This window comes from Lycium barbarum, chromosome 4 (assembly GCF_019175385.1).
Source record: "Lycium barbarum isolate Lr01 chromosome 4, ASM1917538v2, whole genome shotgun sequence".
NCBI classification, from domain to species: Eukaryota; Viridiplantae; Streptophyta; class Magnoliopsida; order Solanales; family Solanaceae; genus Lycium; species Lycium barbarum.
Window position 1 is genome coordinate 132,386,670 of NC_083340.1, and position 65,075 is coordinate 132,451,744.

The window sequence follows — 65,075 nt, forward strand, 5'->3', positions numbered from 1 at the left end:
CTATTTTTCAATTTTGTGCTTGGTGGGGGATATGAAAATTGAACCACCCGAGCCTATGGAGGATTGGTGATGAAAATCAATGTGTTTTTATTTTGAAATTTGCCATGCCAAGAAGACAAAATGACATGCCTCACTTAAAGGCCAAAAAGTGTAAGATGCGACACCTGAGAGTTGGCCTATTTGCTTTTGTACCACCGCCCCAAGAGCATAGCCGAGATGTTGATTCAAAGTTGGGGAGACAATTCATATCCTCAAAGTGGAGAGAAAAGTGATAAGGTTGACATACGTCGTGCCACGCCGTTAAATACGACGCTCTATGGGAGGCAACCCATATTTCCTTTATTTCTAATTTAATTTTGTAATTTTAATATTTTGTAAGTTTATTTTATTATTTTTAATTAATCTATCAAGTTTCATAATTTTTGGAATTAATTTGAATAGAATAAGGAGTGTTGAAGTAGATGCTCAGTAAAAGAGAAAGTGTTTTTGCAAAAAACTCTTTAGGATCACTTTTGATATTTCAGTTTTGCGGTCACTAACCACAAAATGTGCCCTGCACTTGTTTCCAGTGACTCAAATAGTAGAGTTTTAAAAGAAGACACTCCCCCCATCCTTTTATTTTCTCTGCAATTAACGCACCAGCCTTGATCTCCTCACGCACCACCACAGCTCCTCACTCCCCATCTCCGTCAGTCTCGCATCCCAACCACCAGGTAAGGCTCTGTATCTCTCCCTCCTCTCCACCTTGTCCCCCCTCTCTCTCCCTTGCACTATTGGGAGTTGATTAGGAGTAAGTTTGGGGTACAGATCACTCGAGGCGAAACTCACGAAGATTGTGATAGACAGCTAGTTGACATCAAAGTGTAGCTAGGCTTGCGAGTCCATCTCTTTATCTTGAAAGACTTTAGTCAGCAGTCACAATGATAAGTTAAATGCCAAATTTTCAGATTGGTTTCACAATGGATTAGAAAAGAATATTCTTATGAGTTGTTGAAAGACGGTTGTGATTCCATGGCTCATTTGAGTTGATCGTCATATCATCCCATCTCTGCAATTTGTTTTAGCTTGCTATCATAAAGTGAGGTAGGTTGTTTATGCATTGAAACTTGTTAGTTGTGCTTTGTGGATTAAGTTTAAAGAGTTGCAAAATGTTTTAACATAGTAGGTATTTGGCCTTGATGATTTATTTGTGCTATTTTGATAGGTTTGGGCCACTGGGAGCATGCTTAGTTAATTGAACTTAATTGTGAATTCTCTCTGAGTATGTGGTCCTAAATGTGTTAATTTAGCTACTTCTTGAGCTTAGATGCTTATTCATTCTCTGATGCATATCCCTAACTGTTGAAACTTTTCATCAAGTCTTACTTTTAAAAAAAAAATACCTTGCCATCTGTAATGAATTTTGAGGTCTGCTTGTGCTTAAAGTCATAGTTTCCTATAATATTTTCTAGCATGGATGTGGTTGCTTGCTATTTTGTCATGTATTTTCTGGAAGTTGCCATTTTCAACCTGGAGGTGATTGTAGATTGATGTTACTAAGGCGCATTCGGTGTTGCAAAATGATGAGGCTGCTGCACCAGTTCAGTGTGAATCTCTTTTCCAGGGAGTCCCTCTTACTTCTCTCTTATAGTTAGTTGCATTGAGGGCAATGCAAGATTTTTAGTTTTGGGGTTTTGGGGGGGAGGGATTGAGACTGCATTTTGATGGATATTTGTGATGGGGTGTGATACGTCATGATGAATTATAATTTGGTAGACTGATTTTATTTTTTTATTTCATTTATATTAGCATGATTTGCTTCTTTTTTTTTTTTAAATTATTATTACTAGCTTCTTTAGTTTTTGTAGTTTAGTTGTAGAAATGGTGTTGGATGTGATTTTTACCCCTTGGCTAATTTTTGGCTTGCTTGGTATCAACACATTTAAATCTTGGCATATGAATTCTTGAAATTTTGAAGCACAAAAATGATTGAAATAAGAATTCTTTTGTGACTTTTGGACTCAATGTTTGGGTCTTTTGTTTACTACATAGTCTCTTTAGACTAGAAATAACTTTTTGAGTTCATTTGTTTCAATTGGGTTTTGAATAAATATTCTATTTGAGTTTTCATGTGCCATTTGTGGTGAGATTTATTTGTGAGTTCTTATGCATATCTTGTGGTCTAGAATTTGCGTGAAATGTGTTTCAATGCGAAATTCTAGGTTACATTTGATTTCAAAAAGAGAAAATGACTTAATAATACTATTTAATACTCTATATTACAAAACATAAGAATATTTTTTCTTATTTGCAAACATAACGTGTTTCACGTTCTCAGCTCTTTTTCCTTCACGCCTATTCTCCTCTTCAATCCTCCATTGATAAATATTTGATATACGTGGAAGAAGAAGAAGAAAAAGGCGGCAAAATTGTTACGGCAATTCTCCAGATAGACATGCATTGTTCCCTTGATGAAGGTTGCACCGGAATAGTTTTCTTCAACCTGCGACTTTTTAACTGCATTTTGATTTGATTATAGATTTTCCTTTTTCGAATTTCTGGTGAAAAGACTTGAACTCATCGATGAAGGTAGAGGAAAACGGAATGGTATACAGGGTAACAATTGCCAGGTGCGATCCGTTGGAACTTTGGCAGAAAATCGAGATTTGTTGCTTCGTTTAGTCAAAACTCCATTAGACAGCGAAGATTTGCTGAAATTAGTGCCGGAGTTTCCCGTATCTGTATCAGTTGGCGAAGACTTGCCTGAGGTGGCGGCGAAGACAATCGATTTCGGAGCTTTGTTTTTCTTGTTCCCTAAGTTCGTTCTTCGGCGACTTCTTTCTGTGCATTTTTTGCCGTTTGTGTTTACTGGTTCTCCACTTCGTTGCTAAGGCTAGAGAATGAAACCATTCTTCAAAGTTGGCAACAATATACCAAAACATATATAGGCAATGCAGATCCTCAAAAGACCGAAAACAACTCGAAACATCACAAAAAACAACCAAACTACTCGAAAATTCAATTATCAGATTGGGAAATTTCACGAATATGAAACTTTCTGTTATCTCAAATTCGATTACTATGCGGATTCAAATCGAAGAAAAATTGGGAAAATTAGTGGATGTGAAGAGATTTGGTTTCTTTTCGAATTTCAAAGTGAGATTTAAAATTGTATTAAAGTTGTATGATAATTGTAGGTTGAGTTTATATGAAATTTGGCTTTTAAGTTTTGTATGTTGTTGTAGTTGTTTTAAATTTGTATGAATGTTGTATATAATGGTGTTGTAGTTTATTAAATTTCTTAAAACCTAACATTAACTTTATACAATATGTATACAATTATAGACATATTTCATACCGATTTATACAAAAACTAATGACCGAAATTTCTATGCCTTGAGCGAGATATACACATTTCCTACCGATTTTATACAATTTTCATACACGAAAAATGTTAGTGAAATTCTAAGCCCTTAGCGAGATGTACACATTTCATACAGTTTTCGTACACAAAAATATTGAGTGAAATTTTTAAGCCTTGAGCGAGATGCACACATTTCATACAGTTTTCATACACAAAATTTTGAGCGAATTTTTCAAGCCTTGAGCAAAATTTTTTGTATATGTTTTGTGAATAATCTATTGTTATGTTTTGTAAACTAAAAAGTATCGTCTAATCTTTGTTATGTTTTATAAAATGAAAAGTATCGTCATATCTTGTAAATATATCCTCTTCTTATGTATATATAAGTCATTTTCCCTTTGAAAAATGATGTTAGGCCTTCCTTGGGTCGTTTTTGTGCTTTAAAATTTCTACCCTTGCATATTTTCCCTAGTCAATCCCTTTTGAGCCTTTCAAGTTTTTTTTTTTTTTTTGTCAACCATGTTACAAGCTTTACCCCTTTGTTCTTCATTGATCTATCTTTTGGTATCCTACCTCCTTAAGTGAGTTGAAAGTGCAAACATAGGCTAAAAACCTAAGTTTGGGGGTGATGGTTGGTAAAGTATGGTGTGGAAGTTGCTTGAAAGGTGAAAATGTGGGGAAAAAATAGTGAAACCTTCCTTGATATTTTTTTTTTTTAAAAAAAATATACAACAAGAAAAAAGAAGAAGAAAAATGAAGGAATAATAAGAGTTGTGAATAAAGGGAAGACTAGTTAGTGAAATGAAGAGTTGAAGAAATGGGTGGAAAAGTATTAAAGGAAGTACGTTATGATTGTTGAAAATTGTAGTGCTAATTAGGGAGGTTTTGAGTAACTCTTACCCAAATTGTGCCCTACCTTAATTAAAAGCCTACATTACAACCCTTTAAGTCTTTATTAATTTTGAACCGAGTGTATCTACATTAGTGGAGAAATATATGAAGGGCAAGTCTATGGTACTACTTGTGTGAATTTGAACATCTTTGTGAGAGAGAGTTAATTTTTTCCATTTGATATCTCATTTATGTTAAAATTGCATTTTATGAGTTGAAATTCTCTCTAAATTGTGAGGGTACATGAGAATTTGAGTTGCGAATTTGTTTCATATTTCAATTGATAGGAATGATCAAAAGAAAGTTGTTTTGTGATAATGAGGCAAATTTTGAAGCTTTAGTATCATTGACTTGATGGCTACTTTGATTAACTTGGTGTTAAACACTTGAAATGAAATGAAATTCTTGAGAAGTTGTTGGTGATTCATATGTTTTGGATTAATTGTTGGTACCAATCAAAGTCATGTGTTTTTGCTTAAAGTAAACTTTTTGACTTGATATGATGTTGGTGCACTTTTGAATTGAGTCCTTTGAAGGAAATTGTATGTTTTTATTTGCTTGAGGACAAGCAAAGGTTTAAGTTTAGGGATTTGATAAGTTGGTATTTTCACCAACTTATATCTTCTTTATGCTTAGATTTTTGTTATGTTTGATTAAAAAAATAGTGCATTTACTATAGTTTGCTTCAATTTTATAGGTTTATATGGTTGAGAAGAGCTTTGAAAGAAACCAAGTGAAAAACAGACCACATGAAGAAATGAGAAAAGTGGCTAAAAATGCAAAGTTGGCCAGATATGCAAAATATGAATTAGGGACTTATTTTGTAATTTTTGGACTTGAAAAAAGGGGGAACTATAAAAACTAGATTTGGAGACATTATTCTCATCTTTGACCATTCATATAAGTCTCGGAGGGCTAGGGTTCTTACACTCACACTTGGGGAATGAAGATTTGAAGACTTTGATGAGAATTTATTTATCCTTTACTCATTTCTTCTTTTCCTTGTTATGTATTGACCATCTAAGTGTGTAGCATTTTTATTCCATCACTTGAAACTTGTTTATAGAAATATACATTAGTGCTTATGTATTGAATGATTTTATTTCTAATTTAGTGGGTTTTAGTTTCCTTAATTAGTCTTTTTCCTTAATGTTTCTTAAGGGATTAGCTAACCCTAGGACTCACCCATTTAATTTGATTTGAGCTCGGAAGAGGAAAATTGAGGTTGGGAAAAAATTAACTAACAAGGATTTGAGACTTTAAACCTTATCTAATAACTTAAGCTAAGAATAGGAAAGTTAACTTGAGATTCAATTGGTAGCGCTTAATATCACACTCTAAAGCTTGGAAAAATTTAGAGTAAAATTTATTGATTTGGTTGGAAGACTTTCAACGAGATTTTAGAAACCATTATCTATTAACATAAATTCGTTCTTAGTTGTAAAATCATAAAATACATTGGATCGTTACTTGAGAATAATTTCCTTTGTATCCATGCTTGTGGCCATTGATCAGTTTACTTGCTTTCTAGGTTAGTTTTATCTTTGTTAGTTTTTAAATAAAAAAATCAAATATTGAAAAAGTGTTTGGCTTAGCTTAGTTGGTGATAAATCTTTTACTTTCTTAATTGCCTTTATATTGTTCTCTGTGAGATTCGACCCCGACTCATAGTGGGGTAAATTATATTGCGACAACCGTGTACACTTTCTCTTTGAGGAGTGGATTTGGACGTTATCAATGACCATTAGATTTTTATTAACAAAAAAGTTATTAACCCCCTTAAATTTTAAACTTATTTCTAATTCTTTTATTTCTGCATAGGTGGAAATATATTTTCACGTGGAGTGCCACACAACACCCTTTTTAAGAAAAAGAAGCATGTACCGGATTCACCATCGACATTTCATCTAGGTGTGTTTTAATACTTAGATAGTGATAATTTAAGTAGGTAAAGAGAACGGCGAATAGCTGACCTGTGAAATTCACAAAAAAGTGATAATTTAGGTGTACTTTTGACCATTATCTCTTAATTAGCATTTCAAAATATCTTGTTAAAATATTTAGGGAATGAGTAGTTAAGGTTAAGGGTAAAATACAAAAATAAAAATAAAATTCTTTAGTATATTAAAGTGATAAGTAAAAATGAAAATAATCGGTCAAACCCCCTAAACTATCACGTTTTTATTGATTTAATACTTAAACTATGTCATTTTTACATTACCCATGTGAAGTATAACTCTCAAGTGCTAAAACTCCCCGGCGTTGCAAATGGCAAAGTTGTATCTTATCACTTCCTTAGAAGCGAGTGAGGGCAAGAAAAATAAATATATGTAGCTTTTATAATGATTAATTAAGTTAGCAAAATAGAATTTTTTGTTTGTTATTTCTTTTAGTTCTATTTCCTTCTATAAATAAGGTTTTCTTCCTCGACTTCTTCACTTTTTCTAAATCTGTTTTTTTTTTTTTGGGGGGGGGGGGTAGGTTTGCATTTGCAAATTTATCTTTCTATTTCAACCCCAAAGTCACAATGAAATTAAAGATTATAGACTAAAATCACAGTGAAACAAATCAAATGAGAGCTGATTTGCTTCAATTCCTCTAAAACCATGGACCTCTTAACAAATGTGACAAAAATGGTATCCCTTATGTTTTCCTCTTTACCTTTTCTTATTTTTCCTTTTTATTTTTGAATTCTTTACTTTTAACTTTGTTTTTTTAAGTTTTACTTATTTAATTAGAATTTATATTTAAAATAAATCATTAATAATCTAAAAGAAATTTGAAAAAACATACATATTCAATAGCACGTATGGTGTCACTTGATTTTTTTTTTTTTTAAGGAGATTGAACACACACCTAGCACATAATGAATAAAGGAGTTTTAGCACTTGGAAGTTATAGTTGAGACTGCAACATAAACAAGATATGATTGAAGTATGAAACGATAAAAATGTACTCTATCCCTTCACTTTTACTTGTCTATTTTTTACTTTACACGCTTCTTAGAAATTAACAAATGAAATATATATTTTATCATAATATCCATATTAATTGGTGTATAGTATCAGTAGACTTAAAAAATAATTTAGAAATGAGTAATTAAAGTTAAAGGTAAAATAATAATAAATATTTTTCTCTTGATACGCTAAAGTAGACAAGTAAAAGTGAAAATTTATTTTCAGTACAGTAAATAAGTATAGTAGTGCTATAATAATTTTGGAGAGTTCTGATCCATTATCTTTTAATTTTAATATAACTGACAAGTAAAATGAGTAATAGGAAGAGTACTTGACACTCTTTAAATTGTGACAGATAAATTGAAGTATTGTATTTTCCAAGGAGCACACTAGCACAAATTCAAACCAACTTCAATAAATCCTCAATTTCTCTATGAAAATCCCAGTTTTATGTAAAAACAGAAATGAAAAAAATGAGATATTTTTACTCTTACAACAATGAAGAAGTTGAAAGAGAAGAAGTAATTAAACTTCCATTTTCAGTAGAACTAAAGCTAAAGCAAATATGCAAAAATCAGAGACAAAATTCACCAGATCATAATGTACTAAGACTACTTTTAGCAATTGGAGAAGAAGGTTCACTTGATATTTTGAACAACATTTCTGTTTGTCAGATTAAGAAAAGTCTTAGTGGATTCATTGTATTTATGGCCAAAAAATATTATCCATTGCAAACTCAACAATTTTATCAGCAAATTTCATCTACTGAAAGTTTTTCTCATTCGCCTCAAATACGAAGAATCTCTGTTTCTGCTCCGAATTCGTCTTCATCTTCAGTTAATTTTTCGCCGAGAAATGGGCCTCTTTTCAAACCAACTGCTGAGTTCCCCTTTTTTTTCAGTTTTTTTTTTGAAGTGCCTATTTGATAGTCTTGATCTCCATAAAGATTGATTACTCTACCTCTAATCTTTTGAGTTTGTGTTAAGTTTATGGATCCGAGTCACCAAAGACTCAGTATTTGTCCCTTTTTTTTCACGTGGTATTTTGATGAATAAAATATATATATATTTTTTTTAAAATTTGTTAGATTTTTGATTTTCTTTTGGGGCTAAATTTGTGAAAACGGAACTCTATTATTTGGGAAATATTTTTGTTTAGTTAAGAATACTGGAATTTTTATTTTTTATAATTATATTATTCGGGCCACCTTGTGCACACCAAAACTAATTTCACGTGACCACGAACTGGCAGGTAACTTTGCGGACAAGGCTAGGGCAAATGGTAAGTCACCTAAGTGTTTTTTTCTCTATAGAGATTTGAACACGGGACTACATAATCTTAACCCACTTTATTGATCACTAATAGGGGCGGATCTAGGGCCCGAGGATGTTACCCGAACACCCTCGATAAAAAATTACACTATATATATAAGTTATTTTTGTATTTTTATTTCAAACATATATATTCTGAATACCCTGAACACAAAAGGAGGGTTGGTTCAGTGGTTTAGGTGGTTCAAAATTCATATTAAGGTTTCCAGTTCAAACTTTAAGCACTACAGTGAAAATCCTGTATCCACCACTGAACACTAGGGCACACCCTTGAGTGCAGAATAATGGAATTTCAATCAAGCTTTTTACAAATTTGACTTAGTAAGAAGAAATAGAAAGGCGAAACAAATACTTTAGTCATTATATCTACGAAAAAATACAAGAAGATGTTCAGTTGGAACCAGTGGCGGATCCAGAATTTTTGTTAAGGGTGTTCGAAAAATAAAAATGTAGTGCTTGGGATTTGAATTTGGAACCTCAAGGTAAATTATGAACCCCCTAAACTAGTGAGCCAACCTCTAGTCTTATTTTTAGGGTGTTCAAAATCTATATATGCACATAAAAAATAAGAAAACTACCTTATATATACCGTATAATTTTTTGCCGAGGGTGTTCGGGTGAACACCTTGAATAACCCCTAGATCCGCCCCTGGTTGGAACTCTATTAGTTTGGCTACTTATTTTAATGGATTTGCCTAAAGTAATGAGTTGTATAGCTTTTGCTATTTTTTTTTTTAACAGATTGGGCCCCAAAAAATATGTATATAGACTCAGTGAGAATAAGTTCACATTGCATCTAAAGAAGAACCAAATGAAATATAAAAATGGGGTAAAATATGCTTTATATTACTATATAATATAAGAGGGAATGTGAGGACTTTTGTAGTCCTCACAAGAATTTCCCAAATTTTTAAATTTTTTTTAATTAATTACTTTTATGTCCTAATTTTATTTATTTAAGTAAATTTTTTGATTTTTTATTTTTAAGGTCTACTTTTCAAAAGCTATCGAACCTGGAGACTTTTGTAGTCCTCACAATAATTTCTAATTCTTTTAAAAAAAAATTAATTAATTACTTTTAGGTCCTAATCTTATTTATTTAAGTCAATTTATTTATTTTTTATTTTTAAGGTCTACTTTTCAAAAGCTATCGAACCTTCTACCTCATTTTTCATGTTCTTTGATTTTCTGGTTCGTGCTCGATATCCGCATTTAAGCCCAATTAATCTAGATAATTAGCACTGTATCGCGCCTATTCGGAGGGAACGCTTCCTCCAAAGATTTTTTCCATATCCATGTTCGAACCCCTAATCCCTAATTAAGAGAGGAGCAGCTCCATCCGCTGCACAAGTTAAATTATGTATTTGTCTTAAAAGTTCATTAACTATGTATAGATTATTTATTTAGAACTAAATAACTTCAGAAAATTAGGATACATAAGTTATAAATGTCAAATTCTGGCTCCGCATTTGATTTGAAGTAAATAATTTTATCAAAATGGAAGTTAAAATATTAAAGCAGTGGAATGAAAATTTTGCTTTTATATAATTACCCACTTGTGGGACTACAATGGGTATATGGTTGTTGTTGTTGTTATTGTTGTACACTTGTACTAACACAGATTATATTTTTTTAGTTAAAATATCTACTTTTATATCTTGAGTTTGGGCCCGGGCTTAGCACGGGCCTCACATAACTAGTTTTAAGAAGAAGCAAGAATATATAAACAATTGGAATCATAAATTGTTGCCTATACAATGTGGCAATTAATAGTTGGAAAGTACCCCACCTGGAAGCCGAGTTTTTATTTTGGCTTAATACCCAGATGGACCCTTAAATTTGACATGTTTTGTAAGATAGGCATATAAACTTATAAGGTGACCAGATAGACACTTAAACTTACTCAAAGTGTATTTTTCAAGTTTTTCAGTTGTTTTGAAAACAAAAACTATATTTTTCAAACACTCACAATTTTCATGGCCAAACAAGCCCTAAATATATCACAAAATATTTTTTTTAAAATGCAAAAATAAGGCAAACGCATATACATGAGACTATAAATGTGCACTTAAACCAATAAATACTCGCTAATCGCAATTTTGCAGCTTTCAATTAACTCGGTTTTTTTTTACACTTGAATAATTAAAAAACAATAACTTTAACCAATAAAAATCCTTAAAAAAAGAAATTTCAAATTAAGAAATTTCTTTTTTTTAAGGATTTTCTTCTCGGCTTTACAGTTTTCTTAATTTGAAATTTCTTTTACACTTGAAATACTGGACTTAGAAATTTCTTAATTTGAAATTTCTTTTTTTAAGGATTTTTATTGGTTAAAGTTATTGTTTTTTAATTATTCAAGTGTAAAAAAAAATCCGAGTTAATTGAAAGCTGCAAAATTGCGATTAGCGAGTATTTATTGGTTTAAGTGCACATTTATAGTCTCATGTATATGCGTTTGCCTTATTTTTGCATTTTAAAAAAAATATTTTGTGATATATTTAGGGCTTGTTTGGCCATGAAAATTGTGAGTGTTTGAAAAATATAGTTTTTGTTTTCAAAACAACTGGAAAACTTGAAAAATACACTTTGAGTAAGTTTAAGTGTCTATCTGATCACCTTATAAGTTTATATGCCTATCTTACAAAACATGTCAAGTTTAAGAGTTCATCTAGGTATTAAGCCTTTTATTTTCTTTACTCCCCCACTCCTAAGTGGGAGTGTGTCCCTCTTAGCCACGTCAGCGTCCAGGATATGACTATTTTGGAAAAATATAAAAATCGAAATTGGTTTTCACTTTTAAAAGCTGATAATATTTGGTCCGGTTATTTAAAAAAAGTCGAATCAAGTTGACTTTATTTTACTGCCTTAAATATCTTATTTAGATACTTTATACATTGTTTTAGCCATAAAATAGTTGTATAAACATATTTATGGCGTTTTTCTTGATCGAGTTTTCTGTTCTTCTGTATTGAAGTTATTTATGAATGATATATATTAATGAATGAAATTATAGTATAAATTGAAAAATGTATATATAGATGTAAGATTATTGTTTAATCTACGAAGGTGAAAAATTGTAAGGTCTCAGCATGAAATTTCTCATATATGAATGTTTTAATAGATAGTAATAGGCGGGTGAGGATCACCTCCAGTACAATTAGCTCCAGTATCTATTAATGGAGTTTTGGGTGACTGATGCTACACGCTTAAAGAATTTTAAAAGGTCAAGATCTTTCTTTGAACGCTGACGCTGACACTAAATCTTCTTATTCATCTAATATATACTCGCATGTAAAGAAAGATGTCCGCCTTGTAAAATTCTTTTAAGCATGTGGCAGTCATGAACAACTCTATTGAACAAACTGGAGCTAATTGTACCGGAGGTGATCCTCACCTGTAATAGGCTAATCACTTTGTTCGATTCTTGCTTAACATATATCGATATATGAAAAGTTATGTCTTCAGCTAACTACAGATTGAATGAATGAATTTATTTTATGTGGAAAGAAGTGAAAAATATCGATTAAAATCAAAACAAATCTATTTCTTAGATATGGTTAAAGGCTACCAAATTCAATAGGTAACTAGGACTATAAAATATTTAGGCTTTACGTTTAGAAATAGCTTGGTATTGTGCCCGAGTAACAACTGATGTTGCAATCTTTCAAGAAACGGTTCAGTGCTAGAGGATGAAGGAAAAATGGGAATCTGGTACTTCACATTCCGCTCTCTCCTTTCCACTATTTCCCAGTGCAGTACCGTTTTCTAGTTTTTGAGGTAAGCAACCAGAAATGGAGCTAAGATTTTGAGTTTATGAGTTCTGAATTTTCAAAAAAAGAAAAAAACTTATTGGTTTTGGAGAAAGTTTGTTGTACATGTTAAGTGAATTTGTTTTTGACACAAATACAGAATTTGAGTCAAAGCTACTGGATTGTGCTAAACCCGTCAGATGCACTATGGCTTCGACCGGTAAGCAAGAGGCAACAATGGGAATTTGGGGCTTCATGAATTTCGGCAAAGAAACGGTGAAGAAGCTATGTAAAATTTGCTACGGTTACAGCGTGGTTGCCGTCAGAAAAATGGACGACGTCGTTAGAGTTAAAGGCCTCCAGAAACTGAGTGAGTACATGCCGGATGATGAAGGTCGTGCTAAGATTGTTTATTTCAGTTCAAAGTTCATAAAAAATGCTTCCATTTATGCCTTCAAGGAAGCAGCCAACATCTTAATTCCTGGTCAGCTCCCTTCTTATATTCACACTTTGTAAAACTGTTTTGTTTTTTACTTTCGTGTTCTTTCCTTTTCCCCTTTTTAAAAATACTGTTGCGAATCACAAGTCGGGGCAGGATCCAAATTTGAACTGTGTGTTCGGGAAACTTACTAACCATTTGAGTTATTGAGTTTGAAATTTAAACTTGTACGTATTTGTTAGATTTCTTAGCATATGCATGATCTGAGCCAAAGCATGCAATGGCTGAAATTATATTATATTATACATCCGCCCCTAACACAAGTGATTATCTGAATATTAGCTTTAAAATGATGTTATGTAAGTCAACTTGTCTTGGTACCTGCTTTGCCGTGATTTTTGTTCCAGGTTCGTTAATCACTAGGACACGCATGTAAGCTTTCTTAAATCCATTTTTTATAATTCATAATTGAGGTGGATGAGTTTTTTGGCTAGACAAATACATATCTGAATGCAGGACTATGAAAGTTAACTAGCAAAGTCATTATGAAAAACTAACAGTAGCGTTTGATAGCTAACTTGGATTGGTAGCTTTCAACAGAGGTCAAATAATGGTAACTGATACTATGTTGTAACATGTAAAAACACATAGATTATGTAAAATTTATTACATCGTTAGAGTATAAAAGTTAAAGGAACGAATCATTTCGAATTACTCAGACAGAAACTATGGAGAAATGTAATAATAAAGTTAGGTGAAAACAGAAGCAGAGATTTGGGTACTGTAATAAGCTCTATTTTTATGTGCAGATGGAAGGGCAGTTATCAAAATTTACTCTGAAACAGTTCGTGAAATAGAAATCGAGTCTCGAGAGAATCAAGGCAGGTCATGTATCAAGGAAATTATTGGCAATTCAAGTACAAAAACCACTGGTAATGTTGCTCTGAATGAGGCAGAGATGCTGGAAAGCAGAGAACTGAATTCATTTGCACATCCAACACAATCTTCATGATGGTGGAATTTATGGGCACTAGTTATCTTGACAATCTGCTGGTTCCTGATCACCGAAAATGGAAGAAAGTTTAAATGATTCTAGTATGTATCTGCGCACTCATATATGTTAGTACTACTGGATTGTTGGCAGTGTATCCTCACGATTAAGTAAAGTTACCGTTTTGTTTTGTTTCCTTTGTAACTCGCATGATGGGAAGAAAACTGTATAGATGCCTCGGCGACAGTAATTTGAACATTATGAGTTTGAATATGCTGGTTATTAGATCTAACTATGAATACAAACTCTGATGTCTTTGCGACAGTAATTTGAACTGTAGTATCATGACTCTTTGAGTTTGAATATTCTTGTAAGTTCCAGGTTATCTCTTTGTTTTGGTTTCTTTGTAATTCGAATTATAGGAACTGAAGTTTACAGATGCCTGGGTATGAATATGCTTGTAATTAGATTTAGGTTACCACTTTGTTTTCTTTCATTTCAAGCGATAACCCTTGCTTAGCATTGTTTCATAGCTTCAAGTGACGAAGTTGTGTCTTTCTGAATACGGAAAAAAGCTACCCAAGGATTCTGGCCCCCCTGCTGCAGGAGACAAGAAAAGAAGACGACAAAGAAATCGGTTGAAACATACAAGATATACATATTCAAGGTGTTGAAGCAAGTCCATCCAAATATAGGGATATCAAGCAAGGCTATGGGTATTATGAACAGTTTTATTAATGATATATTTGAGAAGCTTGTTCACGAATCTTCTAGATTGGCTAGGTATAATAAGAAGCCTACTATATTACTTCAAGGGAGATTCAAACTGCTGTGAAACTTGTACTTCCTGGTGAATTGGCTAAGCATGCTGTTTCTAAGGGTACTAAGGCGGTTACCAAATTTACTAGCTCTTGAAATGAATTAGGGTTTACTGATTTTTCTGTTGTTGGTTTATGATTTCAATTAGGTTTTGGTGATGTAAAGAACAGAAGAATTGAATAGAAATTTAATTTGAATGAGTGCAAAAAAAAAAAAAAAAAAAATTTGAGGAGATAAATTGATTTTATTCTTGATATACTAATGGACATTTATTCAGTTTATCTTTAAATTTGAGAGTCAAATAAGATTTTTTTTTTACGATGATTTATTTTTATGCTCTTTAAATGTTTTTCATTGTTAATTATTGTGATCGATACTACTTTTTATTAGTTTCTAGATACTCCATTCATTTCAAAACAAGTGATGTTTTTACCTTTTCATTTTATTTCAAAATAAGTGGTGTTTTATATAATCAAGAAGACTTTAACAATGTTCCTTCAATTTTACACTTATTTAAATAGAGCGAGTTTTACATAACCAAGAAATTACTAAAGAACTAGAAATTTTTCTTAACGGGTGTGCATAAGCTAAAAACAACACTTATTTTGAAATTAAGGGTGTATGTATTGTATGTCCAAATTCACAATCAAAATAATGAAATTTGACTCTTGAAATCAAACTATATCACATAATTCGGGCAGAGGAAGTATTACTTTTGCCTCTACGTAACACATTGACCATAAACACTACTAGAGCACTATTGATTCTCTCAGGATCCGACAATTAGAGAACTGAAGGGAAAAAAATGGTATTTGGAGCTTTAATTTGCAAGATTTTGAAATCCATCATGTTTGTGCAGTGGAAAAGCCTACAACGTCTTCGGTTAGGATTGTTTGCTTGATCATTGCTCTTTTGTGAAGTCAGATTCAAAAAATTTGGAGGCCTGTGATTTATAGTTCTTTCGTTTACTGCTATTTCATGGGACAAGTTATGCTGACTGATACGATCACTACAAGAAAGTATAGAAATCGCAAACAAAAAGTTTTATAGTTGGCAACAACTTAGTTTTATTGTTGGCAAATGATTTTTTTATCGGAAAAGGGCCAAAATTACCCCTGAACTTTGGGAGATAGTTCATCATACCCTTCGTTATATTATAGGGCCAATTATACCCTTACCATTATATTATGGGGTCAATTATACCCTTATGTCTAACAGCTGTCACGTGACATCATCCCAGCCCTTCAAAATTATTTTCCCCTCAAATAATTTTTTACCCACTAAAATAACCCGACCCGACCCAAATTTTTTTTCCCACCAAAGTGATACGGACCCAACCCATTACCCCTTGGCTGGAAAAAAATTCGGGTCGAGTCGGTTTTTTTTAGTGGGTAAAAAATTATTTGAGGGGAAAATAATTTTGAAGGGCTGGGATAATGCCACGTGGTAGCTGTTAGACATAAGAGTATAATTGACCTCATAGTATAATAGTAAGGGTATAATTGATCCTAAAGTGTAACGAAGGGTATGGATGAACTATTTCCCAAAGTTCAAGGGTAATTTTAGCCCTTTTTCATTTTTTTATTGCTAAAGAATTTAATTTTGTTGTCATAGTATTGATTATTGTTGCAAAAAGTACTTTTGGCAATAAAAAAAATTGTTGCACGTTATTGCAATAACAACTGTTGGGAAAAGTTCATGCAACATTTTTTTTTTTTTTTGTTGCTAAAAGTATTTTTTGCAACAATAATCAATCTACGGTAACAAAAAAAATTTATTGCCAAATTTTTTTTTTCTTGCAGTGGATAGCCCAAATGTGAAGATATGAATACTGTAGTATGACCTCTAGGGGTTGTTAGTTGCCGGTTAGAAAAGAGTTATTCATGATAGTGTTTGGTTACACAAATGGAAAAAAAAAAAGAAAAAAAAAACGTTCACATAGAATTTAGCATAAGAGAGATTCTCTGTGTCATTTCATATAGAGTAGAGATAGAACAACTAATCTGAACAACTAAGTCTTAAATAACTAATTTCTGCATAATTAATACAGTATGTAAAAACGGAATCTATTATTTGGGCTAAAATATTTTTTATTTGGTTTAAAGTAGAGTCCGGGACTCCCGGTCAATCTTTTTAGGTAAGTTTGAAAACACATATAAATGTGAGACTGTTATTTAATTTATGAAAGTGAATAACCATCACATTTTATTTTGAAATTTCTTACTTATAAATATTTGAAGAGATAATAAGTTAATTAATTTGTTCGATTCTTACTCTGCTTTTATGGTCTTATGAGGAATTGTGGTCTTACACTACTAGAAAATTTCTATTTTTCCACTGAAAAATTATCAGTGGCTATTTTTCACTGAATATCGGAGGAAAAAATAAAAATAGTAGTGTTCTCACATAGAAAAATTAGAAAATTTCCCAGCGTTTCAATGGAAATCTGTTTGCCACCATGCATTTTCCCAGTGAGCTATTTCGGCGGGAATGAGGTGGGAAAATCATCTTTTGTAGCATAAATTTTTCACTAAATGTCGATGGAAAAAAGCTCTATTTCTAATAGTGTCAGTTCCTACAAATCCAATGCATGTATTTTACTTTATGTGAAAAGAAAATTAAAAAAATTTGAAAACTCGACAAAATATCTAATTTGTTTGGTATGGTTTAAAGGCTATCACATAGCCAAATGCCAAAATTCAATAGGTAATTAGGACTATAATAAATTTAGCCGTCAAGTTTAGAAATAGCTTGGTATCGTGCCTAAGTAATAACTGATGTTGCAAGTTTAGTGGGACATCTGTTCCCTGTAAAGATTAGCTAGATGGGATTAGAGATGAGGTTGTAAATAGCGAAAGCAGCCTGTGGTTGGGCTTACTCAGTTTTGTAATGTTTCTACTTGGGAATTAATAAAGTGCATAGTTACCAAAAAAAAAAAATGTTGCAAGTTTCCAAGAAAGGCTTCTGTGCTAGAGGATGAAGGAAAAATGGGAATATAGTACTTCACAGTTTTCTAACTTCATTAGTTATGGCAAAGAAATGGTTCAGAAGGTATGTGAAATTTCCTATCGTTACAGCACGGTCGCCATAAGAAAGATAGACGACGTCATTAGAGTTAACGGCCTACAGAAGCTCAGTCAGTACATGTCGGATGATGAAGGTCGTGCTAAGATTAGGGGTGTACAAAGTAAACCGATAAACCGCACTAAACCGATAAACCGAGTCAAACCGAGAAAAAAACCTGACTAATGGTTTGGTTTGACTTGGTTTGGTGTTGGAAAAAAAACCCGACCATAATTGGTTTAGTTTGGTTTTAACTAAAAAATGTCAAATCAACCCGACATTACATGTATTCAATTTTTAAAACATTTTATACATAAAATATTTATTTGTAAAGTAATTTATAAATATTTCTTAAATTTTTTCGTAATTTTTTATCTATTATTATATTATTCAAGCTTGAACTTAGAATTTTGAATGTCAATAAGTTTTATATCCTATGGATGTTAGTAACTCAAATAAAGTCCAAACCAAAATCAACTCAACACTAATCCTAACAAAAGAAATTCAATTTACCACTAGAAATAACAATAATGTTGGATATCTATTCTTTAGCTTTGCATAATTGATTTACAGAGTAAAAATACATAACTTAAGTTTTTTTCTTTGTCATGTAAGTAATATTTTAGCATGAATTAGTATTTTTAGATTATGGTCATTTTCTTTTATGGCTTGTTAATTAGTAATATTTATTTTAACTGATTATATTAGCTTTTGTTGGATATTTTAATACAATGTCATCACTCTTCTCACATTTTGTGTTATTTTCTTAAGAAACACTTTAATTATATAATTGTATCTTACTAGGACTAAAGAAATATTTGAAGTAAAAGTTATATATTTTGTATCAAGACTATTCCGAAAAAACCCTGAAAAACCCGAGAAAATCGAACAACCCGAGATTGAAAAACCCGAATTTTATTGGTTTGGTTTGGTGTATAAATTTTAAAATCCGACGCAATTGATTTGGTTTGGTGTTTAACAAATCCGAACCAACTCGGTTCATATACACCCCTAGCTAAGATGGTTTATTTTAGTGCAAAGTTCGTTAAAAACGCTGTTCTTTATTCCTTCAAGGAAGCAGCCAACATCTTAATTCCTGGTTAGCTCCCTTCTCACGTATTTAGTGTCGTATACATTCCATTTTTAATTATGGGTTCGGACCTATTATTTCTTGCAGTTTTAATAGATTTTCATGCATAAATTTACCATATGCGTCTACAGTACTAGAATCCGCAGCTATATAATTGCATCCCCCCCTTCATGGAAAACATCGGACATGTATAATAGAGGCGAAGTCAAGATTCGAAACTTGTGGGTTCAGGATTTCAAATCTTTAAAGTTACTGGATTTCTTAATTAATAATTTGTACATATTTGACAAAAAATTTAATACAAAATATGATTCAGATAAAAGCTACTGGTTCGGCCGAACCCCCGCCCGAAGGGCTAGCTCTGCCTCTGTGTATATATTTAAATATATGTATAGAGAAACTATTGTCTTAAGTCACATATTATAGAATTATATAAGTTTAAACCAAATAGTAGCTCATCAATCACTTAAACTAATAGTAGTCGCCGAATGTATAATATGTATGTACTATATGCATAACTGTATATAATCCGTGTATAATCTATGTATACCGGCTAGAAAAAATAAATAGTGATTCCAGAAGGCTATTTTGTAAATATGCCATTTTATAATTAAATAGAGAATATTGGAAAGTTTTATAGTTAGAGAGAACTGGTTGTTTCAGAATGGCCCTCAATATATCTCAGTTATCAAAAAATAATTGCTTGATATTGTTGGACCTCATAATAAGAACAATAAAGCGGCCCAGTTGATCGCAAGCCCAAGTTTACACCGACCCAGACTAGTTCCCTCTTCTTTATTTAATTAGTGTACTCATTTATATTTTAGAAACTTAGTGGACTTGTGTATATAAACCTTGTGTACAACTGTCTAAAGGCAGTCACTTCATTTTAATTTCAAAGAAAAACTTTAGATATTTCCAAATTTTCTCTCTCTAAAGTTCTCAGTTTTTCTTTCGTTTTTCTTCTGCATTCATCATTTTAATATGTTAATATGGTATCAGAACAGAGATTCCGCTTCCGTATATGATTTCCTATCGAGCGATACTACCCTCGTACACTTTTGTTGAAGTTTTTTTTCCTCACTGGAGTTCTGATAACTTCGTCGATGATTTACGTGATTTTCGGTGGTTTTAACGGTTGTTTTGGTGTTTATTGTTGCGAATAAGCACCAATTTTGGTTGTATTTTGAGATTTGACAGAATTAGGGTTTGTTTTCGGGTTTTCTCGGCGAAAGGGTTTCCAGGTTGGAGTCTTCGCAATTGAGCATTTTTTGACATCGTGTTTTGCGCAAGTTCATTTCTACAGGAGATTCGGTACATTCGTTCCTTGATTCTTCTCTAGTTCTTGTCTATTAAGCTTTGTATACTCCTATGTTTTTGTTTGATTTGTGTGAATATGGGGACTACAGCACCAGCTAATGCTTCCTCTACTACCGCTACTACTTACATTCTTGACTCTTTGAGTCCATTGTATCTTGCGTCTTCTGATGTGCCCGGGATATCTCTTGTCCCTGTTCCTTTCTCCGGGACTGGGTTTGGGTGTTGGAGGAGAAACATGGACATTTCTCTCTCCGCTAGGAATAAAATTTCCCTAATAGATGGGAGTTGTATTAAACCTTCTGATGATTCACCTCAGCTTAGGCAGTGGAGTAGGGTTAATCATTTGGTGATGTCTTGGATAACTCATTCCCTTTCCTCTGAGATAGCTGAGAGTGTGCAGTACTCAGAAACTGTAGAGAGTATTTGGTCTTATTTGAATAAGAGATATGGGACTAGACTTTTTTAGCTTAAAAAAGAGATAGCTTTCTCTAGTCAGGGGGTATTTGGACATTGCTTTCTATTTCAATAAGCTCAAGAAACACTGGGATAAATTGAGTTTCTGCGCACTAAAAATCTAAATAGGTGCTCCTATGAGGCTAGGGATGCACTTATTCAAGAGGAAGAAGAGAATAGACTCTATCAGCTCCTCATGGAACTTAATGAGACTTATGTGGGGGTTAGGGATAACCTACTAATGCTAGATCCTTTTCCTTTTTTGGACTTAGCTTATAGTATACTTTCACATGATGAGAAACAAAGGCAAGTCACTTCCAGCTCCAAATTTAGCACTGAATCTGCTTCTTTCAATGTACAAACTGCTCCTCCCAATAGACAATTCACTCAGAGAGTCAATTTTGCACCCAAAAATTAGTTTCCTCCCAAGTCTAGTTTGGTGTTTAAATATTATAAGAGGCCTGGGCATCTTATTGATAAGTGCTACAAACTTCATGGATTTAACCCCTCACTTTAAGTTCAACAAAGGCAACAAAATTGCTGCAACTGTTGAGGTTCAGCCTGGAAGCACTTATGATCATGCTAGCTCCTCTAAGTAGGCTCCTAGTCTCACCAAGGAGCAGTACAAACCGTTGATGCTCATGTTGCAGCAGACTCAAATTTCAGATTCTCAGGCCTGCCTCTTAGCATCTGTAAATTTTGCTGGTATTCTCTCTTTAGCTGATAAAATAAATAGTGTTTTAGTGCTTGCATGCTAGGTGATGTATATGATTATATTTGAATCATAGATTCTGGGCCCCCCCACCACATGGCCTATAACAAAACTTGCTTTTTATATTAAACTTTTGGTAATTCACTATCCAGTAAATTTGCCTAATGGATACAAAGTCAAAGTGACTTGCACTGGATCTTTACATTTCCTTTCTTTCACTTTACATATGTCCTGTATCTTCCTTCATTTCACTACAACCTCATTTGTGTTCACAAATTAGTTACTCAATTGGATTGTATTGTCCTGTTTACTAAATATTCCTATCTTCTACATGCTCCTTCAGTGAAGAGGCCACTGGAAGTTGGTAAACCGGATGATGGACTCTACAAGATTCAACAATCATCTGCTTTGACTAGCTGTCTTTCTAGTTCCTCTGATATCTCTGTTCCTGTTTTTGTTAATTCTGATTATTGTTCTTCTATTTCTACTTCTCCGTTACCTGATGTCATTTCCATTCCTTGTACAAATCATCCCTCGTTTAACAAAATGGAGATTTTATGGCACAATCTTTTAAGGCATATATCTTTTTCTAGAATGAAAGATATTTCTTCCATTCCCTGTAAATTTTCTTCTCAATAGTCTTTTATTTGTTATGTTTGCCCTATGGCCAGGCAACCCAGATTATCTTTCCCTACTAGTTCAATCAAATATACTTCTCTTTTTCAGCTGATTCATGTTAATTCTTGGGGTCCTTATAGTACTCCTACATCTAGTGGTTCTAAGTATTTCCTCACCATTATTGATGATTACACTAGAGCTACTTGGACCCACTGTTATACCCTATTTTAACCGGGGTCAAAATAGTTTACAACATCCCGATAATTCCGGGGTTAATTAAAGTACAGGAGTCGCCACCTAATTAATTATGGTGAATTAGGGCACCTAAGCTTATTTAAAGTCATTTTCTAAAGTTAACTCCGTTTTAAATCTACGAAACCAAAATTCTAGGTAAGGGTTCAACTAACTTAGAGGGAAGGTATTAGGCATCCTCTAGGTTCCATTAATAATGGTTAACCGACCGGACTTAGAGTTAATTAGGCTAAGTGTAAATATAGTGTTCTAAATGTTTGGGAAATAACTTATAAATATTGCTAAAGTTTTAAAGGAAAATGTAGTAATGTTATTAAAAATAAGACTAGTAAAAATAATAATTTGTATAAAAGAGTTTAGTTATGAACTGAAGGAGCGCGGGATATGTAACGTTTTAGACATAATTGAAAATAACTCAAAAAGGGGGAGGCCTTAACTAATTTTGTTTTTAAGAGTACAGACGAAATGGAATTTTCCTTCTCCTTTTTATCATGTTTATGCCTAGCTAAAAATGTACGTATTTGATTTAAACTCGAAGAGTTGTTTATAAAATGTATTTGAGTTCATATTTGTATATCAGTAATACCTTAAGATTCCCAATATAGTAGGAATGAAAATATAATTAAAGAATGTGTGTTCATGGTTTCGCGCCCTTGAAAATCAGTTGTTTTAATATAGATAAGTATTATAAGTACTATAGATATTTTAATATAAAAGAAGAAAATGGAACTATGGAGTTAAATATTAGTTCTTCCTACCCATTTACTAAAAACCAACCCGACTAATTTCGCTAAGGTTCACCTAATCTAAACAAATAAAACAAGTAAAATGTTAGTCATGTAATTACAAATTAAATGCATAAAGAAAAAAAATACAGAAGTAAAATGATTTAAATGGGCTCAGCCCATTTTAGGATTGCTGTTGTTCGTTGCTATTGGGCTTCGGCCCAGCGAAATTTTAATAGAAGCTGCGGATTGTTGCTGATGGGCTGACTCGAGAGGAAGATTTTGTTGGGCTTTGGCCCAACACCGAATGCGGAGAATGACGAGTTCCTTGGACTCGTACGCGATAGTCATGCACAAGAACGAAAGAAAATGTTTAGTATATAATCAACGGGTGAAGTTAAAACATGTAAAATATAACTCAAAGTCTATATAGCGATTAACATTTGTACAACTCTAACATGCTTGGAGAACAAAGAAAGTCACTCATTGTAATATATAATTTCATGTTTTGGAACTAAAATGCTCAAAGGAAGAAGTAAAACGGGCTGAAACATTAGGCAATACCCAATCTCATACTAATCTAAGCTTGAACATAAGCTAAATCTCATAACATAAACTTATCGATGAATGCATGAGGATTTCATTAACAATTACAAAGCTGGTATTTAACCAAACAAACATTTTCTACCGAATTGAGCATACTGAAAAAGATATAAACAGCAAAGGGAAATAAACTCATACTTTTCACTCAAATTTAAAGGAAGCTAAACATCTAAACCTGTAAACTTAATCATGTTGAATTCCTACAAAAATCATAACGACGCTAACAAACATGAAATCGAGCCCATTAACTCATACTCACACAGAATTTAAATAGGCAGAAAACTTAACTAGGAAAATAGCTAAAATGACACAGCCAAACAGAATCGGATTTTTTTTTTTTTAAAAAAAAAGAGAATTTCTGCTCAAAACATTGTAGAAATTCAGCTCGAAAGGCAGCGATAAAAAATGGTTAAACTACAGCAGTTCAGGGGGTATTATGGTGTTCAAACACACATTTTCAGTTCATATTCTTCACATTTACAATGCAAAACACTAACATCTATAGTAAAATATCTCCACTGCCAATGGCTCAGAATACCAGAGTTATAGCAAACTATTAGCACCTCTTAATTCACATTTTTACGATCAGTTTCTCATTTATCATGAATATATAAAGAAGGAAATAAAACAACGAGTCACAGACATAACACAGACAGACAGGGTAGCAGTTGACTGAAAAAGAGGGATCTTCGACATGTCATTTCCAGCTTAGATTATGATCACAATTTTAACAACCAAGTCAAGTGATGTATCTTCTTTATTAAAACTGGATTAGGCTAAATGTAGTACAACTCTTTAACCAATGAAACAAAGAATCTTTATTGGCATAACAACTGGTCACGACTGATCAGATAAACGACCAGTGGGGAATAAGAAACAAACACTACACGGATCCAATACATTACTAGACAGACCGAATCACACTGCAAACTGATGCCTTAACCTCATGCTCAGGCCACTATGTCAAACTAATACTTCGATGGGCATTTAAACATAACAGACGAGACTGAATTACACTTTCAGTGATTTAATGCAATCTCAGGACCTGATTGGTACAAACATATGCAGTAGCAAACTCTAAATCACAGAAGAGTAAATAATCAGTACTCACTGCCACTGTTTCATATTAGCATTAACCAAAATGGAAAACTTAAACTTACAGATGAAAGACAATTATGGAGATGGTTCATTGCCGATCTTTTTTAATCACATACACAATATACCTAAGATATACACACCACAGTGTGTATATCAGATGTATATCGAATGTATATCTCCTTCTCACCTTCATAACCCACTGTATATCCTATGTATATTCAACTTTAAATAGGTTCTAAGTCCTGGAAATTCAGTCTAAACATCCAAACTACAGTATACGTCTTTTAAATTCATTTTAGCAGTTATCAACCTATCCTAAAAGCTCCCAAACATCAAACAAATAACATGACGACAAAGAAACTACATAACTACTAAAGAAATATAGCAGAATAAGCTAAAAATTTTAACTAAAGCAGTAACTAAAGACTATAAGCAATAAATGTACCGAGGTTTACCTTTTTCGTGTGCAATGAACTGAGCGTCGAGGCCTCGAATCTAAACTCGATCTTAAAGTGGCAGTAGAGTAGAACTGCTTAATATTTTAAATGGGTAAGGGCCGAATTATTTGAGTTGTTGGGCTGGCCGGGTATAAGGGTAATGGGCAGGTCTGTTGGGTGAATTGTAAAGGGTGATTTGCTAAATGGGCTGGCCGAATTATGTGGGTTGCGGATTTATGGGCTTGATCATTTGGGTCCTTAATTTGGCTGAAATTCCTCCTCCATATAAATTTCATTGGGCTTTTAACTTAATAACTAGTACAATATATATTATGATAATTAATGATTAATATGTAGAAAATAAAAGACTTGATAAAGTATAATTAATTTAACGAGCACAAATCCTAAAATAAAAATGATGACGAACCACTTTGAAATTTGTGATAAAGTAATGCTAGTAACGTTGATAGTAAAGTAGTGAAAATTAATAATAGTGAAAATAAAGTGTTTAGCTTGTCAATAAATTTAGAAGCCCGCGGAAATAAATTGGAATAAAGGAGGGACAAAATTGGGTGTCAACACCCACCTTATAGGGTCTAAGAGCAATGCCTTTCCTTTGTTAAAAGCTTTCTTTGCCATGGTCAAAACTCAATTTGATATCTCAGTCAAGTCAGTTAGAAGTGACAATGCTCTAGAACTAGATTCAAGCTCTTCCAATAGCCAATTTTTTCATGATCATGGTATAATGCACCAAACATCCTGTCCACACATACCCTAACAAAATTGTGTGATGGAGAGGAAGCATAGCTACCTTCTGGAAACTTCAAGGGCACTACTCTTTCTATCTAAATTACCTCTCAGGTTTTGGGGTGATTGTCTTCTCATTGCTACATACCTCATCAATAGGTTCCGTTCCACCTTACTTCACAACAAATCCTCCTATGAACTACTGTATGGACATGCCCCCTCTTTTTCTCATCTTATAACTTTTGGGTGTATTTGTTTTTCTACTGTCCCTAAGGTCCATAGAAACACATTCCAGTCAATAGCTGGTCCTTGTGTGTTCATTGGTTACCCTCTTAAAAAGAAAGGCTATGAACTTTACAATTTGACCACTAAACTTACTCTTATATCTAGAGATATAGTCTTTCATGAATCCATCTTTCCATTTGCTCAGTCTTTTCATTCTTCTATTCATGCATCTGCTCATATTCTTCCTTCTTTCCATGACTCTGATCTTTCTTCCACTCCTTCTCCACCTTTGGTAACTGATTCTCCAGTCTTAGGTATCCCACTTGTCCATGACCCTGCTCCTCCAGTTGTTCCTTCAGATGCACCTATTGCTTCTGCCCTTAGGAAATCCTTTTGGGATCATCATCTTCATTCTCACCTTCAACAATACATTTGTACCCTTCCTTCATCCTTACGTGGCTCCAGTTCTTTTTCCTCTTTCTTTCAGTCATTAGCTGGGCCTGCTGCCTTTGAACCTAAGTCTTATCAGCAGGAAACCTCAATTCCTGCATGGCAGAAGGCTATGCAAAAGGAATTTGAGGCCTTTAAGGCCAACAATACATGGTCTGTTGTTTCCTTACCCCCGGCAAGAAGCCTATTGGATGCAAGTGGGTGTATAAGGTCAAATATAATATTGATGGGTCTGTGAGAGATACAAAGCTAGGCTAGTTTGTAGGGGGGACACTCAGGTGAAGGGTGTGGATTTTAATGAGACTTTTTCTCATGTCATTAAATTTTCCACTGTCAAATGTCTTATCTATGTAGCAGTTAAGAAACAATGGTCTTTATTTCAATTGGATGTGAATAATGCCTTCCTCCGCGGTGATTTGGAGGAAGAGGTCTTTATGAAGTTGTCACTGGTCTTACTGTATCATCCCCTGCTGGTTCTTCTCTTGTTTGCTTACTTCAGGAGTCTCTTTATGGGTTGAGACAAGCTTCAAGGCAATGGTATGACAGGCTTTCTCAAGCCCTATGCTCACGGGGTTACATTCATTCCATGAATGACTATTCCCTTTTCATCAAGCAGTCTCCCTCTTCTATTATTTTTCTAGTAGTGTATGTTGATGATATTATTTTAATTGGTGATGATTTGGATGAAATTACTAGTCTCAAACAGTTTCTGGACCTTCAGTTCAAGATCAAAGATCTAGGTGTTCTTAATTACTTCTTAAGCGTTGAGGTGGATTATTCTGAGTCTGATCTTGTGCTTTATCAGAAGAAATTCATTCATGATCTCCTATTAGAGTTCCATTGCGCTTTTGTTAGCCCTGTGACTTGTTTCTAGATTTGAATCTGAAATTAAAGGTGATTTGTCATCTTCCCCTGAGTCTTATAGAAGCCTGGTTGGGAAATTGAATTTCTCAACACATACCGGGCCTGATTTGTGCTTTGTTGTTCAGTACTTGAGTCCGTTTTTGCAATCTCCTATAACTTCTCACACGACTGATGTCTTGCACATTCTCATATATCTTAAAGGTTCATCTGATATTGGTGTCATTTTATCAATTCTCCTGACTTGTCACTTTCTGCCTATTGTGACACTGACTGGACAGCTTGTCCAGACACTCGTAAGTCTATTTATGGGTTTTGTGTGTTCCTTGGTGACTCCCTAGTTGGCTGGAAAGCAAAGAAGCAACTTGTGGTGTCCCTTTCTTCAGTTGAAGCTGAATACAGAGCCATTAGTAAGATGGCGGCTGAGTTGACTTGGACTGTTCATTTGTTAGCTGATTTTGGTGTGTTTGTATCTGGGGTTGTTCCTATATTTTGTGACAATCAGACGGCTATTCATATTGCTTGTAATCCGGTATTTCATGAACACACCAATATATAGAAGTGTATTGTCATTTTAGTCACACCAAGCTTCGAGATGGCCTTATTTCCGTTCATCATGTCTCTACTACTACTCAATCGGCCGATATATTCACCAAGCCCTTGACTTGGCTCCTCCATCATTCTATTCTGCCTAAGTTGTGTGTTATATCACCCTCCAACTTGAAGGGGGGGGGGGGGGGGGGGCTCATAATAAGAACAATAAAGCGGCCTAGTTGATCGCAAGCCCAAGTTGACACCGACCCCGATTAGTTCCCTCTTCTTTATTTAATTAGTGTACTCATTTGTTGTATTAGAAACTTATTGGACGTGTATAGTTGTCTAAAGGCAGTTACTTCATTTTAATTTCAATGAAAAGTAGGCCTCATAATAAGAACAATAGAGCGGCCCAGTTGATCGCAAGCCCAAGTTGACACCGACTCGGACTAGTTCACTCTTCTCTATTTAATTAGTGTACTCATTTGTATTATTAGCAAGTTAGTGGACTTGTGTATATACATTGTGTACAGCTGTCTAAAGGCAGTTACTTCATTTTAATTTCAATGAAAAACTTTAGATATTTCAAAATTCTCTTTCTAAAGTTCTCAGTTTTTCTTCGTTTCTTCATCGTTTTTCTTCCGCATTCATCATTTTAATATGTTAATAGTTATTGTGATAACACTTTATATTAGGAAAGACAGTATGTTGTAAGTAGGGATGGGCATAAATACCGAAAATCGAAAAATCGAACCGAACCGAATCGAAACTTAAACAAACCGAATCGAACCGAACTAGTTTGGTTCGGTGTTTGGTGTTCACCGTAAAAAAATCGAAACCAAAATAGCCGAACCGAAGTTTGATAAAACCGAACGCGCATCGAAATTTAATACATTACTCAAAAAAAAATTAAAATAGTCCAGGCCCATTAAATTTAAAGCAAAAATAACCCAATTGTAATAAGTCCTATTTTGCATTTGTATCCCTAGTTTTCCACTTCAATTGAGAAAATCAAATATCCTTAACAAAGAAAGGTAACTAGGATGTGTCTTTAGGATTAGTGTATATCCTTTATGTGTTTTCTTAATTATTCTTACGGTATGTATATAATACCTAGTAATCCTATATCATGATTATAGTGTTCTGTTCTTGTGTATCCTGTTGTTTGATTTTGATTTCAATTTATCAGTTTTATATTTTATTGCTTTTGAGAATATGAATTAGTGTCAATGGAATCGCTTCTAATATTATATCAAAAAAATCGAAACTGAACCGAACCGAACTTTAAAAAACCGAAACCGAAAGAACCGAACCAAACTAGTTTGGTAACTAGTTCGATGTTCGGTGTCCACCTTCAAAAAATCGAACCGAAAAACCGAACGCCCACCCCTAGTTGGAAGTAGTGCTCAAGTGTAGGTTCATGATGGAGTGAAAATCAAGGATTTCTCCGAGACAAGGCAATGAAAATAGCCGGACAAATAAATATTCCAATGCAGGATTATGAAAGCTAACTAGCAAAGTCAGTGAAAAAGTAACAGAAATGTTAATACCCCACTAGAAACAGATCACAATTTCATTTTATAATACCTCGGGAGCTAATGAAACTATTTTAGTAAAATTTAATTCTCTCAATTCCCGGGCGATTGCACCAAAAATTCGAGTTCCTTTTGGATTTCCTTCTTGATCAATAACAACTGCAGCATTGTCATCATATCGTATTAAAAACAGGTCAAAATGTAAATGACATGTCATAATAGGTAAAAGTACGTAGATCGTGTAAAATACTTTACATCGTTAGCAGTGTCGTCTCAATGACATTGGGGGCCAAAAGCCAACATTAAAGAGGGGCCCTATTTTTTCCAAAGGAAGGATCGTCATATATATTTTAATTTAAAGTCTATTTTTCTAGATTTTTTTAGATGCAAAGTCATTAATTACTGTTTCATAATTGACTTGTTCTAACAATTCCTTTTCAATTGATAATATAGCTAATCCATTCAAGATATCTTGAAACATTGTTGATCTTAGATAGGATTTTTATCAATTTTAATTTTGAAAAACTTCTTTCGAATGAGAGATAGTTATATATTTACAATAAATATTTAAGGAAAAAATTTGGGGCCCTAGGTGATTGTTTTATTGGCCTTATGATCGAGCCACCCCTGATCGTTAGTGTGTTGATGTTAAAAATCTGGAGTAATGTAACATAATGTCAGGTGAAAACAGCAGCAGGGATTTGGGTACTATAAACTCTATTTTCATGTGCAGGTGGAAGGGCAGTTGCCAAAATTTTCTCTGAAACAGTTCGTGAAATAGAAATTGAGTCTCAAAAGAATAACGCTGGTAGTGTTGCTCTCGATGGGGCAGAGATGCTAGAAAGCAGAGAGCTGAAGTTAGGTTCTGAAAATACAATTCAGGTTGATTCATTTTCACATCAAACAGCTGAAGACGTCCTACGAGTCTTCATGATGATGGAATTTGTGGGCACTCGTTATCTCGACAATTTGTTGATTCCTGCTCATCGACAACGGGAGATAGTGTAATTAATTCTAGTATGTATGTGGACACCTCATATATGTTAGTATTAGTATTGGAGTGCTAGTAGTTAAATCTAAGTAGTATCATAACTCATGTGTGTGAATATTCTTGTGATTAGATATAGCTTTCTAGTTTTGTTTCTTTTGAAATTTGCATGATATAAAGCAATTTATAATAAATGCCTCTATGATAGTAATTTGTATTGAGTTGGATGAGGTTTGGATTGTTAAGCCTACGCGAACACGGGAGAGGGACCGCGATCACAACGGATCAATCATTGACTAATCATGATCGCATAGAGCCTAGTTGCAAATGCAAAGGCTAGTGGCATAGTCAACAGCCGAAATAACCTTCCGCGGTCGTGGTGACTGGTGAGGGACAAACATTGGGTATTAAAGTTCAGTAATGTATTTCAATTAATTCAAGAACGACGAGAGAAAACCAAAATAATTTTACCATCGAGCAACACTGATAATAAGTACTTAGTGTTCTTATCCTATGCCTGATAACAACTTAAAGCTCTTAATCTATGCAATTAAGCTCTGATACTAAATGTAATTAAGTTAATTGATAAAAGACCAAGGAGTATCACATAGAAAGCAAGATTAAGAAAGAAAGATTAAGACGTGTACATGTAAAGTTATCTCGATCATCAATGCGTAAGCGCGTTTCAAGTATAACACATTTTGCTACGTCTTCTCTCATTGCTCCAACAACTAGCAGTTGAATGGGGCAGTTGCTTTAAGGTTGAGGAGATGAGAGGGACCTATTTATATATTTGTATGCATTAAGCCTTGACCTAATGGATCTTCCTTTAACATGCTTTAGTAGGTATCCAACCTGACCACCAAAACATAAAGTGATTCAGGGTCAACGGCGCAAGTCATGTACACCAACTTTATTTATTTATCCCATTTTATAAACCAGAATAATAAGTTAATATTGTCCATATTTAGTAAAATTTCTAACATTCAACCTAAAGCGGGAGTAAATTTCTCAAAAGATCAGTCAACTTGTGGCTTTTCTCATAATTACAAAATTACTCAGCCATTTTTGTCATTAAAAAAATCTGACATGACAAAATAAAATAGGTGAGAGACGTCTGCCCCCTTGTTAATTTATTGTGCACATGACATTTTTTAAAATAAACTAATTTTTTTAATTTAGAGCCCGTTTGGATTGGCTTACAGCTTAAAGCTGTTTGCAGCTTATAAGCTGAAAAAAATAAGTTGGGGTAGTCCAACTTATTTTTTTTGGCTTATAAGCTGTTTTCAGCTTATAAACTGCTTTAGATAAACTAAGTCAAATGGGTCCAATTATTTTTTTGAGCTTATTTTAAGCATAAAATGACTTTAAGCTGGCCAGCCAAACACTCAAAAAAGCTGAAAACAGCTTATAAGCCAACTTATAAGCCAATCCAAACGGGCTCTTAATTATTAATCTTTTTGATTAATTTTCAGGTCAACTTTATAAAAAGAACTTGAGTCCTCATTATCTTTTTCACGTCAGGTCAGGAATACTCGTAGTACTTTGGTATTGTGCATGAGTAATAACTAATGTTGCGATTTTCCAAGAAACGGTTCAGTGCCAAACCATAAATGCGTATCTGGTACTTCATAAATTCTGCTCTGCTATTGCATTTTCCAGTGTGACAGTAACATTTTCTTGTCTTCCTAGCTTTCAACTCCCAAGGTAAGCAATGGGAATTTGGGCCGTCATTTCTTCCAGCAAAGAAACGGTGAAGAAGGTATGTAAAACTTCCTATGATTACAGCACGGTCGCCATCAGAAAGATCAACGGCGTTCTTAGAGTTATGGGTCGATACGTGGTGGATGATGAAGGTCGTGCTAAGATGGTTTATTAATTCACTGCAAAGTTCGTCAAAAATGCTTCCCTTTATGCCTTCAAAGAAGCAGCACACACCATCATTCCTGGTTTGCTCCCTTCACTCGATGTTTAAACCAAAATTAGGGGTAGATTAATGTTGATTTTGATATAAAAAGTGGAGATAACAAGTGATTATCAGAATTATTACTAACACTTTTATCCATGTATGAATAATCAGAGGCGAATTCAGGATTTAAGTTTTATGAGTTTCAACATTTAAGGTTCTTCTTATTGAATCCATTATATTTTTAAGATTATGGATTCAGACTTATGATTTGTTGTAATTTTAGTGAACTTTTACACATAAATTTATGTACCGCGCTAAAAGCACTAGGTTCAAATGACTAGGTACCAAAGGGCTATAGTCCCCTCCGTGTATAATTCATTAGTGAAACTATATGTGTGTTTTTTTTTTTAATTTTTTTAATTTTTTTTATTGTGGAGTTTGTTTGCAAGCTTCTTGGACAACATCTAGAAGTTATATTGTCTACTTCTCTGTCAGCCTCCCTTCACCTCCAAAGAAAAAAAGACTTGTCTAAATTACAGTATTACAACTAAATAGAAAATATTTGAAAATTTTATAATCATAAGAATTCTTTACTTGCAAATGAATAGTTGCAGATTAAAATGAGACAGAGTGGAGTATGTGTTAAACATTGGTAGCAAGTATTCAGTAGAATAGTCCTGGCACGCGCAAATAGTGTTTATTTGTAGGTTTAACTTGGATTCAAATTTTTAGTATTTCACAAAAGAGATTGCAATTTGCATACACTTGCAAAAACAGTAGCGAACTCTAGAGTGGGATTGGGAAAAAATGAACGAATGTCCTGTCATGGAACGAATTGTTACAAATAAATCAGGGTGAAATCTGGGAGAAACGTAATATATATAATGTTGCATAAAATTAATGTAAGCTGTTCTTTTTAATGTGCAGCTCGTGGAAGGGCAATCTTCAGGATTTACTAAGAGACTGTTCGTGAAATAGAGGTCGAGTCTAAAAAGAAACGAGACAGGTTGTCAGGTCGTGACAAGGAAATAATTGGCAATTCAAGTAAGAATTTCACTGGTAATGTATTGCAGGATGATGGGGCAGAGATGCTAGAAATCAGAGAGTTGACGTTGGGTTCTGAAAACAGAGTTCAAGTTGATTCATTTGCGTTACAAACACCTGAAGATGTTCTACGAGCCTTCATGATGGTGGAATTTATGGGCGCTCGTTATCTCACCTCTTTGCTGGTTTCTGATCATGGACAACGGAAGACGGTATAATTTTAGCAAATCTCTACTTGGGATCGTGAATTGAGCATAGCAGAGATTGATCCTAGTATATATCTGGCATCTGAGATATGATTGTATTACTGGGTTTTTGGTAGTATAAGTTTGAAAGTAGATCTAAGTTATCCCTTTAGTTAGTTTTGTGTGCTTTGAAATTCGCATGATGGGAAGCAAACTCTATATAGATAGATGCTTCTGTGACAGTAATTTGAACTGTAGCATTATAATACTTCGTTGTTTCGTTTCCTTTGAAACTTGTCTGCATGATGGAAATTAAGCAAACTTTATAGATTCCTTTGCAACAGTAATTTGAACTATAGCGTCATGAGTTTGAATATTCTAGTTACCTCTTTGATTTATTTCCTTTGAAATTCACATGATAGGAAGCTAAGCTTATAGATGCCTTATTGCCTTTGTAATGGTAATTTGAGCTATAGTATCACGAGTTTGAATATTCTTGTAAATATATATAAGTTTGCTCTTCGTTTTGTTTCCGAAATTCACATGATGGGAAGCAAACTTTACAGATGCCTCTGCAACATTAACTACGGCATCATGAGTTTGAATATGCTTGTAAACTAGATCTAACTAGTTAGCTCTTGGTTTTGTTTCATTTGAATTTTGCATGATAGGAAGCGAACCTCATACGATGGTGATTCGAGATGTAGTATCATGAGTACGAATATGCTTGTAGTTAGATTTAAGTTACCTCTTTGTTTTTTATCCTTTCAAGTGAAAAGCGTCGGTTCACATTGCTTCAGTGCTTTAAGCAAAGATGCTATGACCTTTAATTGTGGCGCTTAAAGGTTTTAGAATGGGACGAAGTAGATGTAAAATGAAAGAGGAAGTCCTATGTGGAGTGTTGAGCCTTACAAAATAATTTGATGATCCTTGGGTTCTACACCTGATTAGATGTTTAGCCACAGAATTTCGAAAAAAGAAGAAGAAGAGAGAACTTCTTTGATTGCCCTTGAAAAGGAAGTTCATATGGAATGTGTTGCAGACCTTCCGTTATATCTATTACTATCAAAGCATGAAACTAGGGATGACAATAGGGCGGGTTAGGGCGGGGCAAACCTTGACTTGCTAAGATTACGATCCCCTGCCCTGCCCCGTTTAGCTTTTTTCAAAGAAATTGTTCTGCCTTGTCCTGCCCCGCCCCGCCCCGTTTATATTATCTTTCATTTCTCTTCTTTATTTTTCACTTTGAAGCATGGTATATTTTTCTAAAAACAATTAGATGAACGATTAGTTCCTCAAATTGGATCTTTTCTTTTAATCGCTCAGATTTCAAAATAGAACTAGAATTTACATATTTTACTATGTTTAGCATGAGAATACACAAAACCCTCTTTAGTATAATTAAATAAGCTTGAAGGAATGTCCGAGTAGAAAAAAAAACCGATTTGTCTTAATTACTATAGACAAAATTATGATGTAAGTATAACTAGCAAGTAATAGTATTTCACCTTTTTGTAGATGTTTTCTTAATGATTTCTTCTAAATGAATATTGTTAATCGTAAGATCAGTTAATTAGGCGATCACTTTTGCGATAAATAAGTAAGGGTTTGTACAAGCTTAAACAAATAGAATAGTTCTTTTTACTGGGTTTACTTTGTAAGTTTTGTTTTATAATCAATATTGATTTTAATTTATGCTAAAAGTCACATTTTAACAAATAAGAATTTAATAACCGAAATGAGAAATCTTACAAAATTTCAGGCAATCATGTTTATACTTTTAGCATTGAAGAACGACCCTTCAAAGTGCGGATTCAAACTACAGACCAAGAATAAAATACTTATTTTTTACCCAACCCACGTATAATCCATTTCTTGCCCTGCCCTATTAAAAATTTTCAAAAACTAAATTTTGCCCTGCCCTGCCCTACCCCGGCCCGCCCGTTTATATGTTTCCCTGCCCTACCTTATTATGCCAGCACGTGACTAATTCTTTGCATAAGGAAGTCTCACCTTGAGAGGAAAGTGCTTCCCATCGAAGGAAACTTCATTTTCAGGCTCGAGTACGAGCCCTCTAATTAAACATGAAGGATACTTATCATTCCACGTGGCAATGAAAAACATAATTTTGACAAACAAGTGTTGTTGCCTGAAAGAATATATCAGTCCACCAAATAGTGTAGAGAACCAAGTTCTCTATCTGTTCCCTTCAATAAAATATAATGTAAATAACACAAGATATTTACGTAGAAAACTCTTTGCTCAAGGGATTAAAAACCACGACCTACCAGAGTAGGATTTTCTCAAACTACACTAAATTGAGCAACTTCAGATTACGACCTATTGCAACCTAGGAATTAAACTCTTAACCCCTTCCCTTACAATTACTCTCTTGTAAGAATTTTACAATAACTCTATTGCAAAGAACACACCTCGACTAACTCTTGCCGAGTGCACAAACTCGAAATGGTTGATAATCTGTCCTACTATGCTCTTCTTAAAAGTAGTGTAGGAATACAATGTTAAAGAACAAAAGACAAAGACTCAACAACCTAAAGGACTAAGACATCTTCAATGATTAGAGAACTGGTCATTCAGTTTGTTGCAGCCTTGTTCTTGATGAGCACTTTTAAAGCAGCAACGGCTACCACAAAATCTCTGATAGGAGTAGAGATATGATAGGCACATAAAGTAGATCACAAATCATATCCAGATTTGTAGAGACAGACGAGAAAGTAGATCCCGGATAAAATAATACTGAGGCTACCCGATGACAGACTGAAATAGTACCTTTGATAATCGCATCAGAAGCCTCCGCCTTTGGTATACTGGGGAAAGCATAGCAATGAACCTGTCTGCCCTCAGACCATGTACAACATGGCCAGAATGAGCTCCATGCCTCGCTGACTAAGAACTGCCCCTACCGGGCTGATGACCACCTCTCCCAGACTGATAACCGTCTCTGCCAAACTGCGAACCACCTCTATATAAAGATCCACCTCCCCTAACCGATAGTGCTGAAATCTTGGGAGCATGAAATCGAGAGCCCTACTAAGCTCCACCATGTCTGGGTCTAGGACACTTCCTCACAAAATGCTATGTGTCACCACACTCAAAGCAAGTCTTGCCCGTCCTGGGCTGTGACATTGATACAGAATACCCTTTACGATCCGAGTGTTGGGTGTAAGAACCTCGAGAAGTCTGCTCAGAACTGAACTCACTAAGCGCAGAAGGGCTACCTGCTGAAATCTGAAACGCCAACTGAATGGGGCGGACAGAATGATACTGATAACCTTTGCAAAAATGGCCCCCACCCCTAGAAGTAGAACCACTGAATCTATCAAACCTGCGAATCCCCTTGTCATCACCTCTATCATGAGTCTGAATCCTCGTGACTCGACCTCTGTGGCATGATCCACCACGACCTGGAATAAATCCCCAGAAGCTACTAGCTGTGAAATCGCTAACTTCAACGGAAGTGTCAAACCTGTGAGGAACCGCCCCACTCTCTCTGCCTCAGTGGGGAGTAACTGCACTGCATATCGAGCCAAGACATGGAGCCTAGACTCATACTTCGCAATCGATAACCCTCTCTGCTCTAAAGCGGTGAACTCATCCCTCCTTCTATCTCTCAAAGTCTGATGAACATACTTCTCTTGAAAAGCCTAATAGAATCGGGTCAAAGACAAAGGAGGCGACCCATATGGTCGGCAATCAATATAGGATCTCCACCATAGCTTCGCATCCCCATGCAATTGGAAAGCAACATAGCCAACTCCATGTGACTCCACCACACCCAACTTGTGAAGCCTTTCATGACAATCAATGATGAACTCATATGCATCCTCCTTAGGGGTACCATAAAAATAAGGTGGCTTCCTCTTAGTAAACTCCCAAACAAATCTTGCTTTTCATGAGTCATAACCGGACCAGCAACAGGTCTAGGAGCAAAATCAGGTGCTAGAAACTCATCGATACGGGGAGCCACAGCAACAGCACGCTGTGCCTCTTGGGTATGGAACTGGTCAGGAGTCTGAGATCCAAATCTGGTCTGAGACCCGTCTGGAGTAGCAAGAAGGACCCCTGCCTGGGTCAGTTCCTTAAGAAGACTCAAAATGCGTACCACAACATCCTAAAGTACTAGTGTATCAACCCCCGCGAAGTTCATGTACCATTCTCGCTCTCCGGCAAAGACCTCGGAGGCTACAAATCACTCTCGCTTTCCGGCAAAGATCTTTGAGGCTATAAGTCACTCTCGCTCTCTTGCAAAGTCCTCAGAGGCTGATACTCACTTTACCATTATATTTATAGCATATGAAATATGGAAGGCATGCCATGCATAGAGCCAATTTCATCAACATCGCCAATCATAGAGTCGATAGATACATGTCATGAAAATTGATAACAACTTTAGGTTATTAATATGCTCCTTCCTTTTTCATGAGATACTAAGGGACAGGGATAGATACAGTCAATAATCACAAATATTAGCAAACATGGCGACAAGCCCACGTAACAACATCCATATCAAACCAATAGATTCATCACCACAACCATGCCCGAAGATCAATCATGCTTCCCCGTCAAAATCTACAAATTACATACGCTTCTCTAATCGAAGTCTAAAAAGATAAGCCATAACCTACCTCAAAATTCGAACAGGTGCCACGAACCTCATGTTGCATCCTATTTTTACCAAGGCTAAACAAAGTACAACTTATGGGGCTCTAAAAGGATTAATTATGTACAGAGTCTCCACCTAGCATTTAAGGTAAATTGGGGTACCAATAAATTATTAATGTATGCAGCTAATGATCTGCGAAAATAAGTGATATTCTAGGTAAGGGCTCAAATTATTCCGAACGGAAGGTATTAGGCATCCTTCAGAATCCACAATATGTGATTCCCGACTGGACCTGATTTAGTTACATGAGGGAAGTACCAAAAAGCGTTTGACCATTAATTACAAAGAATATTAGCGAATATGAATAAAAGAACGATTAACATGAATATTTTATGCAATAAAAATGTGAAGATTTGTACATATATATAAATAAAAATAGACGTCATAAAATAAAAAATAAAAATGTGAAAAATGATATGTTTGTGAACAAGAGCCCGTTTGGATGGGCTTATAAGTTGGTCAAACCAACTTATAAGCCCTTTTTAGCCTATTGTAGTGTTTGGCTACCAACTTAAAATGCTAAATTTAAGCCATAAAGTGCTTAAAGTCACCCAAAAATGAAAAGTTGGGAATCCTAACTTTTTTTTGGAGGGCTTAAAGCCATTTTCGTTGACCATTGAAATTACTTTTATATCCCTTATATTTTATTTTAATTCCCAAAGTACTCTCTCAACTAAAGCCCTAAAATTCACGATCTGTTCCTCATTTCTTCTACAACAACGCAGCCTCCACGATCTCTGTTCATCATCTTCTACAACAACGCAGCCTCCAAACCCAGAACTTTCTTCACTCCCACACTCACTCTCTTTCTCTCTCTAAAATTTCCCTAAATCGTTGAGTTCTTAAAAAATGTAAGGTTGTAAATCTAAAATCAATGTTGAAAATCGCTTGAGTTCTTCAAGTTTCTACTGATCTAAGGTATTCTTCTTCCTTATTCTTTGATTTTGCTCTACAAATTGTAATTTAGCTTTATTTCATCTTGCATGTGGATTTTTTCTGCATACTTGTGTTTTTTCTACACTGAAACTCTCAGTAGAATCAGTGATGATAAGCTCGTTGTAAATCACTGATTTTGTGTTTTCATTTTCATATCTAAGTTCATTGGTTTAGAAGAAATTGCTTCTTCTTTTGCTGAGATATTGTCGATAAAGGTACTGTGCGATTCTCAGATTCCAATTTTTCAGTGTAATCAGTGAGACCTTTCATTTTTTATTTTCTTCGTGTGTAGCATTGCTTGAACAATTTTGTTTGAAATCGACCTTTGTTAATGCGCTTTTGAAATAATTGTTTGATTATCGTGGATATTACGGATTGAAATTGTTGTCGAAGGTGATTCAATATTGTATTATAGTTTTGCTTATGCTACTGAGTCCGAGATTGGTGAAGCTATGGTAGAGTCTAGAAGAGTTTCATCTGTAGCTGAGTCTGATAGATCAGTAGACTTAGAAAATGGTAATGGTGAAACAAAGTTGCATGTTGAGAAAATTATTGAAAGAGATTGTAGGATTTGTCATTTGAGTTTGTTGAGTTCTGGTACTCCTGAATCTGGTGTTGCCATTGAATTTGGATGTTCCTGTAAAGATGATTTGGCTACTGCACATAGGCATTGTGCTAAGGCATGGTTCAAAATCAAAGGAAATAAGTGAGTAGAGCAAAACCTTAGTTTATTTTTCAAGTTTCTGCCCTTTAATTTAACCTATGGTCTCTGATTTTGATGCATTAGATTGCCTATGTGATTAAGATGCTTAAGTGATAGTTGTTGTTTAATTTTCTGATCTTCAAGTTGTACTACTTCTTGAAGTTGACTTCTCCCTACTTTAATCTTTTTCCCCATTTATATATTACAAAAGTAAACTGAGTCTAAGTGATAGGGGAAGTTTATAATTTGTTGTCTGCCAAGTGTTGTTTGTGAAGTGATGTTGTAGGATGATCTGATTTTCCTTGGAAGCCAAGATCATAGGAGGCTTTAATTGTATAACTGTATAGAAAGTTCTTTGAAGTATTTCTCTTGTCATCTTTAAATGCAATATGGATAAAACTCTACTTTACCTTTATCTTCATTTGTGTTAAAGCATTTTCAAACAAATATGACTACGGTGTAAGTGCTTTTTAACAACAATGCAAAATACAGTAAAAGACCTACATACACGTGTAAGTGTACATAGATCTACTGTACTAGTTTTTGAGTTCATGTAACATATGCAGAAATAAATGAGTTGAGGTTAGCATAGGATAAGGTAATTACTCCTATAAGGGAGATGAGTCTATGCTTTGAGCATGGGAAAGAAATTAGTTAGGATGGTTCCTTTTTTTTCGATGAAGTAAAAGATTTCATTCAAAAGGCATCAAGTAGATGCATAGCAAAAATTACAATATAAAGATGTATCTGCTCATCTACAACAGCTTACACTAACACTAGAGAGCAGATACAGTCCAAAAACGTTCACAACTAGTTACATGTGCTTGGTTTGAAACTCTTGGTTTTGAAGACATGAATAGGAGTTGTGATACCATCTAAACATCTTCTGCTCGTTTCTTTCCAGATGCACCAAAAAATACAATAAATTAGTTAGGATGGTTTCATCATCTCTTATGGCCCTTCAAAGACTTGAGAGCTTGATAGCTGGTGGTACAACATATTTTTAATCATGTAAAACAACATTTAAAAAGGTGCATTAGAAAATGACTAAATTGTAAAATGTCCTACTTAAAAAAGTGGATATCACTTCAGGATCTAATCAATTCTGTTGTACCTTGACTTTTATGGTGGAAAAAATATGTACCGATAGCGCTTACTAAAATAAAAAACAAATATGTACCGATAGCGGCAGGATTTATTTTCCTACCATTTGTCCATTATAGTTAAATTGGTTATTTTGGTAGATGAACTTAATAATTCCCGAGTTTTCTCTTTTATAATAACAACTGCTTTAGTTACCATCTGGAAAATCGACACATCATATCTCAATAAGCCTTATTTGACAATTAACCATTAGTAAAGATGACAGTCATCCAGGCTCATCAAACAGTCTGGGTGGTGATGTATATCTGTATTCAGTACCGTGGTAGTTGCCTTTGAACTACACATTTTGTTGTGTAGTAGCCACTTTAAAAGTCCATCTTCCAGTGTGATTCTGAGCTGAATAGTGTCTGGACTATTTCATTTTCGTTTTAGTACTTGCTTTTCTCAAGCAAAAGAAACTGCAGCCAAATGCTCTGTAATTGTTGATATTCGTAATTCGTATCATGCATAAACAAGGCTGCTGCTGCGGCGGCAGCTGCTTCCACTTCTTCTTTATTATCTCTCTATTTTGGTATGTGTACAAAAAGCTGTGACTAGGGAATTGTGGCTGTGTGTTTAGTTATTGGGCTGCCAACATTATGATGTTCCAGAGTTCATGAACGTTTATTTCTCCTTTCTTCAGATTGTTTACATTCAATAATGTAAGATATCACCTAGCTGAATTTCGCCGCGGTGCAACTCGACAATTGCGAGAGCCAAGAGGACGCATTGAGAAATTTAACTATTTACATTCTTCTTGTAGAAATGTAGTAGAGCGCACATTTTGCGTTTGGAAAGCAGGATGATCTATTTTGAGAGACATGTCATACTATCACATTGACACACAAAGGGACATCGTACTTGCTACTATGACCATTCACAATTATATTAGAAAGAAATGCAATGTGGATGATGCATTCCAAACAGTCGAGAATGAGAGCTATATTCCATCGGTTGATTCTAATGATATTGGCACAACTTCAAGAGCTAACAATGTAGATGTCGAAGATGTAGGAGAACAAAATGATGACTATTGGATGGGGTTTCGTGATATGATTGCTAGTGACATTTCTAATGCTTGATGCTTGTATTATATGAATATTTTTCACTTCTTGTATTTATAGTGGAGTGCTTTCGCTTGTATTAGCACTTTTATTTTGTGTCAAATTCTCCATCTTTGACACCCGTGCTTTTTAAAACACTGCTTGAAACAAGGAAACCTAAGGCTCTATTTGTTTTTAAAATTGACTAAACATATATATGATTAGTAAGATGTTGTACAATGAAGGTTGGTGATCGATGTATGGTGATTAGTTGTGGATATGATTGGCAGTGGAGGTGAATAAGTGTTGGTAGAGGCCAACTTATTGTGGTGGCAGTGGTGGAAATGCCAAGTACGGGGGGTAATTGGTAGTTGTGTGGTGATAGTGAATAGCATAGTGGTAAAAATTTGCCTTCACAAGAATTTATAAATGAACATTTTTTAAAGACTATACACGAGAAGGACTTTCCAGGAACAATACAGTAGCCAAAAACACAATCTACAGAGAAGAACTCAACATTTATTATCAGTGCCAAAACGTATCATTAAATCTTGTAAAATCCACTCTTCACCGTTAACATAGGATATATCTGTTGGAGGAAGAAGAATGGTTTAATTAATATTCTCATAATTAATACACAACTCTTCATTCCAAAATAAGTGTCCCTTTTAGCTCATGCACCCCCCTTAAGTAACATGTATTTATAAAAAATTAACTTAAATAAACATTTTATAGTGGAAGTGATTTTACAATATAAATTACTTTTGATTTGAATCAACTTTAGAGTTTAAAAATCTTTTAAATCAACTTATTATGGTGTTAACAGCTTTAAAGGTATTTCAGTCATTTTGACATAAAATAAGTGCTTAACAGCACTTATTTATCAAACACATCAACAACTTATTTTCAGCATAAACACTTTTATCCAAACACTCAACTGCTTGTTTATAAAAATAATTTTCAGCACTTAAAAGTTCTAAAAGCACTTCATACGTAAAAGTCACTTTTTTTAAGCCCATCCAAACGGGCTCCAAGTGTGTAAAGGATACACATTAATTACTAAAATTAAAATAGGCTCAATTCTTAAAGAGACAAAAGAATTTTACTTTATGATTAACAAAATATGCAGAGAAACAGCTTGGTTAAAATGATTAAAAAAAGATTAATTTTGACATATATATAATTAATTAAAAGAATGAAGTAAAGGATAAATTTTTTAAAACAATTATTTTCCAATGAATAGTAACTTTTGTTTAAAAGAATTCTTTTGATGAATATGAAAGTATTTTTGGAGATGGATGAATGAACATAATGATTTTTGCTTTTGAATAAAAGAACAAGATCAAAGAATGTATATGGTATCTAATTGATCAAAAATTATCTATAACTTAATCAGCTCAAATGTATAACAGGGAGTAAATGTACGAAGAGTACAACCTACACATGAAATTTACTACGTCCAACAGTGGCGGATCCAGAATTTTGAGTTCGGGGGTGCTGGACCCAGGAATTTTGAGTTCGAGGGTGCTCTATTAACTATTTATATTTGTTTCCTTTATATTTTCTATACAACTATACACTCCGTCACTGAATTTAATGGGTGCTGGAGCACCCAAAATTTGCACATGGGTCCGCCACTGACGTCCAATTATATTCAACTTAAAGTGAGTTAACTTATTTAATTAGCTAACATTTTACACCTAATTAACTAACTAATTATGAGATCACATTCTAAAGTTTAAATATCGAGGTAAACTATCCTAATTATTTACTAAAGTGTGCTAAGCAATTAAATTAATAAACATGTTAACTATAAAAATAATAGCTACTACAAATAATAAGTGAGCAAGTAAATATATGATTCCCCTTTTACCCCGAGAGTAACGTTTCTCTTATTTTATGCTTTCTACAATTTTAAGCACGTAAAAGTAAATATAAACAGAGAATCCAAGAAGCTATTTTGAACTTCTTTCAAGCGTCATCTTCGGGAAGTAGCTTCGGATACCTGCATAAGACTTAGTAAAAATATTAATAATGGATAAATATTTATCAAAATGAATTAAGAAAATTATAATATATATATATATATATATATTGCGATTTAAAATAAAAATCCGTCTTATGTACAGGGAAGGCCTCGAAAATCGACGAAAATTTCTTCATCGGCCAGTGTACTATTTTTTGCTCAAATCAGTTATATCTGACATAAGTAAACCAACAAAATGATATTAAAATATTGTAAAAATAAATAAATACAGAAATGGGAAAACTTCGTGGATAAAGCAACAATAGCAGTAGTATCGCATCAATGCAACAGCAAGAGAGGCATCAAAACATGCAAAATAAAAAAATAAAATAGAAAATGGGACAACAATCAGTTGGAACTTGATGAATTTGACAAAGAAAGTGGCGGTTGGTGCTGGTTTTTATTGTCTTCGGCCTGATCTAATAAAATCCGGCCATGGTGTTTCCCATTGAAGCTTATCCTACAGTGACAAAATGAGAAGAGAAATATAATCTATGTATATGTCTAGGTAGCATATACAATTCTACGTTTACATATGTAAATGTGTGTAACTGTGTATGGACAGGAGTAATGTGTTTGTTTGAAGAAAAGAAGAGAATGAAAATGATTAAGGTGAGGGAATGGAATAGCTCTGCAATAAGAGAAAAGAGATAGTAGGAGTTAGGAAATTTTTTATAAAAGAACGAGAGATGGAAGAATTTAGAGCCTAAATTTGTGTAAGATTGTTTGAGAGGTTCTTGGGTTAGAAAAGGAATGTCGGGTCGGCTGAATGTGGAGAAAAAAATGAGGGATTAAGCAAAATACTACAACAAAGGGGACAAAAAGATAAGGTTGGTGGGTAATTGAAGAAAAAATGAGAGGGGGAGAGTGAATTTAGGGAAACAAGTCAAAAAGGAGGGAACAGGTGGGGCCCACATTTGAAAAAAGAAATATGATGAATGTGCCCCAATAAAAGTAACACCCGCTAAATTAAATTTGACCTGCGCAGATGAAGTTGTGTGGATTTTTTCATCTGGATTGGTGACATGTCCTCACGAGATTGACTATACAGTATTCAGTCGGATCCGGATTTCAAATAATTACTTTCGATTTCCTATACCGACGGACTGTGTTAAAATATAACTAATATACACACAACAAAGATGTAAGTATTCAAGCTGCTAAGTCACACTATGAAAGTATGGGAAAGGGTGGTGGAAATGAGGGTGAGGAGAGGTGTGTCTATTTCAGAGAACCAGTTTGGATTCATGCCGGGGCGCTCGACTACAGAAGTCATTCATATTATAAGGAGATTGGTGGAGCAGTATAGGGAGCGGAAGAGGGACTTGCACATGGTATTCATTGACCTAGAAAAGGCCTACGACAAAGTGCCAAGAGAGGTCCTATGGAGATGCTTGGAGACTAAAGGAGTACCTGTGGTGTACATTAGAGCGATAAAGGACATGTATGGTGGAGTTAAGACCAGGGTAAGGACGGTAGGAGGTGACTCGGAGCACTTTCCTGTTCTGATGGGGTTGCATCATGGATCAACTCTTAGCCCGTTTCTATTCGCCTTGGTGATGGATGAATTGTCGCGACAAATACAAGGTGAGGTGCCTTGGTGTACGTTGTTCGCGGATGACATAGTCCTGATTGACGAGACTCGCAACGGAGTTAACGATAAGCTGGAGGGCTGGAGACAGGCGTTGGAGTCTAAAGGATTTAAATTGAGTAGGACCAAGACAGAATACTTGGAGTGCAGGTTCAATGGCGTATCGCATGAGGCTAACAAAGAAGTGAGGCTTGGTACCCAAGCCATTCAAAAGAAAGGAAGTTTCAAGTATCTTGGGTCTATTATATGGGGAGATGGAGATATCGACGAGGATGTTTCACATCGTATTGATGCAGGGTGAATGAAATGGAGGCTCGCCTCCGAAGTGCTGTATGACAAGAAAGTGCCACAAAAACTTAAAGGCAAGTTCTACAAAGTGGTGGTTAGACTGACTTTATAGTACGGGGCGGAATGTTGACCAGTCAAGAACTTTCATGTTCAGAAGATGAAAGTCGCGGAAATGCGAATGCTGCGATGGATGTGTAGGCACACTAGGAGGGATAAAATTAGGAATGAAGATATCCGGGACAATGTGGGAGTGGCTTCAGTGGAGGACAAGATGCGGGAAGCGGGGCTGAGATGGTTTGGGCATGTGAAGAGGAGAGGCACAGAGGATCCAGTGCGGAGGTGTGAGAGGTTGGCTATGGACGGTTTCAGGAGAGGTAAAGGGAGGCCAAATAAGTATTGGGGAGAGGTTATTAGACAGGATATGGCACAGTTTCAGCTTACCGAGGACATGACCTTAGATAGGAGGTTGTGGAGGATTCAGATTAGGATAGAAGGCTAGGTTGCTCATCCTTTCACCATAGTAGTTGTAGTTTTGCTCATTCGTTTATTACCATTTGATTTCTGCTTATATTTGTTGGGCCTTTGTACTTTGATTATCTTATTTATCTATGGTAGTTAATGCTCCTTTCTACCATGACTTTCTCGCTTTTGTTATTCCTCGTTTTCATATTGTTTTTGGTATGCTTGGCCCTATCTGACCTTTTGTCTTGTTTTCCTCTCTTGAGCCGAGGGTCTTTCAGAAACAACCCTGCCTTTCAAGGTGGGGGTTAGGTCTGCGTACACTCTACCCTCCCCAGACCCCACATGGTGGGATTCTACTGGGCTTGTTATTGTTGTTTTGTAAAGATGTAAGTATTATTATGCAATTAAAAAAATGTGATAGACACTTGAAAAATGTATTGTGCTGTAAAGAAAAGAAAAATTACTTATTAAAATAAAATCGTAGTTTCGTGTTGTGTGTGTGCAGATGACTGTGAAAAGTAATGATTATTGAAATTATTTAAATGACAAAAAATCCTAATATTTGCAGAAACAAGGATGATTATCAATAAATTATGTTAAAATTGAAAAAAAAAACGTGTATTTTGTGTTATTTAACGATCAGGGAGCTTGAGATGTTAAATTTCAAGAACGATGAGCCAAAATTGGGTGTCAACACCTCAAGCCAATGCCTTTCCCTTTCAAAGAGCCTCTAAACAATCAAATTCTATCATATATGCATTCGATGTTAGAATACGATTCTATGGACACCCATATTGCTATACTTCTAACGGAACTCAAAAACGCAACCCAAAAATGTGACCCCGAGCCCACAAAGATAAAATTAGAATTTTAGGTTATAAACATGTTACCCATAGTCTAGATAGTCATAATCCTAAGTTTCATGGGCTTCTAACCCGAGTTAAGCCTCCAATTTCATGAATTATCCAAATTTCAATTTGTGTCAAAACCTATAAATCAATCATTTGAAAACACGGTTTGAATGGGGAAAGTTGTGTTGGAAATAGTAAATCGTAAACTTAAACAAGCTAATACTGGGAAATTACTCAAAACAATCAAGATTAATTAAAGGAACTCCATTTTCAACTTAGGGTTCATAAACCCATGAAACCCCTGTCCTAAAACATGATTCCTAGAGTGAAATCTCTAATTAATCAAAGATATAATCATGAAAAGATGATAAGAAACTTACCCAAATGAAGATTCTTGAAAAACTCCTCAAAATCGCACTATACTGAGCTCCCTAGGTCTTAAAAGCGGTTTGGGGTGAATGAGGTTCGAATTGAAAAAAAGAGAGAAATTTAAGGGTTTCTGATTTAGTGATTTTCGCTTCTACGGACCTTACCTCGCAGACGTGGGCTCGTACCGGCGGAGAAAAGGCTGCATGAGTTGTCTTCACTTAAAAGCCCAAAACACGCAGGGCAGGGAAGAATCCGCAGATGTGGCCCCGCCCCTGCACACCCACCTCCGCAGATTCGGTTCCCCGTAGCCCAAGATTTCTCGCACTTGCGGACCAACCACCGCAGAAGTGGATCCGCAAGTGCGGTTGCACCAGACACCAGAAAAATCTGGTTTTCACCAAGATCGATCCAACACTCGAGACTCATTAGGAACAACATAGATACAAACCAAAAATGCAAACTTATCATAAAACATGCTACGAACTCACTTGCACACTCAGATTTCCCAAAAGAGGTCGCTCGACCCGGTGTTGACCCTAGTCAACTCCAACCCAACCAAAACCAACATTTCCAGTCAATGACTCGAAACACAAATGGACGCCTCGGGACCTGAACCAAAAGCTTAACTAAGTCATAAATGATGTTTCGGACCTACTAAAATCGGCGAAACATCGAAAATGACAAAAATATCCCCGATATCAACTTTGGTCAACTCTTTTCACTCCTTCAACTTAAAAATCTCTAAAATTCTCAAAACCAACCGAAACCCGCTTGATTGCTTCGGGAACCGCGCCACCCATCCCCGAAAGTCATAATTGCATAAAAGAGACCACAGGAAGGGTATTTTGGAGAAGAAACAGTAATATGCCTTAAACAACCAAACGGGTCGTTACAGGTGGAGTCTTGGACTGCACTACCACAATTCAAACTCCATACAAAAACTGAGATACATATTTCAAATTTCAGAAAATTTTCATATCAAATTCCAAAAAAAAAAAAAAAAATTGAAGTTCTTATGAAGTTTTGAAATATCACAATCAAAACTTTATTGTACAAAATACTAGAATTCACTATGGCAGCTCAAAACTTCATGAAAAAATTTCCTTGAGTTCTTTCTGATTTAAGTAGAAATATTTTGTAAAATTTTATTTTCACAATAGCTAAATAATGATTAGTTTTAAAATAATAATTAAATATTTTAGTTCATGAATTTTCAAGTGATTTTGGATATGTTTTAAGAAGAAGACAAGGATCAAATATATCAAGTTACTTCAGATGGGACAACGTTCCTTTTTAGTTCATACATTTGAAAAGCAAGTTTGAGGCTGATAACTCAAATTTCTTCTTGATTTTTATATTTTCCATTACTTAAGCATCGGTCATTGTAATATCATCATAGACTGTAATATAGACTCTGTGATCATAAAATATCTAGTTCTCTCTAGCTTTTATTTTTCGGACGCTTGTTAATTAGTAGAGGATTGTTACCTCAATAGCATTGGTAAGGTAAGATTTAGCCCTCCTTGCAAGTACTTGTCCCTCTTAAAGATTAGTGTTTATATGTAAATAAATAAAAAGTCCATTGGACACTCTATCTAATGGAGTAAATTCGTTTTAATTTTTTCTTTTTTAATTTAGCAATCCAAAAATGAGCTACTATTTGGTCATTTATTTTCACAAATCTAAATTAATCTGTCCAATAAATAGAGACTAATCTTGGATTGTTATTCCACCCTCTGTCAGGGATAACTTATCCTGTTATTACTATTGTTAATTTTGGAATAACTTATCACAGGATTAGTAACCAAACAAGAGATAAGACAGCACTAAATTTCTATCCCAAGACATTTTTTCCTTATTCATCATACCAAACAACCATTAGAATGGCAACAATTGGTAGTGTTAAGGTTGGAGAATATAGAGAAGATAAAATTGATTTTTAGTTATAAAAATTTTAAACAAGAATTAAATAGCAATATTTAATTATTTAAAAAAAACTTTATAGTGTAATATCTAGATAGTTGTATAAGAAAACATATTCATTGCATATACGTTGGTTCGCAGTGGTAAATAATAGCAGCATTAACTTATATATATATATATATAAATTGCAGGATATAGGCCGAGTGACGTGGTGCTTTAAAAAACCAGCATTTGCATTTATCTATTTTCTTAGAGTTTTGACTTTTATCTCTTATTTAAGTGCTCTAAAATAAATAAATAAATAAATAAATAAATAAAAAGGCCAAAAGACACAACTATTAAGTGCTCTAAAATAAAATATAAAATAAAAACCAAAAGACACAACTATTAAATTCTCTTTCAGTTTAGTTATAATTGTAATATTTAACCCTTACAGTTAAGCCTCTTCACTGTGAATTCAAAAGTTACGCTTCTTTGCCTTCTCCATGTAGCGAATGCTTTTTTCCTCCAACTTTCCGTCTCAATCGGCCCTCCTTTTCTTTCTTTTTCCCCAATCCGCACGTTTGTGTTTATGTATTACATTATATTCAAGGATTGTACGTGACGAGTTTCTGAAGTTTTCAACACTCGTATAAAATTCTTATGGAGGACGAAAATCCTTAAAGTCTCCAGCAGTCACCATTACCTGTATATACAACAAATAGAGATATGTAATAATGAAAATCGTGAATCAACTTTTCTGCATATATCCGGTCGGAAAACACAGAATTGCTACCAGTGGTCTGACCAGGTTTCTGCCTTTACTTGTTGGTGCTCTATGTTCATATTACTTCTCTTTTTTCATTAAGAATATGTGGAGATTTTACTTTTGAGTTGAGTTTGATTTCAGTGGATACTTCTTCAAAATAGAGAAACAAGACAAATAAGAAATTGAAAAGTTATTATCAGATGATTGGTGCAAGTTAGGAACTATACGTTTCTTTCCGCTTCACGTGGATAGTGCGTAATCAGTGAATGATTCAATAATAAATAAGAGTATTAGAGATTAGGATATTTCTCATATCTTTGAAATTATACCCCATATATTTTAACTTTTCAGTCATAAGCTTTTGTAATGTGAAGCGACTCAAGTACTTAAGATTTTGATGTAATTTGAGATATAAATTTGTACTCTAATTATTCAAGATACACTGGGGAAGAAGGAAATGTAGAGAGAGAAAAAATTGAATCTATTTCATCTTAAATTCTGTACAAATGAATCAGTACATGTGTCTTTATACACAAAAATTAATAACTACTTCTAACTACCATTTTAACCAACTTTTAAACCTGTTAATGACATTTAACAGATTTAACTAACTCTAGGAAAAGACTATTTTGCCCCTTCTTAGTTCTTCTTTCAACACTCCTCCTCAAACTTGTGGTTGGAATATATTGAGAACTCCAAGTTTGGCAGTTAGGTACTCATGTTGAACTCTGGGCAGTCCTTTAGTGAGTATATCTGTTGGTTGATCCTTTGTAGGCACATACTTAGTTGCAATAAGTCCTTGTTGAAGTTTTTCTCTTACAAAGTGACAATCAATTTCGATATGTTTTGTTCTTTCATGATAAACTAGATTAGCTACAATTTGCATAGCAGTTTTACTGTCACTATGAACATCAATAGGTAAAGATACTTCTGATCCTACTTCCTTGAGCAAACCAACTAACCAGATTAACTCAGCCACTGTAGTTGCTAAACTCCTATATTCTGCCTCTGCAGAGCTTCTAGATACTGTAGACTGCTTCTTTGATTTCCAAGAGACTAAAGTATCACCAAACTTGACTAAGAATCCAGTTACAGATTTCCTTGTTAAGGGGCATGCAGCCCAGTCTGAGTCACACCATGCAGAGATAGTATTTTTCTGATTCTTTGACAATAAAATACCTTGACCAGGCTGTTGTTTGATGCATCTTACTATCCTGATAGCAGCATCCATATGAGACTTCTTTGGGTTTTGAAGAAACTGACTTAGAGTTTGGACTCCAAAAGAGATATCAGGTCTAGTCATTGTTAGATAGAGAATCTTACCTATCAATCTCTGGTAAGCAGTCTGATCTGTAGGTGGATCTGCATCTTTTTCATTATCTTTGACATAATCATCATATTGGACTGATGTTAGTTTGATGTTTGGATCAATGGGAGTAGCAGCTGTCTTGGCAGCAGACATACCAGTTTTAGAAATTAGCTCTAATGTGTACTTCCTTTGGTGCATTATCAGTCCTTTGTTAGACCTTGCAAATTCTATACCAAGAAAATACCTGAGATCTCCCAAGTCCTTCATCTTGAAAGCTTGTTGTAGCGATCTCTTGACTTCATTAATAAGTTCCCGACTCTCACCAGTGATGAGCATGTCATCAACATACACCAATACTATCACTAGGCCCTTGACTGTCTTCCTTGTAAATAAAGAATGATCATATTGACTTTGTTTAAAATTGAACTTAATCAATGCTGCTGTCAGCTTGTGATTCCATTCTCTAGGAGCTTGTTTTAGTCCATATAAGGATTTAACAAGTCTACACACTGAAGACTCCTCCTGACTTGTAAATCCTTGTGGAAGTTGCATATAGATTTCATCATGAAGATCTCCTTGTAAAAAGGCATTATAGACATCCATTTGGTGAATCTGCCAATTTTTGGAGACAGCTAAAGCAAGGATGGTTCTAACAGTGACCATTTTTACTATAGGGGAAAAAGTTTCTTGATAATCTATCCCCTCCTTTTGACTATATCCCTTAGCAACTAATCTTGCTTTAAACCTTTCTACTTCACCTGAGGCTTTGTACTTGATCCTGTAGACCCATTTACAGCCTATGGGAGTTTTTCCTTTTGGTAGGCTGACCACATCCCATGTGTGGTTGGATTCTAGTGCTTGAATCTCTAGTTTCATTGCTTCAACCCACCTAGGATCTTTAACAACCTCCTAATAGCTAGTTGGTTATGTGTCCATGGAAGATTTTGCAATGTAGGCCTGGTACTGGTTTGACAGCTTGTTGTATGAGATGAACTTATCTGCTCACAAAGAACTGATGATCTTCAATATCATATAAAGTGTATCCCTTGTGAATCTCTGAATATCCCATATGAACAGCACTCCTAGTCCTAGATTTCAATTTATCATGTTCCTGAATTACTTTGGCAAAACACAGGCAGCCTAACACTCTTAAGTGTCCTAATGATGGTTTCCTGTGATATACCCTTTCAAAGGGGGACTGATTCCCTATAACTGCACTAGGCATCCTGTTGATTAAATAAACTGCAGACATTACACAATGCCCCCAGAACTTTAGAGGTATTTGACTTTGAAACCTTATTGCTCTAGTCACTTCTAGGATATGTTTATGCTTTCTCTCTACCACCCCATTCTGTTGGGGTGTGTAGGGACAAAATCTTTGGTGTATTACTCCTAAGGATTTGAACAAATCATCACACAAGGAATTTACAAATTCTGTACCATTGTCACTCCTAACTACCTTGACAGTCTTATTGAATTGAGTTTGAACATACCTCAGAAATTGTTGAATAAACAGAAACACATCAGACTTATGTTTGAGCAAAAATATCCAAGTCATCCTGGAGTAATCATCTACCACAGTTAAGAAAAACTTGTTTCCATCAAAAGTGGCCACTTTGTAGGGTCCCCATAGATCAAGATGTATCAGATCAAAACAGCCATTGGTCTTTATATGACTAGAAGGAAAAGGCAGTCTAGCTTGTTTTGCACAAGGGCAAATACTACATTTATCAACTTCAGCATGAATAGTATGTCTATCAAGAGGAAATATTTTCTGTAAAACAGTGTTAGAAGTATGGCCTAGCCTTCTATGCCATAATCCAATGTTGATCTCTTTCAGCTGAACTCTGCCATCAGCTACTAGAGTTACTTGGTTATTGTGTTTGCTTGACTCATTGATCAGTATGTATAGCCCATTATCTTCCTTACCAATCTCCTTCACCTTCCCACTGAAGAGATCCTGAAATAGACAGAAATCAGGGAAGAAATTTGCTGAACATCTTAGCTCCTTTGTGATCTTAGAGACTGATAGTAAATTATACTTGAACTGAGGAACATGAAATACATTTGTCACAGTATTTCTACTTGAGATTGAACTAGCCCCAGTTTGAGTAACTTGAGTGATATCACCATTAGGCAAATAAACTGTTTTTGGAATGCTATTCTCAGTTGTTGACACCCAATTTTGTCCCGCCTCTCTTCCAAAATACCTATTTACGCCTCTAATATTTTTAGAAAAATTAAAATATATATATAGTCATTTTTTACTAAATTATCAACTTCTCATCAATACCGGCACTTTATTATTCTGTTGCAGTTACTCTTATTATTATTATTATTATTATTATTATTATTATTATTATTATTACTATTATTATTATTATTATTATTATTATTATTATTATTATTATTATTATTATTATTACAGTTCACAATTTTTATCATTTCAGTATTTTACCAGCTTACGCACACGCATCACATTTATCTTTGCATAATTAAATAATAGTATTTATCTTACTGTGGATTTTCGAAATATTATTGCACGACTATTACGACGCCATTTTTATCTGAGCATTAATATTTGCATATTTCATGTTGAGCAATATTTTAACACAAGTTATTTAAATAGGTCTCTTATTCAAATTTAGAAGCCAAACTATTTCTTGCACTCGGTCCGTATTTTGACTTACCGGACCCCAAATCAAAGTCCGATTAATTCCTAATGTTTTTTTAGACTAAACCATATTTCTTATCTCAATTTTTGATCAATCCATGTTTAATTCACTAACCCATTCTTTTAATATCCGGTCTAAAAAATCAACCCAGTCCATTTATGGACTGGGTCCGACCCATTTTCAGACAAAATAAGGGAAACCCTAAAAGGGTTCCCCTTCATTTTTCCATCCCCTTTTCCGCCGCTCCCTCCTCTTTGTCATCATCTCCTTCGCCCCACCACCGCCGCCTGCACACCGCTACCCCACTCCCACGCTCTTCGTCTCTCCCTTTCCCTTTCCTCCTCCCTTCTCCCTCTTCCTCGCACCCCGCTCCTCCCCACTTACCCCTGTCCCCACCATCGCCGCTTCCTTTTCATCGTCACCCCACCACGCCACATCCAACCCCACCACCGCCGCTTCCTTTTCATCTCAACCCCACCAGAGCGTCTGTTTCCACCGCTCCTCCTTCTCTCTATTTCCTCAAGCACAAAGCAAACCCCTATAAAAGGGGACAAGTTGAATCGCTCAAAAAAAAAAAAGAAACCTCCCCCCTTCCCCGGAAATACGAAGTCTCTGGAACCTCAGAAAATTCTTTGAACAAGAGCCTGTTTAGCCGTGAAATTGCTAATCAAATAAGAGTTCCTCCCTAGCTTGACACCCCTGAAAAATAGAGCTCTCTGAGTCGTCCAAAATCCCCCCCTAAAAATAACAAGTTTGCAGTGGCTGTGACAATTCGAAATATCGAGTCAAAAATGTTAACACAATTGTTTGTCTGTTTATTCGTCTGTTCGTTGCTGTGAATCCGAGCCTGTCGAGCTCCGTTTTGCAATCGTCGAGGTAAATCTGAAAACCCCCGTACCCACTTCGCTGCACCCGAAGAAGGTAATTTTCCTATCGTCGGCGTTTTTCTATGTTCGTTCCAGTTCTACGTTAATTTGGCATTGGCTGTTGTTCGTTTTTTTCTTGTTTATATGATACATCATGTCTATAGGGACTGATTTCCTTGATTCCATTCAGCTTATGATGTTTAGATTATGGTGTTTGGTTTCCTGTTTTGTTAAGTTTATTATGTGCAAGTTATGGTAGTTACTTCCCTGTTTTGTTTCGATCTATTATGATAAGTTTCTGGTAGTTGCCTTCTTATTTGGCTTATTTTAACATGCTTTGGCTTGGTTGTACCATTCGTGGCTCAATAGACTTTAAGGGATTAGTTGATGTTAAGGTTTGACTGGTTGATGTTAAGGCTCGATTGGTTGGTGTTAATCTCTATGTCGGATCAAATATAAATGGCTATAAGGCTTGTTTTAAAAGTGGTGTCGTATATTGTTGATTAAGTAAACTCAAGGCCATCACCCGAGTTTGAACATCCTGAGATTATTATTTTAATCCCAATATGTGGAGTGGATTATTAATTTGCTAATAACTAGACTGGGATGGTTGATTATGCATCTAGGTCTATATAATTCCACTTAGACATACCCATAGGCTTGGTTGACTGCCTAAGTGACAGTACGCTTGGTTGCATGCTCTTGTGTTACCTTCTGCAGAATCTGAAGCTATTCTGCCTTCTTGCATATAGTCGTTACCCTTAAAAGTATCACATGAATGCGCTTAATGTATATTTTCCTCCAGATATCCTGTCTAATACTAAGCTTTGGTTCTGTTAGTCTATTATTAAAGTGGATGTAATGCTGTGATTGGACTAATTGAAACCTAGAAGTTGATGTTTATTATGGTCTGATGTGTTCTTAACCCAAGATTATCCTTATGTTTTCGAATAAGTCTATTATCATCCAAATATATACTCGCATACTTCTCATCCCTCAAGTTCGCTAGAATTGAGCAGCTCTGCTCTATCCCTTTGCTTACTCTGGTCAGTTTTAGCTATTCTGTGTTAAGGTCATTGTTTGGTTCGATTAACAGGGGTGTTGGCTTCTGTTTGAAATGATGCTAATATACAGTCGAATTTCCTTTTCCAGTATTAATCAAGTAAGGTATGTTTAGCATGTTCTTTTGGTTTTACCAACCACCACTGTGATGTTTACCAAGCAGACATTAGAGATCAGTCCCTATCCTAGGACAATCTCGATGCAAATATTAAACTCAGTCCTTGAAAATATTCTATTGTGACTAAAAGGTTTGAGGTTTCTTTAATGCCATGGATTAAAGGAACCCCTGCAGATTTCTCTTTGTTCTCTCTACAGTTTTGCTAAGTTCTTTTTTTTCAAATGTGTTGCATCTGGCCGACTTAAGAGATCGTCTTTGTTTGTCTGTGCTATTGGTTAGCATGTTTGCCCTGTTGAATTACCTAGATCTCCTTGCAGCCCTTGAGTTTTGTCCCCATATCTCTGTGCAAATTTTGTGTCCTGTATGAACCTTTCCTTATCCCTAAATAATTTTGGCCTCTTGTGATACTTGCATGATTATTTTGAGACTGAGTTTTAAGTCCTAAAAGCATAAAAGAAGCATGAGTCAATATCTTAGAATAGGAACTGATTTCCATACCCCAGCATGCCTAAAATGAATTAAATGCAACATGCGTATGTTCAGTTTTGAGTGTTTTAAGCATTTTTATTTCAACTGTGGATGTTGCACTATCACTGTTTATATTTGGTTCGGTCCTCTTCTTGTTTTGTTGGTCTTGTTTCTAATTTCTGAATCCTTTATCTCGCTAGCATTAAATTTTAGATTTGTTCCTTCTATACATTCTTGTAAATATGTATACATGAAATATACCTAAATATACATAGTATATATATAACCTACAGAGTTGTTTTGAATTTGTATTTTATATGTGTTACCTTATTGATTATATACTAATCTCTTGTCCTTTCTTTTTTTTTTTTTTTTTTTTTTTTTTTTGCATGAACCTCGCGTACGAGTCCGAGGGACTCGTCTCCCTCCGCATTTGGTGTTGGGCTAAATCCCAACGAAATAATCTTCTCGAGTCATCCCTCATTCAATCCATCCGCGGCAAATAAAATTCCGGGCCGAGGTCCATATAGCAAAAACAGAACCACATTCCATTTGAGGCAGTGTTAAAAAATTTTCTGGGCCAAAGCCCAGAGACAGAAAAAGATTGCAGCAGTGGTCCAAACGAACCAGATCCATTTATTTGGCATCCATCCCTTCTATTTTTTTTGTTAAGTATTTGATTTCCATTACGCATGACTGACACTTTCATTTTTAGTTTAGAAGAATACTAATGAATTAGTAGGTTAGTTTTAGTAATGGGTAGTTAATTTAAAGGGAGATCAACAATTAATTCCATAAATTCCATTTTTTCTTCTTTTTTATATTAAAGTTATTTATAGTATCCATAATATTTACTTCTAGAATAGGTGATAGTATTTATTTTCAAAAAAAAAGGTGATAGTATAAAATTCATATTTTTTTTTGAATTAAAGGAGTCATAATTTTATTATCTTAATTACAAAACATCATTAATATGCAACCATAAATTCAAACATATTTTAAATAACTCCTCAAGTTTGAATCAATCACGTCTATTTCTAGTCGAGTATAATTAAATAAATCAGTAAAAAGAGGAAGAGATTCATCGTCTTGTATTCTATTTTTAAAACAAATTTAAATTTCTTACACTATTATACTGATATAACATCATATTGGCTAGGTTTTCTCTTTAAAGCTTCTATTTCTATACAAATCATTATACTTTGTAGTCTCACTTTTATAACAAAATTATTATTTTTCGCTTAACAAACATTTATAAATTTTATTTTTTAAGTGGACTACTATGCATTTCTTCAAGTCAGTTTAAATAGCATCATTATGTTTTCCCTTAAAATCTCAATAATATTTATAACCTATTTTTTTTTAAGAATTAAGTATTATATTCAACCTTAATTAATTAACCTAAGTTTGGTCGGATAACCGTAAGTTAACGGATTCTAAAGGATGCCTAACCCCTTCCCTTTAGGATAATATAGAGCCCTTACCTAGAATCACATTGGTTAAGCAGACTATTAATTGAGGTTTAGTTTTAACTTTGCCTTAGTTAACCTCCAGGTGTCCTAATTCACCGTTAAATTAATTAGGTGGCGACTCCTTAAAATCAAAACAAAAAATAGGAATCACCAATACGTCATACTTCCTAATTTTGACTCCGGGTTAAAATGGGGTGTGACAGCTTGGCGACTTCACTGGGGAACTTTAGGTTCTTAACCATAACAACTTAGGTTAATAAATAATTTGTTGGATGTTTTGTTTGTTTTGCTTTATTTTTTTTGTATTTTTGCTTTATATGCTTTTAAATGTTTATTATTGTTTTATTCTTTATATGCATTTCTATGTAATATGTATGTTATTGCTTTCCTTAAATTGGCATTCCGCTCATATTTCTTCCACTCCTGGAAAACTCACACATATTCACACACTTAAAGCGGCTTCGCAGTTTGCGCCCGTGCACTACTAAATTACCCCTTTTAGTTGGATTGGTCTTGTGGATTTAGTCGATCGGCGGTGCAGTCGACGGCCACGGACTTTCCACTTCCAAGTTGTCCGCTTGGGGGAGCCTTGTGTCATAGGAAAACCATTCTTAGTCTACCTAGGTAGAGCGAAAACCAAAACCTTGTAAGGACATGCATCATTTTAAACCTAGGAGGCTTAATACCCTTGGTGTATTAAGTCCATTAGTCAACCTTACCAAATGTCCAAATGAGTCTATGACTCTAAGTGACACTACTCACTATCTATGCGCATTATTTGGAGGACAAATATATGGATTATGTGGACCTAATACTCTATAGATAAATATTTCAAGGAAACTAACCTTTTGTTGCAGGTTGTTGTGGAGCATCCAAAATTAATGCCGGAGGTTTGAAGACAGCCAAAGGAAATTAGTGGAGTTGCAGTATTAGATATCTTAGATTAACTTTGAATTGTATTATTGACTGGCATGTAATAAATTTTTATTACTCTTGTAAACTAGTTTTAGAAAGAGTTATGGAATGACACATCAAAAAACATGTTTGTCCTTCAAATGTTCGTTAGGCCTACCTCTGGCATAAAGAGGTCCCTTGCATTATAGAACGTGATGTATTATGTGCAATAATGTGTTTATATGCAATAATATGTCCTTACCGTATACTGACTCATTTTCTTTTTTTCTTTTTCTTGTTTTATCTTTTTTCTTTTTAAAATTTATTTTCAAAAAAGAAGGTTGACTTGTGCTAAAGGGGAACTGGCGGAGCATCCATATTTCACACGGTCTAGAGCCAAAAAATCAGACTCTGACTCATCACTAATCATCTGGTTAACTAAAAAGACTCGTTCTAAAATGGAGCAAAGTTTGATCAATGCAACCACTTCATCTGAGCCATCTCTTAGTTTACCGATCACGAGTGATCCCACATCCTCCAAAGAATCAGAAACACATTTGGAGACCATTGCTCGTCTGGAGCGACGAGTTGCTGAACTAAGTCATATGGTACTTCACAACCGGTCATTTTCTCAAACACCGCCACATACGACTCCGTCTCATGGGGTTCGTCAGACTTTGCCTATGCCACATCCATTCCCAAATTTGGACGAATTTAACCAAGCAAATTATTTTACCACCTCTCAGCCGGTTCGTTCCGAACCCCTCACTCAAAATGCTCCCCTTTTATTTACAGCCACCTCTTCAAAAACTCAGTTCATACCGCAGGCACATGATGTTACCAATACACATCAAGTTCCGCCAATATATACTTATACCACAGCTCCACCCATGACACAAATCCAGGGACAATGTCGCACAGGTGTTGATCATTATGTCGAAGTTGAAAATGAGGCACAGTCAATTAATGAGGAAATGATAAATAGAAAGCTCAAAAGTTTGGAGGATGCCATGAGAAGTTTGCGTGGACTTGGTAGTAACCAAAGCGTGAGATATGAAGAATTATGTGCATTTCCTGAGGTAGAATTGCCACCAGGTTACAAGATTCCAAAATTTGAGAAGTTTGATGGGTCGGGGAACCCTTTCTTCCATTTGAAAGTCTATTGTGAAAAGTTGATTGGTGTGGGGAAGAATGAAGGGATAAGAGTCAAACTATTCAATCAGAGTTTGAGTGGAAAAGCCTTGGAGTGGTATTCTAAGCAAGATACAACCAAATGGCGTACTTGGGATGATTTGGCAAATGCTTTTGTGGATCACTACAAGTTTCATGTTGAGATCGCTCCTGACAGAATCTCAATTACAAAGTTGAAGAAGAAGTTCACCGAATCATTTCGAGAGTATGCTATACGGTGGAGGGAAGAAGCATCTAGAGTACACCCACCCATGGAGGAGACAGAAATGGTTACTTTCTTCATTCAAGCGCTAGAGCCGGAATACTATGAACGTTTGGTGACAATGGGTGGAAAAACTTTTACAGAGGTGATCAAAGCCGGGGACATGATCGAAGATGGCATTAAGACAGGGAGAATAACAAGTCTTGTGGCTTTACAGTCTACTAGTAGGGCCATACAAACTGGTACTCTCGGGAACGGAAAGAAAAAAGAGAAAGAAGCAGCATCGGTAATGGCTTTGGGAAACACATCATACCACCATCAACAACCCCCGCGATACCAGCCTAACGCTCACCACTCACAATATTTCCAATATTCTCCACATCCCTACGACCAAGCTTTGTCATCTTACCAACCTCAATCACCACAAATATCCTACCCTGTTTACAACACACAACCAGCATATCGAGCTCCACGACCACCAACATATCCAACTCCACCATCACAAACTCATCATCCAAACAATGCATCCGCACCTCGCCCAAATAAACCGTTTCGCCATTTCACACCATTAGGAGAGCCACTGAGCGTTGTTTTTGAAAGACTGCAAGCTTCAGGCTTAGTATATCCTGTGGAAGGTAGAATTCCAGATCCATTACCCAGAAGCTTTGATCCCACTAAAACATGTGCATATCATTCGGGGGTAAAAGGCCATTCCACTGATCGTTGTTACGCATTGAAGCATAAGGTTGAGGATCTTATTGAAGCAAAACAGATCACGGTCAAACCACCAACACCAAATGTGGTTAACAATCCACTCCCGACCCATGATGTGGCCACGATAAATATGATTGGAATAGATGAAAATGTTGACGACCCAGCCGAATTTATAGTGCCTGTGGATCGTGTGGAGGATCATGATTTTGTAGCTGTTGCTTCTACGGCTGTAGTGATAAGGGGTTGTGTGCCTGTCGAGATATTAGGAGCTTCATCAATACCTGTGGAAGTAGTTCGAGCACCAAATCAGTTGCCAGTGCTCGATACAAAAGCCGTACCATGGAATTATCAACAAACTGTGATGGAGTGTCGAGGAAAGAACACGATCACTGACAAGGTTAAGACGTCAGGAATGACAAGGTCTGGGAGGTGCTATTCTCCAGAAGAACTAGTTAGATTGGGGCAACTTAAGGAAACCAACGTACCTCCCAAAAGGGTCGTGACTGAATTCGAAGCAGAAGAATTTCTGAGGAAAATTAAAGCTAGTGAGTACTCAGTTGTGGATCAGTTGAAAAAGACCAATGCCCAAATTCCTATTCTCTCTTTGCTTTTGAGTTCGGATGTGCACCGAAATGCACTCTTGAAGATTTTGAATGAAGCATATGTTCCAAGTGAAACAACTAGTAAGGCGTTAGCTGGGATGATCGAGCGCGTGCTTGACAGTCATCGAATCAGTTTCGATAATGAAGAACTGCCGCCAGAAGGATGCATGCATAACAAAGCGCTCTATATAACTGTCAAGTGTCGTAACATGTTTGTGGCTAAAGTGTTGATTGATGGGGGTTCTGGACTTAACATCTGTCCATTAACAAGTCTGAAGAAGATCGGATATAATGTTAGTGAGCTCAAGACAAGTGATGTGAATATTCGAGCATTTGATGGGGCTCAAAGGCGCCCTATTGGAGAAATAGAGTTGAAAGTGTTGATTGGTCCTGTTGAATTCATTATGGATTTTCAAGTACTGGATATTTCCACGACATACAACATGCTGTTAGGAAGACCATGGATACATCTGGCTGGGGCTGTACCATCTACTTTGCACCAAACTGTCAAATTCGAGTGGGATCAGCAACAAATATGTATACATGGAGAAGGGGATACGTCTTTCTATCGAGAGCAATCCATCCCATTCATCGAGGCAGAAGGAGGGTTCGACGGAGCAGCTTACCACGCTTGGGAGGTTGTGAATGTCATTAAAGTGGGTGAAGTCTGTCAAACTCAAGAGTTTAAAAGGTCATGCGCCGCGATTATGGTTGCAAAAGAAATGCTGAGAAATGGGTACCAACCTGGATTTGGGCTAGGGAAGACATTAAATGGGCGGGTTGAGCCAGTCGTTCTCCCTACGCAACAGTTTACATTCGGTTTGGGATATGAGCCAACTGAGGAAGAAGTGAAGAAAGCACGAAAGAATAAAAAGAAAGAGGTTCCATTGCCAAAACCTATTCCTACCATTGATCAAACTTTCTCAAAACCTTCAGATCTAATTATTGAGGTTGCCTATGATGATATCGTGGAGGGAATCAAGAACCTGTTCGTGGAAGATGAAGATGATCATGCTGTGATAATCAAAGACTTTGCTGAAATATTGACTTTATAGGCTGTTGAGCCAGGACCTGAGTTGCAGAATTGAACTTTTATCTTAGCCCCGGTCCGCCGGGAGTTTCAGTATTTTAAGTTTAAATTTCCTTTTTGTAGTAGGCCGGAAGCATCAACTAGAACATTTAGTTCCTTTTGTTGTGTTGCCTCTAAGTTTTGTTACGGCCTTTTTTTTTTTTAAGACTTTGTCATTTGTTTGTAACGAACTACGTTTGGCCTGACTTCCTGTTGGATACGTAGGCAGCCCACATCGGGTTCGGCCACTCTTTTAAAATCATTTAAGTATCTTTGTTTATGGGTGGAACTACGTGTGGCCTGATTTCCTTTTGGATACGTAGGCAACCCATATAGGGCTCGGCCCCCTTTTTTATCAAAAAAAAAAAACAACAAACTCAAAAGTCTTTATTTTTATCACGAACTACGTCTGGCCTGATTCCTTTGGGATACGTAGGCAACCCGAGGCGGGTTCGGCCCTTCTATTTTGAAATTTTTAATACCTTCGGTTTATCCAACCATTTTGGTTCCTATAAAATACATAAGGATTTTTATATAAGATTTTGGCCTTCCTACTTTTTAAATTCATATGTCCTAGTAACTTGAAACTGGGACAAAATTTTGAAATCGGTCAAATCGCTTCCAAAAACTTTCATTATAAGTTCTCACTTTTCAATCGTTTAGAGCCAAGTGTCTTCAGGACTGAAAACTGGGACAAATTTTTTAGAAGTAGCATAAAAGTGGTCTTAAATGTTTAACAATTTTAAATAAAAGTCCATCCATATATTTCTAAAATGCGGATAAATTCAAAAATAGAGTCTTCCTAATCATTTTACCTTTAGAGCCACTAAGTATTTCCCTTCGAAATCATCCAAATCTCGTTATTCTTATATTTGCAAAATACACTTTTATGACTGAAACTCCCCAGGCAAGGCAAAATATGGGATGAGGTATCGAAGAACGTGAACGCAACCGAAACAAGGATCAATTCAAAGGCCAAGTTCCCCGACCTGCACAAGTCAACCAATTTTCTTTTAAACTCACAATTTTTCTTTGATGAGACAGGTTCATTAACATGAATGTGGTGCATATTTGACTCTTCTTAAAATTTTAATTATGCACGTGATCAAAGAGTTAGCTTTCTTCAAAGGGCAAATATTCTTCAATGTGGATGTAAAGTCAGCCTGCGCTAAACGATGGACGTTGTTCCACTCTTCATGAAATTTTGATCGCAACAGTGGACATGAATTTATCTTCCCAACTAGGGACTGCGAGCGTAATTCTTTCAAACCCAGCTATTTACATATTCTTACCACTAACAGTTGTTTTAGCTCGTGGCATTTCTCGATGGATCAAGTGCACATAATCGTGGATTTAACCTTCTTCAAAATGGATACTGACATGGGACACCTATTATTGGTTTGAATTCCTCAACTTTGTCATCACTTTGTACATTTTTATTTATTTCGAGTCGCTAACAAGTTCTTTTAGAATGTGGTATTTTTAATAAGATAACAAGATTGAAATCTTGCGTCGTATATTAAATTGTGGGGATAATTATGGATTTAACTTCCCTCACAAACGGAACACGGATTAAGATGTGGATATAAATGCGGATACCTTTCTACAATACTATTTTTTTTTTTTAGTGGACGTGGATTTACATTGTGGATGTGGACGTGGAAGTAGAAGTAGATTTATATCGTGGGAAAGAATGTGGATTCATATGAACATTGTGGACGTGGAAGTGGATTTATTTTTAAAGTTTGTAGAAGTGGATGTGGATTTACATTTTTGTACCGTGAAATGCGGACGTGGATTTATTTTTCTACACTGTGGAAGTAGATGTGGATTTACATTTTTTGTACCGTGAAATGCGGACGTGGATTTATATTTTTTGCACTGTGGAAGTGGACGTGGATTTATTTTTCTGCACTGTGGAAGTGGATGTGGATTTACATTTTGTATCGTGGAAGTGGACATGGATTTACATTTCAGTTCAGGCGCCCACCTCCGAATGCGGGTATCTTACATTTCAGTTCAGGCGCCCACCTCCGAATGCGGGTATCTTATATTTCAGTTCAGGCGCCCACCTCCGAATGCGGGTATCTTATATTTCAGTTCAGGCGCCCACCTCCGAATGCGGGTATCTTATATTTCAGTTCAGGCGCCCACCTCCGAATGCGGGTATCATATATTTCAGTTCAGGCACCCACCTCCGAATGCGGGTATTTTATATTTCAGTTCAGGCGCCCACCTCCGAATGCGGGTATCTTATATTTCAGTTCAGGCGCCCACCTCCGAATGCGGGTATCTTA

General features: G+C 35.2%; 2 protein-coding genes, 1 long non-coding RNA gene and 3 pseudogenes across 3 annotated transcripts; all 6 read left to right on the top strand.

The window, feature by feature from the left end:
* Positions 1–12,478: 12,478 nt before the first annotated feature.
* Positions 12,479–13,919, top strand: LOC132637803 (uncharacterized; annotated as a pseudogene).
* Positions 13,920–14,139: 220 nt separating this feature from the next.
* Positions 14,140–14,616, top strand: LOC132637804 (probable histone H2B.1; annotated as a pseudogene).
* A 2,808-nt stretch (positions 14,617–17,424) lies between these two features.
* On the top strand, positions 17,425–30,419 carry LOC132636516 (uncharacterized). Its single transcript, XM_060353431.1, has 3 exons — positions 17,425–17,700; positions 18,604–18,682; positions 29,977–30,419. Exons 1-3 carry the CDS (start codon positions 17,497–17,499, stop codon positions 30,249–30,251), a joined length of 558 nt encoding a protein of 185 aa, XP_060209414.1. The 5' UTR covers positions 17,425–17,496; the 3' UTR covers positions 30,252–30,419.
* On the top strand, positions 19,542–21,771 carry LOC132636517 (uncharacterized). Its single transcript, XR_009581303.1, has 2 exons — positions 19,542–21,151; positions 21,502–21,771. It is a non-coding gene; the product is annotated as an uncharacterized LOC132636517 (long non-coding RNA).
* A 1,507-nt stretch (positions 30,420–31,926) lies between the features above and the next one.
* Positions 31,927–33,590, top strand: LOC132638609 (uncharacterized; annotated as a pseudogene).
* Positions 33,591–39,441: 5,851 nt separating this feature from the next.
* LOC132637805 (uncharacterized) lies at positions 39,442–41,917 on the top strand. Its single transcript, XM_060354838.1, has 2 exons — positions 39,442–39,695; positions 41,728–41,917. The coding sequence occupies exons 1-2, from the start codon at positions 39,442–39,444 to the stop codon at positions 41,915–41,917; spliced, it is 444 nt and encodes a 147-aa protein (XP_060210821.1).
* The last annotated feature ends 23,158 nt before the right edge of the window (positions 41,918–65,075 follow it).

What these genes read in the sequence shown, in the direction of transcription:
- LOC132636516 (XM_060353431.1), top strand. Translation starts at nt 17,497, where the DNA reads ATGAAGGAAAAATGGGAATATAGTACTTCACAGTTTTCTAACTTCATT. An exon ending in GTCGTGCTAAGATTAGGGGT is followed by an intron (nt 17,701 to 18,603) that starts GTACAAAGTAAA and finishes CCCCTAGCTAAG; the next exon opens with ATGGTTTATTTTAGTGCAAA. An exon ending in AGCCAACATCTTAATTCCTG is followed by an intron (nt 18,683 to 29,976) that starts GTTAGCTCCCTT and finishes TTTCATGTGCAG; the next exon opens with GTGGAAGGGCAGTTGCCAAA.
- LOC132637805 (XM_060354838.1), top strand. Translation starts at nt 39,442, where the DNA reads ATGGTAGAGTCTAGAAGAGTTTCATCTGTAGCTGAGTCTGATAGATCA. An exon ending in TTCAAAATCAAAGGAAATAA is followed by an intron (nt 39,696 to 41,727) that starts GTGAGTAGAGCA and finishes CAATTATATTAG; the next exon opens with AAAGAAATGCAATGTGGATG.